The 72,089-nt window shown below is 41.8% G+C and overlaps 3 protein-coding genes across 3 annotated transcripts; all 3 read right to left on the reverse strand.

Annotated features, from left to right (window-relative positions):
* Positions 1-25,419: 25,419 nt before the first annotated feature.
* On the reverse strand, positions 25,420-28,390 carry LOC147437906 (uncharacterized). The gene has a single exon (XM_086487320.1). It carries the CDS (start codon positions 28,284-28,286, stop codon positions 27,906-27,908), a length of 381 nt encoding a protein of 126 aa, XP_086343446.1. The 5' UTR covers positions 28,287-28,390; the 3' UTR covers positions 25,420-27,905.
* LOC147437907 (uncharacterized) lies at positions 28,290-30,721 on the reverse strand. Its single transcript, XM_086487319.1, has one exon. The coding sequence runs from the start codon at positions 29,666-29,668 to the stop codon at positions 28,652-28,654; it is 1,017 nt and encodes a 338-aa protein (XP_086343445.1). The 5' UTR covers positions 29,669-30,721; the 3' UTR covers positions 28,290-28,651.
* Positions 30,722-48,593: 17,872 nt separating this feature from the next.
* Positions 48,594-50,504, reverse strand: LOC147437908 (uncharacterized). The gene has a single exon (XM_086486030.1). It carries the CDS (start codon positions 50,147-50,149, stop codon positions 49,727-49,729), a length of 423 nt encoding a protein of 140 aa, XP_086342156.1. The 5' UTR covers positions 50,150-50,504; the 3' UTR covers positions 48,594-49,726.
* Between the last annotated feature and the right edge of the window lie 21,585 nt (positions 50,505-72,089).

Consider the following 72,089-nt stretch of genomic DNA (forward strand, 5'->3'; position numbering starts at 1 on the left):
TAATGGTTTTTCGTAGCTCTGGCTTCAACACTTTCTTCCCAAATGCTTGACACCTATTGCAAGACCTACACCAGTGGTGAACATCCTTGTGCAAACTAGGCCAGACATACCCCTCTTGCAAGATCTTATGCAAGGTGATCTTTAGAGCAAAATGTCCGCCACATGCGCCTTCATGATTCTCTTCCAACACTCTGTAAATCTCCTCCCGCCAAGGTGCACGTCTCAACACGAGATCAGCCCCTTTCATGTATAAGACATCACCAATCAATTTGTACCTATATGCTATGCACAAAACCATACTTCTCAGACTTTTGAATCTCCTTTGGAATGCTTCCTGTTAGCAAAAACTCCTCTTCTTGAGCCAAACTTTCCCGGCCATGATAAAGAGATAAAGTGGTCCTCAACACAAATAGCTCCCCAATCATGCTTTGAGCTGCTTCATGTGCCTCTCCATTTAGAGCACGTTCAATGTGTCTAATGCTCCAAGCTTCAAACTTTTTTAATAGGACTTTAATTCTAAAACACATTTCCTTCAATGAGGTGTTCTTGCTCTTCCACACACCCAACACTTGCTTCACAACTAACAAGGCATCGCCTTTTATGCTCAACCTTCTAACCCCATGCTTCAAACAAATGTGTAATCCAGATTCCAAAGTAGCATATTCAGCCTCATTGTTGCTATGGGCATCCAATTTGAATCCTCTCTTGCATACTAGCTTCCCCTCTGGATCATAAAGTGCTATACCCCCTGAAGCCGCATCATGGCTCTTTCTGTATGAACCATCAAAGAACAACACATGTGCATTGTTGATATGTGGCACTTCTTCAACTACCTTTCTCACCACCTCTTCCTTAACAAGAAGGGGATTCTCCTTGTAGCTCAACAAATCAGCTAGGGTAGCCCTTGTAATGTCTTCCACTAGGAAAGAGAACTCAAACTCTTGCAGCTCAATTACCCATTTCTTGACCACATTTGACATGTTAGTGCCATTAATTAACTGTGGCAAAAAGGTATAACTTGTCAAGAAAACAAAAGGTCGTGGTAGCAAGTAATGACGAAATCGTCGACAAGCAAATATTACACTGGCCATCACTAGCTCTACTTCCGAGAACTTTCTCTCTGCTACCAACTTCACTCGGCTTGCACAATACACTGTCCTCATATAATGGCCGCCCTTCCCCTTTTGCAATAGCATGGCTCCAATGGAATCATCCCCTACTGATGGATTTACATAAAAAACTTTCTCCCAATTAGGAGCTTGCATGGCTGACAACCCCCCTAACACCTCTTTCACCTCTTGAAACACTTCTTCACACTTGTCATCCCATTGCAATGGATAATGCTTTGCCACTTGGTGTAATGGATAAAGGAGCTGCGAAGACAATGGAATAAACCATGCCATGTACTTCACTTTGTGTATAAAATTTGCCAATTGCTTCGTACTTGTAGGTGATGGAAGAATAATAATAGACTTAACCTTGTCTGGATCAGCCTCAATGCCATTTTCTTACACCATATGACCTAGTAACTTCACCCTTGGCTGTGCTAGATGACATTTCGTTGGATTAATTTGTCCTCCACATTCATCATATCGAGCCAAAACCATCTGCAGCTTCTCATGGTGTTCAGCCCTACTGTTGTAGACACAGAAGTCGTCCATAAAAGCTTTAACACAATTGCCAATGAATGGTTCCAATACCCAATTTGCTCTCTCTTGATAGAAATATGGTCCATTTGTCAACCCAAATGGAAATACTGTGAAGCAATAGCAACCCCATGGCGTAATGAAAGTTGTTTTTGTGCGGTCTTTAAGAGCAATCTTCAATTGAAAATAGCCTGAAAAACCATTATACACATTGTACCTCTCATAACCTGCCACTGAAACCAAGATCTGATCGATGAATGGAAGAGGATATGGGTTCTTCTTAGTGGTTGCCTTTAAGGGCTTAAAATCTACACAAATCCTCCACTTCCCAGCCTTCTTTGGACTGACTACTACTGGACTCACCCATTCTGTGGTCTCCACTGGGACTATGAACCCTGCCTTCAATAACTTGTCCACCTCTTCCCGCAAGGCTTCCATTTGAGCTTGACCCATCCTTCTTAACCTTTGTCGCATTGGCTTATCACATTCTTTCAGCTCTATATGCATCTCTTCTCCCTTGAACCCTCTAATCTCTTCATATGAAGTAATGAAAAAATCAGGAAAACTAGCAGCATGTGCAAATATATCTCCTTCTCCATGGCTGAGAGGTCTCCACTGATCATTTGTGTCATCAATTCCTTCTTCTTTGACAACTCAACCTTGGTTTGCATCAGCCCTTCAATCACTTCATAAGGCCCTTCACTTTCATCTTCAACCTCATTTGCAAATGCGACGACACCAAACTCCTGGATTCCTTTGTCCATCAAAAGAAATGCAACATCAACACCCTCATCACTGATGGTAGTACTATCACTATCCTCGTCAGACACTGTGGAATAGTCTTCATCACTAGACTCATCCTCATCTTCATAGAGATCCTCCAACCGCTTCCTTGTGTCCATATTATAAATCTTCTTGGCACCTGTCTTTCCATAGAGGCTAATCATACCACGTCTCCAATCTTGAATAGCTCCTACTGTACGTAACCATGGTCTACCCAGTATAATAGGATATTCTCACAACCCCGCTGGCATCACATGAAAATCAACCACTGCCTTTGCATCATATGCTTCCACTTCTAAGCTCTTTACAACACCCAAACATTTTACTTTCTGATGGTTTGCCAATCTGATCCGGAACCCTGACACTCCAGTCACTGTGAGACCCATCTTTTCAACGCATGAGTGTGTTATGACACATATTTGGGCTCCGCCATCAACATAGCCTTGTCCCAAATTTTTCCTTTTATGCCACACATCTACTATTGGACAAATGTCTGGTAGCTCATCCATTGCCAACATCTTTATTGAACCTCTCTCTGGCTCTTTCTCCATTGGGTTAACCATCCTCTTCCACTGTCGCTTTATTTTAGGCACCATCTCTATAAGCTGCCCAAAAGTAACATCCGCTTTCCTGCTTGTCAGATCCTCCTTCAAGTCATAGCTTAATTGCCCATCCCCTAGTGGAAAATCTGAAACATGAAACTTGCGACGAGCCCTTCTTTTCCTCTTGGCCTTGACATCCTCACCTTCATGGATCTTTTCTTTCTTCTTACTAGGACCTGGGGCACTTCTTCCTTCCTTTTCCTCTGTGGTCCTCTTCCCGATAGGCATCACTAATGTATCCTCTAGCTTTGATGCCTTCTCCAAGGTGACTACACTTATCACTTTTGTCTTTCCCTTTTCCTCTTGGGTTAATCCATTGGTTCCTTCATCTCCCTTAATTTCGATGCCATAATCATTGGACCTAGTTAGCACCTACCTTGGCAATGGATACATGTCTCCCCCCATCCTTGGTGGCTTATCACATTGTGGGCTAATGTGTCCCAACTCTCCACAATTATAACATGTGGGCGTCTGCCTCCAGAACCTACCATTACTTTGTCCAGCACCATTCTTGGGTCTTTTTTCACTTCCTAGCTGATTTGAAAACCTCCCTCGACCTCGATTATTTCCCACTTGACCTAGAATGTTAAGGTTGAAATTCTTCATTAAGTCTCCCACTTGCCTCATGTCTTGCCTTAGCCCATCATCTTGCACTACTGTAGTGACCACTGCTAGCATAAACCGAGGAGTAACAACAACCACTGGTTCATGATGAACCCCTGGCATGCGACCTTGCAAAGAGTCTATAGGCTGAAATTCAGACCTCATGGGCAAAGACTCCACCCCTAACTGGCTCATTTTCCTCAACTTCCACTCTTTGTTCCTTGTTACCTCTAGTGCATCTTCATATGTCCTAGGCTTCTTTAGCTCCACTCTCCAACATATATTCTCCCAAAGACCAGCCAAGAACCTGTAGTTCTTCATCATGTCAGGTGGGGGTACTTGTGGTGTTAAGGCCTTGCACATCCGCTCCCATGCCAATGAGAACTTATGTATGTACGCATCTACTGGCTCACCTTCCTTTTGCACTAAAGCCTGTACTTCTTGCCACACTTTGTCAGGATCTTCTATCTTCACAAACTCCACTTCTAATCCATGCCTTAGATTGTCCCAACTCAATCTTACAGGTGGATCAGCCACACGCAACTCCTCTTCAAATTCTTTGGACCAAACTCGTGCATCACTCTTCAAACAAATCTGGAGAAGACGCAACATCTGTGTTGGGTCATGAATCTGGTTACTAATGCAGGCAACCTCCATCTTTTCCAAAAAGCCTTCCACATCTTCATCACTTCTTCCATGAAACTTTGGATAAGAGAAAGCCATGGCTACCCAAGTTACTATGGTTTGAGAACCCCTTCGAACACACGTGCAAGAACCCAAAACTTTTGATTGACTGAATCCCTAGAAACCTCAATGGCACTCAAATTTAGATAAGGAAAAACACATGCACATCAAATGAGTTTTCATACTTAATCATTGGAATTACAACAGGCAAAGGACATTCCAGGATCTCTCTTAATCTTCTTGGCCCAAACATAAAGACGATGCGTTGTTGGAAAAAAATCTTCCTGGACACATGAACATTTATCTGGATTCTCTGAGTTAAATGAAAAGGAGTGAATTGAGGGCCATTTTGATCATCCATTAAAGCCAACCATGCAGCTCCCAAGGAAGCACACTTGTCTTATCCTCTGGTTTTGCCAAAATTTAAGCAGCATAACAATATAAATGGCTTAAAAGACCAAAAGACTAGCCATCATAACTTGGAAAAATTTTGACAGAGTTTCCTCAGAAGTAGAGCAGTGTGAACCCAAAATATAAATTGTATATGTATGCATAAACTGCCAACAATAGAACCCGAGCATCAAATAGGAATCACTAGTACATAGCCTATGGCGAGGTCACGAAAAGGGTGCTCCAGCTACCTGTATCACCGAAAGGATCACCACATTTGAGAATCCCCCAGCTCAATAAAACCTCACGCTATCGACCCTCACACGAAGGCTAATGCAAATCGCGTATAGTCAAGTCTCAGAAATGACTATCTTCTAGACCAAGTCTCAGAAATGGCTGGGACTGCCAAATAAAACCAAGTATGGCTCCACAAATACGTACAATGGCAGTTTCCACAAGTAACGTACAATCCAGCAGACAATGCGCTCAAACAGGCGCCAAATGATGCATACCCACAACCACTGCTAGTATATCACTATACTCCAGCTATATGTACCTGTGTGAATCACCTGTACCTGTACCTGTCCCTGTAACATGTAACTTGTAACCTGTAATCTGCAACTTGTAATCCCGAATCTCGAAGCTCGAAGCTCGAAGCAGAAGGTACTCGAAGAAGATCCTCCGTGGGGGCACCAAAAGAATGTGAGCGGGATGGAAACACATAGAACGCCTCTATAACGACCCAACACACACTCTTGGAATAATACACACACACACACTATGGGGCACCACTCGGCTTACACAACCCACCTGGCCGAGACAGTGAGCACACCTATGGAGTTAGAGGAGAGAGACTATCCACTTGCCCACTCCACACAGAGACACACACACACACACCCACCTGGCCGAGACAGTGAGCACACCTATGGAGTTAGAGGAGAGAGACTATCCACTTGCCCACTCCACACAGAGACACAAACACACACACACACACCCCCCCCCCAAAAAACTCAGCCGAAAAGAGGATAACTTCTGATGTTTAGATACATTGAGCTTGGGCCAACACCAATGGGGCAAATATCTCACACAGTATAGGTAAAATAAGCCAGATACAATCATAAACTGGAGCAGAAGCTTCGATCATAGGAGAAACTTACACAACCAAAATAGTAGAAAAACAGTGAGGAATTTGGCAAAATGGACCACTCCATCGCGTCCGAAACGGCCCAAAACCCCACTCTACAATGTCAAAGTGCTCAAATCCGACCTCGGATGAACAGTTTACGGCCAAAACAGACTCCAAAAAACCCCAAAAACACAGTTGCGGCTGTTCCTCCTCTTCTCTCCACGTTTTTTCTGGTATTCTCTCTGTTTTCTCAGTTCCCACACTTAGCTTTATCACTTGGGTACCCTTGGCCTTTTAGATGACCTCAAACGGACCCCGAACAGGGCCAAAAACTGACCTCGCAGTGCATAGTTGTCACCTTTTTGCATCCATCCGCACACCTGGCACTCAGCTTTTTCCAATAATGCATCCCGCCACCACGTGAAGTGGCCCCAAAATATGGTCCTCATGATGACCTTTCTGCATAATTATCACAAGAAAACATCCACGTTGTGCCCGTACTTCTCCACATGCAAGTATTGACCCCGTTCGACCTCCTAACGCCACTAGATGCCATCTGACGCATCTGCTTACCTCATGTCGTCGGCCGGCGGATAGCTTCCTTGAGAAGTTTTACGTGCTACCAACTCCTCATTATTATAGAAAAAACACACTGATACTGGTAAAGATGAAAATCCATGCACTATGTACATGTTGCCCTACATGTACACATGTGGGCCCCACGTAACTACCTAGCTATGGAAAATGGGCAATTCCTTATTTGATGCACCATGCATGTGTATGTACATATGCGCAATCCCTTGATTCAAAAAACTCCTGACATCGTCTTTTGGCTTTAATATGTGAAAATTTGGTCAAATTTTCACTTTCCAGGTGAAAATAGGGTAGAACCTACCTTCTAAACACACTGGTAACCTCAGTTTTTCCAAAAAGTGCCCAGATCACCCTGTAGACATCCTATGTGTAGGATGTCTACTTATTATTTTTTCAGATTGACGTGTCTCTGATGCTTCCTTATGCTCTCAGCAAGTGCAAGTATGCTTCACATTTGCAAAAAAAAAGCAAAAATCACTCAATTTAAGCCTTTTCTGAAATTTTACGTTTTCTGGCTCCGCCTTTTGGCTTTTGGTCAACAAAAATAGGGAAAAACACTCAAGTCAATATGTTACTAGGGTAAAACCTACCCTCTGAACCCACTGATAACCTCAATTTCCCCAAATTCCCTACCAAAAGTGCCCTGGAGACATCCTACACGTGAAATTTTTTTCTGGTAGTAGTACTGCCTATGCTCTGTAGAGCTCTCAGCAATAATCACATAAAATTTTGGACTTCAAATCAGCTCCCAAACACAATTTACCGTCTTTCCTACTTAGAGTTTTCCACTTCTCTGATGAGCCTAACAACAAATAAGACATGCATAAAGTACTCTAGATCAACAATCAAGATATCCTACTTACCCTACTCCTACTCATCGTGTGAGATGGTGATTTTGATGCCTTGGTTGCTTCCTGACCTCACACGGACTCTCAAGTCAACCTACCACTCCAACTCCTACTCTCTACACCACAACCTACTACTACCTAATACTACCTAAGACGGAAGATCTAGGCTAGACACACGCTCCCTAGACTCCTCCTAAGACCTAGAGAGTCCACCACTCTCTGATCCTATCTAAATGCATGAATATACTCTGGAAAGCCAGAGGGACCTCTATCCTCAAGGACTAGTCTCGATCACCTACTTAGGGTCCTTATCCTAGGCAGCGGTGCCAATGTTGGACGGATACGCCGTGACGGACGTCAACATAGCGAGAACTCACCTAACATATAATGTCAACGGAGGACGGAGTTCGACCCACACGTCTACACTCAACCGACTCTTGACTAATTCCTACAGAGTGTCAATCTACACTCAACCGACTCCTGACTAATTCCTACGGAGGTTTCTACCCAATGTCTAAGCTACAGCCTTCAAGAGTGCTTAAGAAGAGATTTCCTACAACGCTTACAAGAGTCAAGCACCTATCAAACAGTCTCGAAATGCCGCAGAACTTGAAGGAGACCCTACTAAGACCAATAGGTCGCTCTCCCTAAGGTCCATGAATCAAAATCTCAACCCAAAACACCCGGTGCAAAATCGCGTAGGATGTCTAGCCGAAATTTGCAGGTTGTCGTTTTCGAAAACTAAAGTGCCTAATGTGTAGCTCTACTCAATGCGAATGCGTGGATATGCTAAAATGCAGAAACGGACAACGTATGCTCATCGAATCACCGTATGAAGCTCGTAGATGGAGCTCGCAAAACCGGACCGTACGCGCGCAATGTAGGTATTGGCGCGTAGCTCTTGTCAGGGGTAACACACTACACTTCTCCGCACTCGATTTCAACCACTGGTATACACGTAGCATCAAGAAGAAGCTCTCACTCTCTCTCGTACACAGTACTCTCACTCACAGATAGTAGATCAGATTATTAGACGTCTCCTTACAAAGCTTTAGGTTTTGGCTTATATACTAAGCCTTAGAAAACCTAATGTCTGACCAAAATGAACTTATTTGTCCCTAGGCTTCTTTAGAGCTTAATTACAACATCGTGAGCTGGCTTTGCTCATCCAATAAGCATCTGTGGCCAAAATACAATTGCCGACTTAAAATATGAAGTTCCCGTAAACATTACAAAAGTGGCCGTAATGGCTCAAAATGATAATAACGGGATATTCGATGATGTCTATGAGCTTGTATCTTCACATTACAGCATCCATCTTCATCTTCATTACTTCATCAACATCTTCATATGGAATCTTTGAGGAATCTTTGTGGAAGTGTTGTTGAAAGGTTGACTTGTCAACATTGTGTAACCAAAAAATTTTCTCATCCCGTAAATTGTATTGCAGTAGGCGTAACAATATAGCTTGATCTAGTATATTCCACAGTAAGAAATTGACTTTCAACTTTTCAATAAAAGTATGTGCATTTTCATTAGGCAATCCATGAAACTATGGGAACTCATCTGCCATGTTTGATTGCCACAAAAACACTTAAATGAGACACCAAAAGCTCAATGGATGTCGATGGATTGCTCCAATACCTAATCCACCTCACACTGGGTAACCCGTGTTGGGGTAAAGCCCCATATGCCTGGTTAGGCCAAGTGCCCGCACACTATACTTATTCATTATGTACATAATAGAATAAGGGGGCTCACATGTTTCTCCATTGTTGCACACGCTCTCGCTCGTGCACTTTAACTGGTATCAGAGCATGACATAGTTGGTGCAGAAGATGTTAGACTATTGTTGTTGAGTGGTGCATCATACGTGTTGCAAGATGTACGCCATGTGCCAGGTTTGACGCAAAGAGTGTGTGCACGGATTTGCAGAAAGTTTGCAAGCATTTTTATCATGATTGAGAGCTGAATATTCAGCTGATTTGGATGCACATTTTGTACACATTTGCTACATGTTTGATACTCGTTTATATTGCCATGTGGATGCACATGATGTGCGCTTTTCGGTGAATGCCTTGCAATGGCATATGTGGGCTAATTTTTAGTTGTTCTGAGCATCAATTTGTGCCATATTTTGGTTGGTTTGTATCCAAGTTTATGCTAGTATATGCTTCGCTTGTAGAGTGCGGTTGATGCACTTTGTGTTTCACATTACAGGATTGTTTTCCAAGTTTACGGAGTTGAGACTTTGGGGCAGCTCGTGTATGCTTGAGTGCGGATTTTGTGCATGATTTGCTCATGGTTTTGAGCATTTTTATGGCATGTATCGTTATTATGGTTAGATAGCCAAATAATGCCAAAACTCTGCAGGATTTTTCTTGCGAGTTTATTTGTTTATGCGCATGGTTTGCAATCATCTTTTGATTGCATGTGGCACTCACTGGTTGCTTTGCCGTAGTGTTTTGGCATCACATTGTGAGAATGTTTGCTCACTGGATTATGTCATTTGACATACATGTGGTAATCTCTTCAAGAGAGAAATTTTTGATGATAGTTTCATTGATTACCACATAGTGCTCTTGGATTAAAGTAGGTTTTTTGGCATCATTTTAGGGATTTTGCTCATTGTTTTTCATTATGTACATTGATCGAATATTTGTTGATAGTTCTCTTAGACAACTGATGTTGTATTTTGACAGTACTTGGTGTATGAGCTAGCCAAGCTTTGGCTATTGTCAGTTGATCAACTTGTGCTTCGTCTTGTCATAGGTTATTGCCATGGATTTGGCATGTACATCATTGTCAGGGTTTGTGATTTTCCATACAAAGTTTGATGGTTCAAACTTTAAGCATTGGAAAAAGCAGGTATGCATGATGCATTGACTTAGTTGGGCCAAGTGTTGCAACTACATGGCATGGATGCTAGGCTAGAGTCTATGATTGACGATGAGTGGGAGGACTTGGTTGAGCTTACATGTTCGACGATCATGTTACACCTTGATTAGTCTATCTATTGCATTGGTTTGGATGCATGTAAACTAGAGAACAACATCAAGTTTTGGAGACCCACATTATACCAAACTAAACTAAAGGCGCCCCCTCCTAAACTAAAGGAGTCACTTCAATCTCCAAATTAAAAGTTACAGCCAAGGAAGAAGCAACAATATATTTGTATTTGTTGCAAATTATTTTTAAACCCATTTGATCAATGGGGAATAAAGGTTTGTGGAAAAATCTACCCATAACATCAAAGAATCATTAAGAAAATATTCCTCAGTTGGGCTCACGATCCAAAGTGGCTCACTGACACTAAGATTGCTATCTTTACTAGCGTCCCCTAGATCAAACCTAAAGGAGTGACCACTGTCTCCTATCGTACTCTGCGATTGTCCTTTGAGTTTCACTATCTTTGGTGAGATGGAAAGAGAGCTCGTGGTTTTCCACGACATATGGTGAGGTGGTTGCTGAGTCCCAGAGGGGAACAATGTAGGGAAAAAGTCGGCAGGGGAGTACAACCATCAACAGCAGTCTTACGTTGTTGGTGCATACATTGGATGTTTTTTTAAAAAGTGTTTGTGGGCCAAAAGAAAAAAGGGAGCGAAAGTAACTATAAGATGCCATTGGCATGGAAGGGGGGGGGGGGGGGGGGGGGGGGGAGAGAGAGAGAGAGAGAGAGAGAGAGAGAGAGAGAGAGAGAGAGAGAGAGAGAGAGAGATCGTGATCTATTGCTTTCAAGCCATGCACACATCAGGTGCCGAATAGACATGCCAATATTGATAGGCGGGTGTAGCTATAGTAGGTAGTTGGGGAGGGTGGGCGGCAACCCTGCATGCCGAGATAACTTGAGGAAACATTGTTGGATGGTGCCTTAAGATAAATAACAATGCGATAGTGGCAAGTTGAAAAAGGGTTGCCAGGGTGACTTAAAAGGGCTATAGTCTTTGTTGGTGATCGAGTAGGAGTGTTTCCATCTTGGCATGCAAGTCAAACGCTACAGTCGTGTGTGCATCTATACTTGACAAGAGAGAGAGAGAAGAAGACACTTTGGCGATTGTCGGCGGATGAAAACTTCGTCACTGCCCATGATCTCCTTGTACCCTGCTCTCCTCAAATGCTCTTGTACATCCTCAGATGGTGCAACAAGCCATCGTTATTGTTCTTTTGTTTAATATCAATAATTAAAAACTGAGGGTTTGTTCTCATGAGGAAAAATAACGTCAATGTCTCATGAATAACCTGAAGATTGGACGGATACGTCTTTTGAGTTCTCAAGGGATCTTTCTAAAGGCTTCAAATCTCCTCTTGCCTTACTTAGTTGTTTCTTTCCATTATGATAGGGAGAGACTTATTAATTAAAATTAAGAGCCTAATTAGACTATCCTTCACAAACCCTAATTAATTTGTGGATCAAAGTGGTAATGCTTAATTAAATTACATAATGATCAAACTAAGAAGAAGAAGAAGAAAACAAAACAAACAAACAATGAATTTTGACCAACAAAGTGATTGTTAACAGAATTACAAAAGTAAATCATCTTAGCTCTGGGGTATGATTTTTGTCATGATTCTTTTTGTCAATGTGATGTCCATATTTTCAAGAGAGTTTTGCTGGATCTGATACCATTGCTACAAACAAAAGCGCACAAAGCCCTGCAAAACATGGAAAAATAATATGCTACAAACAATAAACACAAAGATGTGCATACCTGGCATACTATACACATAATCAAATCTATGCATAATATTCTGAAAGAGATAGAGAGCGAGAGAGAGAGAGAGAGAGAGAGAGAGAGAGAGAGAGAGAGCACGTGAAAATGCACCTCCTAAAGTGGCGTGCTACACCAGCACTACAAGAGAGAAGAGAAGAGAGGGGAGGAGAAAGACACAAGCATTGGGTGCAATCTCCCCCCATGCCTAGAGTGAGTTGGATTCCTCTAGGCATGTATTTATATTATTTGATAAAAAGGGTCAGCTCATAAATGAGGCTATTTACTTTGGGGAGAAAGAAAATTTATTGAGCTAACAAAAAACCCTATGTCTTATCAGATTATTCAAGTCCCGCCAGCTATTGCATTAGGCAAAATTTGGACTCACAAAGGGGCCCTTTAAGGAGTTTGACTTTACCTCTCTCTACCAAAACGGGCGCATGGATAAATTTTTGCAAACAAAGTCCAAAGTTGGCAGAGGTTTGACAGTTAGAATGTCCTCCTCAAGATCTATCTACTGATATATAGCACGCCATGAGATTCCTCATATTTTAGAAGATTCTTTTTTTGATTCACTTAGGTGAATCAAAAAAAGAATCTTCTAAAATATGAGGAATCTCATGGCGTGCTATATATCAGTAGATAGAGCTTGAAGAGGACATTCTAACTGTCAAATCTCCGCCAACTTTGGAGTTTGTTTGCAAAAATTTATCCATGCACCAATTTTGGTAGAGAGAGGTAAAGTCAAACTTCTTAAAGGGCCCCTTTGTGAGTCCAAATTTTGCCTAATGGTCAGTCACTTGCCCACGACTTACCTACCTTGACCTGCTACATCACGAACACATGGCCATAAATGTTAGCATCAACCTTCTCATAATCCATTCCATAACATTTTTTTCCTTTTAACGTTTAGTAGAGAGTGCTCTAGGCCAATGAGAGGAGGGCTTCTATTACGAAATCATTTTTAAAAGCTCTTTTGAATTTCTAAAATGGATTTTTTTTGAAAAAAAGTTTAAGGTAACTTTCCTTCACTGACCAAAAAGTGTTTTTGAAACTTCTTACGGCGTTCTTTTCCCTCCTATTTCCACCTCTCTTTTGAATCTTCTCACGAACTTCTTTTCCCTCCTATTCCCACCTCTCTCCTCATTCCACCATCTTCTTCTCCCTCCTCTTCCTAGTATTCTCTCTTCACTCATCTTCTGTGTGTCATCTTCCTCAAGCAATGAATTCCACCCGATCTAAGCACCTTAGCACATCCATTGAAACCATCATCACCTATGCCACATTAAAGGAGCACAAATAGTGGATCCCAACATCCATAGACAAGGTTAGCTGGATTATAATGTAGCAAAGAAGGAGAAGAAAAGACTCCTCAATAAACCAAATCTTGGCATGCTAGAAAGAATGAGTGAAACATTTTAGGCTTTTTGGATATAAGGACATGTTTACATGCATAAGGAGCTTCATCTGCATCACGAGAGTTCTAATCTTCCTCTGCAAAGAGATAACCATACGTGATTCATATGGTGACTATTATTTTAAATCTTGTTGGTTGTTTGTGGTACTTTTCTCTTATGATGTTTATATTTTTTTCTTGTTTTGTGCTACTATCCTTCTTACACATCTCTATCTCTAATTTCCAAAGCATAGAGGAATGGCAATTGGTGGAGTGTGCCATGGAAATTTTATATGTTTAGCTTTGGTTCCATTGGAGAGGAGTTTTACAAAGGGACATGGGTTTCTAGTAGAGAAGGGGATATTCTTCCATTTTCCAGGACATTGATATGTGGATGAATAGTGAGCACATTGCCACCTTGAAGATAAGATCCATGTGCACATTGCACTTAATGAGTCAAGATCTACACAAGCGTAGACATATCTTTTCATAGCTTTTTCTTTAGAGATAGATAGAAAGGTGTGTAGATAATGATTTCCTTTTTCTACCATTCTTTGCTTCTATGAGGCATAGACTTACTTTCCATTTTTTATAATATAGCTTGCAGGTCTTGATAAGGATTGAAAGAATCTCCATGCCAAGAAGTTCCAGAAGGAATTTTCCATCTACTGCCAAGCTAAACTACTACTTAGTTAGAGTCCTACACTATTGCTAGTGATGTTGGCAATTTGTATCAATTGTTCCCTACAATTGGCATTTTGTACAAAATAGTTTGAAATCAATGACGATTAACTTTGACAATTACTTATTTGATGCAAATGTCTCGTCTTGCAGTTTTCATTTTGTAAGGATTTTTTGTGGTTAGATGGAAAAAGGTGTGTCAATGTGATGCCCTTAATATTGTGTGGTTTTTGAATGTTAAAAAAAGAAAGTGCTATCATACCAAAATATTGTCATGCCCTTGCTTTATAACACTATAAGTAGCTCAAGCCAATTTTCAAAAATCTCCCATATACACTTACAATGAGCAATATAAATAGAAATATGGGCAAGATACATGATCCTCTTCCTCATTTCCTACCAGCAAGAACAAGGAGAAGAAGAAAAATAAAAAAGAGGATGAATAGAAGACCATAGAGGAGGAGAAGGTAGAGAAGGAAGTAGAAGAGAAGGTAGAGGCATACCTGGAACCAATTTTCATCATCTCAACTCTTAGGCCCTCTAGGTGTAGATCTAAAAGATGGCATGTATTATGCTTTGGGGTTTGACATGAGAATTTCAACAAAATTAGATGGGACTAAACATGCGAAGACAAAATTAGATGGAAGCCTTTGGGTAAATTTACCTGTATTTACTTAACTTATAATCAAAATGTTTAATTTTACAAAGGGTTTATAGATATACAAAATGTTGATTTACAAAAAGGGATATTGTAAACTCTTTACAAAATGTTATGTGCTCTTTGCAAAATGCTCCACCTCATATCTATTTTGAGTTGTTATGCAACATGCCTACAAAGTTTCTAGAAAGGCAGCCTAAGAAGTTCCACATTGAGTGCCTTTTGTGCTCTCCTAATCTCTTTGAAGCATATCACTCTTTGAAAAAAAATTCTCTTCTCTTAAAGCACTACAAGAGGTACTTAATAGTAGCGACGCTCAAATGTGAAAACCACGGCGTCGCTATGGGCGTCGCTAAGTTACAAGTAACTTAGCGACGCCCATAGCGACGCCGTCAAGGCTAAAAAAAATAACCGAGAGCGTCCAAAAACTCAGATCTCAGATCTAAGTTTTCGGTGCGCGCTCAAGCAAGCAAGGTAACGCGCGCTCTCCCTCTCTCTCTCTCTTTCTTCTCCACACACACACACACACACACACACACACACACACGCACGAGGAGAGGAAGGAGAGCCAGGTATGCTCCTTCCCTCTCCTCACTCTCATGTTCCCTTCCCGTCTTTCTCTCTCCCTCTCTCTCTCTCTCTCTCTCTCTCTCTCTCTCACACACACACACACACACACACACACACACACACACATTGTGTTTTTGAGAGAGAGAGAGAGAGAGAGAGCACAAGCATGAACAAAAAATGCACACACACATGCATAAACAAAGAATGCACACACACATTGAGAGAGGAAAAGAGAGAGAGAGAGAGCATGCATAAACAAAAAACGCACACACATGCATAAACAAAGAATGCACACACATTGAGAGAGGAAAAGAGAGAGAGAGAGAGAGAGAAAGAAAGATATAAAACACAGAGAGAGAGAGAGAGAGAAGAAGAAGAAGAAGAAGAGAGTCTTAACATCGTAGGAAACTATCCCAAGAGACCTTAAAGATCTAATCGACAGGAGTTGAACTCAAGACCTGTTATTCATGAGGGAAATGGCATAACCAATCTATCACACTTCAGTGATAGGAAAGTTATACCATTTTTCTCGTTTTTTTATTGGCGTGCACACACACCCACACACACACACCCGAGAAGAAGAGAGTTTAATTTAACGTCGTAGGAAACTAATTAAAGAGACCTAAAGATCTAGCCGACGAGGAGTTAAACTCAAGACCTGTTATTCAAGAGGGAAATGGCATAACCAATCTACCACACTTGGGTGATAGAAAGGTTATACCATTTTTCTTTTTTTATTGGTGCACACACACACACACAAGAAGAAGAGAGTTTTTACATCGTAGGAAACTATCCCAAAAGACGTTAAAGATTAGGTTAGATGTAGACTTACGTTAAATTAAATTTAGGTTTATTTAAGTTAAATTAGATAAAATTTAGGTTTATTTTTAGTTAAATTTACGTTTATTTACGTTAGATTTAGATTTACGTTATATTAGATTAGATTTAGGTTTATTTACGTTAGATTTAGATTTACGTTATATTAGATTAAATTTAGGTTTATTTACGTTATTTACCTGTTATTGAAGAGGGAAATGGTATAACCAATCTACCACACTTGGGTGATAGAAAGGTTATACCATTTTCCTCTTTTTATCGTTTAAGATAAGGTTAGATTTAGATTTACGTTGGATTAAATTTAGGTTTCTTTAAGTTAGATTAGATTAGATTTAGATTTATTTTGAGTACACCGAAGGATTATACTGCCTACGCGTTTGAGAGTAGTCGGTGTCTCGGTCACTGCGTCGGAGATGCTTAGGAGTGACTCGAACAGTGCGTCGGGCTTGCCTAGAGGCGTGGATGATGAGCATTCATTGGACAGGGTTGCTATAGTTCACGAGAGGGACATGCCAAAGTGATACGCCTACCTCATCAATGGTATGTCCGATGAGACCATTATGACCCCTGAGGGGAAGCAAGTGATGGGCCGCATACAACAGTTCTGTAGATGTGAATGGGCCTCACATATACAAATACTTCAATGCAAGAGTTTAATACTCTCACCTCTCCACCCCGTCGATTTACATCTACACAGCTAGTAGCCCCATTGGTATGTCTTTTACCCTTCAATGGAGCGAATCACCTTATGTTCAATTAGGTTAGATTTAAGACAAGATTTTGGATTGAGTTTTTATATTAGAGTCTAACTTCGAGATTACGGTAAAAAAATTAGAGTTAGACGAACGATGAAAAGATCTACTGTGAAAAGATGTTAAGATGCTGTGAAATGCTACAGCTAGAGAAGAGGCAAAGGGGTTTTGTCCACTACATGCACTATCATGTAGACGTGGGTGTGTAGATTTCTTGTACCCACAAATATAGGCATTGACCAATAAAGATGAGATTATAACTCGGTGGTTCTGATCTCCGTGCACCTCTAGACCAAGCTGTGCGGGGATTGGGCATGACTAGAGAATGTGAGGTAGTTTACAGTGTGAACAGAGAGAGAGAGAGAGAGAGAGAGAGAGAGAGAGAGAGAGAGAGAGAGAGAGAGAGAGAGAGAGAGAGAGAGAGAGAGAGATAAAAGACGAAGAATGCCATAGAAGATTAATTTTGTTGTCCAAGGTATAAGATTTTTACCCTCATTATGAGTAGTGATGAGGATGTGGGGCCGTCCAACCGAAACACCTATCTCTCAACGAGGTCTTATGTCCTTGTAATCAATGCAAGCATGTTGTGCGACGGATAAGACGCGTTTCTTTGCAGCACGTTCGCGAATTTGGCGAGTTCGATCCATCTATTATAGATCAAGTTGTTGCAAATCATAACTCGTCGGACTCTGACGTTGGCCAACAGGTAGCAATCTTGCAATCCAATAGACGTGTTTGCAGGCGCTTTGGTCAAGCAGCATATGTGAGGCCACAAGATGTAGCCTTTGACAGCTCAAAGGATGACCATGCAGACCAAATTCCCAACGAGGCAATGTTAGAGCTCGAGATTGATGAAATGATCGAGACGATCATGGATTCAGAAAGGGTTATCTATGATGATATGAAAAGTGAAGCCCATACGCCATTGTATAATGGAGCACATGTGTTTAGATTGAAAGCACTCCTGGTTCTTCTCAACATGCAGGCAAAGTTTGGATGGAGTGACACTAGCGTCACAACGATTTTCAGGTGATCTATTACAATTAGTTTACTTTAATAAAACTCTAAATGTATAATGATCTGATAGATATTTACACAATTGTACCGTATTTTTATGGTGTGTAGATTTCTCAAAGAGCACATACTACCAGCTGATAATGTGATGCCAGATTCCTAAGACGAAGCAAGAAAGATTTTTTGAAACTTGGGGATGGATTACAATTCGATCCACGCTTGTCCAAATGACTGCATTCTTTTTAGAGGGGAATACATAGACATGGAGAAGTGTCTGAAATGTGATTCCGAGAGATATCGAGTAGATCTCCACGGAACAAAAATTCCGCAAAAGGTTTTGCGACATTTTCCTCTGCTTCTTCGCATCAAGAATTTCTTCGAATGTAAGTCCATGGCCACCCTAGCATCATGTCATGAGGAGAATAAATCTTTCGGATGGTGTGCTACGGATTCCTACAAATTGCGTAGCCTGGAAACGTATAGATGGAACATGGTCGAATTTTGCCAGGGAAGCTCGGAATTTGTGCTTAGGCCTGGCTATGTATTGCGTAAATGCATTTGGTCAAAGATCAACATCTTACAGTGTATGGCCCGTTGTCATCGTCAACTACAACATTCCCCCGTGGTTGACTATGAAGAAGGGGCACATATGGCTAAGCTTGATTGTGCCGGGGCGATATAAAGTGAAGAATATGGATGTGTATCTTCGTCCACTATTGGAAGAGCTACAAAAATTGTGGATTGGCATAGAACTGGTGGATATGAGCCGACACACAGGTCGACGGAATGCTTTGATCAGAGGCATTCTAATGTGGACCATGCATGACTATCTCGGACTAACAAAATGCTCAGGTGATCTATTTACACTCCTCACTTAGACACTGTAAATGTTGGTTTTTCTCAAGCTGATCTATTATCATGTGTATACATGCAGGGCCTCAAACAAGCGGATACAGAGCATGTGTCACATGTGGACCTAGACTGAATGCATGTAGGGCACCCTCATTGAAGAAGCAAATCTACGAAGGTCATCAAGCGTATCTTCTAGAGAATCATGTGTTACGCGATGGCTTTTTGGGAAGAGAACCACCGAGGATGTCTGCACAAGCATGGTTTGAGTAGAAGGAGATGTGTGATGATGGATTGCCCCCAGGGATGAAGAGACTATCTCTATGGTACGAGTTACCATACTGGCCCCGACTCATGATCAATCACTTGCTCGATCCAATGCACATATTCAAGAATGTGGATAATCTACTATGGGACCATCTGACCGGCAAGAAAGATACTTTGGGAGCCAAAGTTGACCTTCGAAATGTGGATCATATGGAGAAATATTGGCCACAAACAGCATCTGATGGATCGATAAAACTCCCTAAAGCACCATGGATTTTCATAGGAGCCCAAGAACGCAAAGTAAAAGAGACCATTCGATCTTTGCGGAGCCCCATTGACGTAATGCACTTGCTCCGAACATGTTTTACTAAATAAGGAAAGCTTACCGGTTTGAAGTCACACGACTGGCATAAAATGTGTCAGGTATGTTCATAGTGGAATATATCATAGTGGGAATTGTGTAACAAATTTGTGTGTGCACTTTAATATCAGTGTTGCACGTGTTTTGCAGTTTATTTTACCGGTTGCCATTGAGGGATGTTTGTTTCTTGACGTTCGTAACACAATCTACAAACTTGTGAAGTTGGTGCAATGGATCTCATAAAAGGAGATCAACGTAGACTCCATACCATTCACCAAACTAAACGCTGCGGAGGTTGTGTGCATGTTTGAGAAACATTCTCGTACTACCATGCTAACCATTGAGGTGCATCTTCTTGTTCACATAGTTGATGAGGTGGAAATAGCTGGCACAGTACATTATAGATGGATGTTCTTTTTAGAATGTTTCATGAAAATGCTCAAGGGATATGTGCGTCAGAAGGCACGTCCAGAGGGTAGCATGGCAGAAGGTTGGCTGGTATCAGAGTCCCTAGTATACTTTGGAGAGTGGCTAGACGGATTTGATAAAGCCCGGGACACTCTATGGAGAACCATAGATGATGAGCGCATATATGGGATTGTCATGTGCAACCTCGTTTTTGAGAAGAAGATAACGAAAGATCTAGAGGCTAAAATCAACCGATTTTGCATGCTTCACAATCCAGTGATGCAAAAGTGGATTTCACAATATGAGGATGTAAAACAAGAGTGACAAAGGGCATGAATTGAGTGGAGACGGGGAAGACGACCACCGATGTACTATCCGACGGGTCTGGAGAGCCTACCAACATTCATGAGCGCAAGATGGTTGCACAACCAATTGAAAAGCGCACAACAGTGCGGTGAAGAAGTGACTGAGGAAGAGTAGGAGTACTCTCGGGGTTGCACAACCAAGGTAAGTTTGCAATGTACGACTAATTACTTTGTAGATGTTTGAATGGCCACTCATAATCTTTGTTGGTTGTAGTATAAGTCATACACAGAAGCATGGTGTAAAGGTCGACATTTTAGGGTGGAGCGGATCGACAAAAAGCATTTTACTCAAGATTGTGGAATCATGGCAAAATTTGAACAGTCTAGTCGATGACGGTCCTTTGATGCAGATCCTGTGGTGGCAGAACTCACTTACTTCGACACGCTACAAGAGATTTGAGGATCGATTATAGAGGATTTTTTGTCGACTTGTTCGACGTGCAATGGTTCAAGATAATCATGGAGGGTCGCAACGCTATTGTGCATAGAGGAGAGTCTGGTTTCTTGAGGTGGATTCAACTAAGAAATGGACTCACCTAAGAGACACTTTTGTACTACCCGAGCATTGTGAACAAGTAAGTATGTAAATAGTTAACATCCCATTTTAGAATTTATGTGCTTGGAAGCTCTCATGTAAGTTATGTGGCTCTCGCTCCATTTTGTAAAACCTCTGGCCCTCTAAGTACCTTTTGTACTACCCGAGCATTGTGAACAAGTAAGTATGTAAATAGTTAACATCCCATTTTAGAATTTATGTGCTTGGAAGCTCTCATGTAAGTTATGTGGCTCTCGCTCCATTTTGTAAAAACTCTGGCCCTCTAAGTACCTTCCATGTTGTATAACGCTCTTTTGATTTTGTGCTCACATCCTGGGCAATCCATGGCCACATGCAGCTCCACCACCTGGTTTTTCGACTGCAAGATTTGATTGTGTGCGCACTCTCTCTCTCTCTCTCTCTCTCTCTCTCTCTCTCTCTCTCTCTCTCTCTCTCTCTCTCTCTCTCTCTGGATTGAAAATTATGAGTTATCAACTTGCCTCTTCCATCACTCAAGTTGAATAGAAGAAGAACGCATCATTGCATCATTGCGCAATTGTATTTATATGCGTCATTGCGTCATTGTATTTAATGGTCTTTGCGTGCACTCCAGGTACGTATGCTCTAGGTATGTTCTCACAAGCAGGGATGACGAGCACCTCCTCCTCTCTCTCTCTCTCTCTCTCTCTCTCTCTCTCTCTCTCTCTCTCTCTCTCTCTCTCTCTCTCTATCTATCTATCTACTTGTCCATGTTTTCTACTCCATTCATTCAATATTAAGTTTAAATTTTCGTGTGTTTAATGCAGCTATGGATGATGAGGAGTTTCTTTCTTCTTTGTCACCCCAGCAGAGACAGTGGTACGTGGAGCGTCATCACTCTGGTGCACCATTGCGCGCTCCTACTCTATCCCCATCTCCCTCTGTTTCGGAGCATTCAATGCGCTCCAAAGCTTCGATGTCAACAAGATGATCTTCACACTCGTCTATGCACCGGCGCTCTAGTGGTGGCGGTGGTGGTTGTTGTGGGGATGCCGCCGCCGATGCTTCGACACTGCCTCGTGTTCGACGAGGTTCTTTACCCTCCCCTTCTTTGCCCACCCCAACACCAGCCATGGCATCACCATCGACACCAGGTTTTGCGCAGCTGACTGCCGTTCCTAGCAGCTACACACCACTAGCTAGTCCTCCAGGAGTCACGCCAGTGGACACTCCTCACTTCGGGGCTCAGACTCTACTGGAGACACCTGACGTCCGTACCCCCGTCGACACGCCGCTAGAGACCCTTGCCCGAACACCCAGGTTCACGCATGAGCGACGAGAGGGATTTCCTTACTCCATTGACTTCAGTGGCGGCATCATCTTGGATGATGAAGGCAAGAAGGTGATTTCGTGTACGCACGGTCTTTGCTCTCAGGTGTTTAGACACTACATACTAAACACCTAGAGTGAAGTACCGAATGATTTAAAAGACAGAGTCATCAACATTCTTCATGAAGAGTTTCCCGTTCCAACACGGGATGAGCGCTTCAATGAAGATGTGATGAAGGTTCGAATGCACGAATACTGCAAGCACAAGCGTTCTGAAGTGCAAAAAGCAATCAAGCATGGGTAGAACAGACCAGATTGGCTGGCCAAAGAAGATTGGAAGAATACGAAGAAAGCAGTGCGCGATAATCCTCACAAGTGGAAGCAACAAAAGGAGGCAGCCAGAGCGCGAGTAGAGACAGGGAACTCGCACCACTTAGGGAGCGGTGGGTGGGCATCATTTGAGGCTAATTTTGTAGGTTTTTTGCATTGCTCTCTATATTTGATAGTTTAGGGTTTATGGGTTTTTAAATTCTAACATAATGGATTCTTTGTATGTTTTGATAGTGGTCGATGACAGGACGTGATCCCACACCGTACGAGCGCGAGTACGCACGCAGGAAGGGCTTAAACGCCCTGATGGACATTCTGAGTTCTCGCGACGGCATGGTTAGTATTATGGTTTACTCTTTTCTATTTGTTGTATTGTTTTATAAACGTTGCGATATGTTTATACTTACAAAAAGCTATCTTATTGTTTTATGACAAATACGCCGCTTGGACGCGATGAGACGTCTGATTAGACGATGTCAATTTAGTCGTAGCTAGATATCATTAGTTTCTTTTTGTCATAGCTTATGTATCATGAGAGGACTTTTATACGTCGTTTTGAAAACCGTGTATATTTTTTCAATAATGACAATGGTTTGTAACTATTACATTTGCAAAGTTTAACAATCAAGTGATTTTGCGTATGTATATAATTGTCATTGATTTACTTTCACCAATTCACGCTTGTCAGTTTTGTATCTTTATTTTGTAAAAAATACGTACTATGGATGATAGAGTTAATGGTTATATTGTCTTATGGGTGACTATTTTGGGTCTATTTCTACCTTTGTACTTTTTTTCAAAGGTGAAACATTCAATATGGTTGATGGGTGGCAGGGCATTCAATGCCCTACCACCAACATTTTTTCCTCTTGGGCGTCACTATGAACGTCGCTATATAAGGCTCTGCAGCGTCGTTATAGATGGCCTGCAAACGTCCCTATAAGCGTCACTATAGGCGTCGCTATATAGAGACACCTATAGCGACTGTTATAGCGACGCTTATAGCAATGTTCCCATATTGACGCTTTTAGCGACACCGAGGGTTATAAAAACCCAATGTATTTCCATCGCTAAAAGTGTCACAAGAGCACATAACCTCTTGTAGTGAAGAGAATGAAATGGAATCTTGGTATCAATTCCTTCTTTAACACTAGGTTTGTGTTTGAGCCACTGAAGTGGCTTGAGCCACAATAGTGGCTTAGAACCTTATTCTATAAAATTGACTCTAAGACGGCAGTCTATTTTTCAGGAAACCCTCCTATGATAGATGAAAATTCTAGTATAACATTTATCCCAAAAAGTGTAAAATTAGAAAATTAAATTTTCTAAAAATACGCCCGCAAAATAAATTTTATACGTCTTATACGAGATTATACGTGAATATCCCGTATTATATGAAAATAGCCCGTATTATTATTTTTGATGGAAAAATGACTTTCGATCGAAAGATCTTTTGATGGAAAGATCTTTTGATCTTAATATCTTTTGGTCAAAAAGCTAAATCGCTATAAATGCTACGCGTGTATGCTTTGCTCCATTCAAGCATACACTTTCTTCTCCATTAGAGATGTAAAGATTAGCTAAAAAATAAAAAATTATATATAATAATTTAATCCTCATAAATAGATTTTAGGAAAAATTACCAAAATACCTCTCTAATTTGAGGAAATTCCCAAAATACCCCTCAAATTTCAAAAATTCCCAAAATACCCTTGTATCTATTTTGGTTGGAATGTTCAAGATTTTCTAATCTTCATTTGTTTTTGACAATTGAGATCCGTTTTTGAGTGTTCAGCATGTAATTTGTCACCACTTACCATCGCAAAAAAGACAATTATGTCTAAAAATAATGAAGCAATTCATCTCCAAAGCCTACGTAACCAACTCAAATTGTAGTTTTAGCATCTTGTACGATAGACAATCACTCTTCTTGTGAAGAGCTACAGAAAAATTTATTTTTCGAGAAATTTAGTCTCCCAACTAGGGGTATTTTGGGAATTTTGGAAAATTTGAAGGGCATTTTGAGAATTTATGACAAATTATCAGGGGCATTTTGGAAATTTTTGAAATTTGAAGGGTATTTAGGGAATTTCCTCAAATTAGAGGGGTATTTTGGTAATTTTCCCTAGATTTTAAGGCCAAAAAATAAATAAATTACATTTTGCAAAGTAAAAGAAAAGATGAACCTAAAATATAACTTAGATAAATAAAAGTTTGGTTCAACTAGTCAATTTGTTTAGAAAATCATTCTTACTGCCAAGTCACACTCGAGGTTAGCTGCTTGCCAATTTTAGGCATGTTCATGTTGTGATGCAAGAAATCTGAGCACTCTTGCAATGCTGCTAGCACTATGGATTTTGGAGGTGCTAAGCTAAAGACACAGAGGTGCAAAGCACTCCTCATTTCCAGGTCTTCAAGACCCAATTCCGCTGCTCACTATTGCCCAAGCATGTGCCTAGAAAATCTCTCCCTCTTCTTTTTGTGTGCGACCAAAAAGTGGTTCTCACTGTAAATTGCTTGAACTATCCCCACTGGTACTGGATGTGAATCAGACCTTAAAGTTTTTATAGAATATATATATATATATATATATATATATATTTGTAAAGAATATATTAATGAAGAGTTAAAAATAAATAACTAGATAGATAGATAATGAGTTTGCAAGTATAGATACTAACAAGAAAATAAGAACTATAAAAAAAGGAAAAAAAAGATAACAATAATCAATTAATAAACCAGATAGGTAGAGACACATATGGATGGACAAACAGATTGATAGATATATAGGTATGTAGATAGATAGATGAATGGATGGAAGGATAGAGATTTAGATGGATAGGTAGGTAGATGGATGGATGGATGAAAGAATAGATAGATAGATAGATAGACAAATATGTAGATAGGTAGATAGATAGACATATAGATAGTTTTTTTCGTAAAAATAGTATATGCATAAGTTCTCATTGTATACATATCCATGTATTTTTCAAAAAAGTTTTAGTATGATTTGAAGGTTTTCAAGGGGTCTAGACGGGATATCAATACTTTTGAGCGATTTTTGTTCTACATGCCTCGAGAAAAAATCCCTAAAAGGTTTTGGTGAGGTTTTTTGTGGTCTATGAGACATGAATTTACAAAAAAAAAATTCTTATAATCACAAAAGTGGCTCATGTTCACACAATCCTAGTGTGAAAAGATAGGTTTCCAGGTGCAAGATTTTCTTATTGCTTTGAGCTCTCTCCTTTGTTTGCTTCATCATGTAGCTCCTCCTTGTTCATCTCCTTTGAACCTTCCTAGTAGTTGCTTGGTCCTTGTCATTAATGAATTTCCCCCCTTGTATCATCAACCATAGTATAAATAAAAAGAAACATGAAAACTGCATCCGTACATCCTGTGGTAGAGCTTAGTTGAGCTACATGTTGCATATGGGAGCATTAGATTGATGCCGGCTCATGCTTGATTACCGTAGTGATTGAGTGATCTCCCACTTTAATGCATATTTGCTCCAAACTTCAAATGTAGATTCTCCTTCATGTACTCTAATTGTTTAGCCCCAGGTGCATACATAGCATGAAGGGGCACAATACACTGAACACGGGCTCAATAGGAGCCCAAGAGAAAACTAGGGCCGGGTCTATAGTGGCTGGCATCACCAGTCAATCTGGCTCAATAGTAGTCCGCGAGTGAGGGGTAACTCACCTCGACTCAAGGAGCCAACACGGCTCTACCAAAAAGGAATACAATAGGGTTCGGAGCACCAAGGCTCACCCTTCATGGCATACACAAAATGTGGGCTCGAGTCTCACTCGAGAGACCAACCGAAAACCTCAAAGATGTCTCGACACTCTGGCTCAGCTGAGACCAGGCGGAGAGTCAGTGAACCACAACCCACAGCGGGTAGATGCATAACCACAGCCCACTACAGGCATTAACCATGAAGCAAAAGGTAATGGGGGGGGCCTTGCGTTCACTGACCTGAATACGAACCTATCCAAAGCTATCCGCATACACCACGCAACCCCCTTGTTGAGATTGCCTGCGAACAATAGGATACCCCGTAGGGTGCAAAGGGCATACCTCGCCAAAAATAAGAAAAATAGCCCTAGTGGGGGTTTGCTCCCGTTCAAGTACGTGCAGTGAATGAAACACACGCAACCCTCTTTGTTGGGTTGGTCTGCGGTTATGATAGGCCCGCTCAGGGATCTGACTGCCACCTGCACGTAGCACCCTGTTGTGGGACTGCCTCTTGCCTGCACTTGCAATAGAGTCACCTATGATGATAAAGGCGCAACCATACTGTAGGTTGCCCCGCGACCTGCACCTGTATATGTTGAGAACAACACGCGGCCTCGAAGTTGGGTAAGCTCGCAGGTTGAAACGACCCCGCATGGCGTTATGCACTGCAGCCCGCAAAGGGGCGAGATAAATGGAACCGAATGCACGAGCTCGCGACGCCGAGGCTTAGAAGCTTTTGTGTCTGCATTTATTGCTCCCTGCTGGAGCTTTGAGCCCGAAGGCGTTAACCTTTGATTATGCATGTCGGTATCCTTTAAACTCCAAGGCACTCTTTCACATCCGGCCTCACGACCTACCAACATTAGAACCCCAAGGGCTCGTGCTCACGCAACATCTCCACTCGAGGATCCAATAACCATTCCCACTATAGGGTCTCCCACGCTGGAGGCCTCTCGTCGGCTCTGAGCCCTCGAGGCCTCAAAGCATGAAAATGAGCTAGTCTTGAGAGGCCGAGAAGAGGTGGAGAGTCCCGAAGTGTTCTCCAAATAAGGGACCGGTAACACTCACCCCTCCCCAAAAAAGGTCAATGTCCTCGTCGAGTGCACATAAATTATCCTCAAAGCAATAACCCCCATCCTTTGGGCGTGGCTTACATTGTTGAACACCACGTGCATGTACATATCTAGGGTCCTCTACTGCCATAATTTTATTCCAAGCAATCAACCAAACAAAGTCGCTACCTTGCCAACCCTGCGTCTTGGATTTGCACGTCAACGACCTACCTTGCTGGCTGCAGCCAATGTATAGTTTATCTGCTGTCTCGTTACCTCGAGTCCAGTGACTCCATCTCAGCCAACGTCGTCCCATAATCAGAAGCATATGTGTATTCATTCTCCTAGCATACCCCTTATTATCCTTGACCTTTCTTTTTACCATCGTGGCTCGACTCCAAGCCACTAGCCAAACGAAATAGCTTGGGTGAAGCGCGGGCAGGTAGAGTCACCGGAGCCCCCGCACCTGTGAAATGAATGGTGTCTTACATCAGCCATGTCTTCATCGTGTGTTCGCATCGCATTCCTTACCTCCGTGCCTTGGTCGTGACTGCCCAGCCCTTCGAGCATCATCCATACCAGAAACTTTACCACCATTAGAGTGCCCACTCTACATAATTGGGGGCCCCTTGCCCTGTTTCGCAGTTTCCAAAGTCAATTACCCGGGTTGTTCCCTCGTATTCTTGCACCAAACAGCCTCCTCGATGTTCTCTATTTAGTTTTATTCTGGTTCAGCACAACCTGCTTCCTGGCTGTGACCACCAGGTGATATGTGTCAGTCTGTGTGGGCACTTGTTGGCTATCGGTTCAAATTCATTTTGCTCATCCCTTGTTCGACAGCATGTTTTTCCCTAGGGGGAATACATCGACCATCTCTGGCCCCCACTCGAACCAGCCTCAGCTCATCCATTAGGGGCAATGCTTGTCCTTGTATATCCCGTATATCAAGGTCCGAAAACGACCCTAATCCTTCTGGCTTAGCTTTGCATTGGCCAAGCATGTTCCACCCTACTGATATCTCCGTATCTCCGCGCATGCGGATCATATCATAACCGAAATCATCACAACATTGGCTACCTTCTTCCAGTTCCCATACGACATTCTTCCAACTTTTAGCCTCTCCACATAAGTGGTCCAAAGGAGCCAGTGACCCCGTTACGGAGCCCCAGCCATCATGCATCAAACCCCTTCTTTCATCTACCTGAAAGACCTCGCAAAGCTGCCCACTCGGAGGGCCACCATTGGTCACTGCCACACTTTGGCTCAGGATTCTAAAAAAAAAAACCAGTCAACTCGCATGTCTTTACCTTCAGTCCACCCTGCTCAATCCCATTGAGAAACCTCTTAGGGGGCTCCTTATTCATAAAACCAGGCAGCCCCTGTTTTCATACATTCCTCTCAAACAACTGGTTGCCCCGTTCCATGTTGCTCCGCGTGAGCATAAGGTGCCAATACCACAAAATGAGCATCAAAAAAATTCTCGGTTCTATCTCCCAAGACCTACAAGTACTGACATCTTTGGACACCCACTCGTCCCACTCTTTGTCATATCCGTGCATCTCGCCCGGCTACCAACTGTCCATGCCATCTTGACCATCGAGGAGGTCGTCCGCCACATCGCAGGACGCCTCGAGTAAAAAGACATCCTGTACTCTGAGTGCACCATATCTGGCCAGTCAAGACAGGCCCAGAAGCTTTTTGAGTCCCATCATCCAGCACCTCCATAGGCATAAGCATTTCCATGGATCCCGTTTCGGGTGCGGCACATTCTTGTTCCGCACTAGTTTGCTTTTCCCAATCATGTGGGAGATAGGAGTCAACAGTAACGTCCTGGCACTCCTCCCCACTTCCTTCATTTGCACAATACTCATTGTGTGAGTCTGGCTCGTTGGCCACCAATTTTCCCAGTTCTGGTTTGCTAACAACAACACCATCATGCATAGGCCAGCTGTCGCATACTGGCATTTCCTCCTTGATCGAAGGGTAGGATTTTGTAAGTTCCTCCCGAGGCTCCTCATAGTCCCCAAGCTTTACATATGACTCGTAGGTCCATTCCCCATCCCACAGAGCACGAACAACACCACATTCGGCTTCATGCAACAGTTTTTCTTCACCATGGGCCTCAGCATATCCGGGAAACATCGCATCCAGCTTCCTCCACAACTCTTCCTCGCTAATTTCTTTTCCTTCATCCACATACGGAGCATCTGTACTCCTCTCCTCTTTTGCTTGTTTTCCATCTTCGACCAGCTTAGCATGCATCATCGACACCTTTTCAAAAACCCAGGTTATCCCTTGTTCTTGCCGACAAAGCTCGTCATCCATAATCGTTTTCTTTCTTCCGAGCTCTTTTCTTGTTCTTTTACTTTCCAGCTGCATCGCATCTACATCCTTGTAGTAGATCTCAACCGTCCTCGAGCATGTTTGAGTCAAGGTCTGCATAGCATTTTGCACCGCATCCCAGTCATATCCTGGTTCTCCTCTGCTCCATCCATCATAGCGCTCCAATAAGCGTTGCATCGCTCTTTCAAAGCATAAGAGGGCAACTCCACATAGAACCATGCCTTTAGTGAGGCCATATACAAAAGCTCTGATACCATATGTTTAGCCCCAGGTGCATACATAGCATGAAGGGGCACAATACACTGAACACAGGCTCAACAGGAGCCCAAGAGTAAACTAGGGTGGGTCTATATTGGCCGGCGTCACCGGTCAATCTGGCTCAATAGTAGTCGGCGAGTGAGGGGTAACTCACCTCGACTCGGGGAGCCAACACGGCTCTACCAAAAAGGAATACAATAGGGTTCGGAGCACCAAGGCTCACCCTTCCTGGCATACACAAAATGTGGGCTCAAGTTTCACTCGGGAGACCAACCGAAAACCTCAAAGATGTCTCGACACTCTGGCTCAGTTGAGACCAGCAGGCCGAGAGTTAGTGAACCACAACCCACAGTGGATAGATGCATAACCACAGCCCACTGCGGGCATTAATCATGAAGCAAAAGGTAATGGGGGGACCTTGCATCCGCTGAACTGAATCCGAACATGTCCAAATGTCCAAAGTTGTCCGCATACACCACGCAGCCCCCTTGCTGAGATTGCCTGCGAATAATAGGATGCCCCACAGGGTGCACAAGGCGTACCTCGCCAAAGACAAGAGAAACAGCCCCAACAGGATCTAATCCCGTTCAAGTACTTGCAGTGAATGAAACACACGCAACCCCTGTTGCTGGGTTGGCCTGCGTTACGACAGGCCCGCTCAGGGCTCTGACTGCCACCTGCATGCAGCACCTTGCTGTGGGAGTGCCTCCTGCCTGCGCTCGCAATAGAACCATGTGTGATGACAAGTGCGCAACCCTACTGTAGGCTGCCCCGCAATCTGCACCTATATGTGTTGAGAATAGCACGTGGCCCCGTAGTCGGGTAAGCTCGCGGCTTGAGACGACCCGCAGGGCATTATGCACTGTAGCCCGCACAGGGGCGGCATAAATGGAACCCGGCACGCCAGCTCGCGATGCCAAGTCTTAGAAGCTTTTGTGTCTGCGGTTCCTGCTTCCTGTTGGAGCGTCGAGCTCAAAGGCGTTAACCTTCGATTATGCATGCCCGTAGCCTTTAATCTCCAAGGCGCTCTTTCACATCCGGCCTCACGACCCACCAACATTAAAACCCTAAGGGCTCGTGCCCACGCAGCATTTCCACTCGAGGATCCAATAAACATTCCCACTATAGGGTCTTCCCACGCTGGAGACCTCTCGTCGAGGCTCGGAGCATGAAAATGAGCTAGTCTCGAGAGGCCGAGAAGAGGTGGAGGGTCCCGAAGTGTTCTCCAAAAAAAGGACCCGTAACACTAATGATTCCACCTATCGGTGATCTTGTTCCAAAAAGAAAATATATTCACACTTCTCCTTGACACGGTGAAGGACTCTTCTTATGCTAATATTGTTACCATTCTTTTTAATAGAGATGGTTTCGCTTTTGACCAAGTTTGCATGTCTTTAATTGAATACTCTCAACGTCAAGAACAACGTAATGTTGGTCATGATAGAACTATGATTTCACAAGAGGAGAATGAGTCACAACAGATGGAACGTGATTTTTATGCTCGAAGGCGTCCATTTCAATGAGGAAACCGCAGAGATGACCGTCGCAATAATATTTTCTCTCATCTCAAATTTTCTAATAAGCAATGTTCTTACTGTAACAGAAATGGCCATACTGAAGATGATTGTTAGGTACGTGAGTTTGATGAAGAAAATATTACCACTAAACAACCACGTTTATCTAGAGATTCTTCTTCTTCTTGTGAATATTATGGACGATTTGATATAAGCGTCGATTCGACATAGATCGTAATAGAGCATATGCTATTGAACATCAAAAAAATATTGTACCAAAAACAAGTTGCGTCCTATGTTCAGTTTCTCCAAACAGAATACTTCATATACATAATGGCTCACTTTTTATTGTCGATTCTAGTGCTATTAGAAATATGATATCAGTCTAAGTGGCTCCATAACTATCATCCATTACCAGTTCAACGTGTTGTTTATCTTGCTGATAACACAACTTGTCAAGTAAAGGGTATTGGAGATTTATATCTTAGTACCTATCTCCTTCCACTCGAATTTTGCGAGGAGTATTACATGTGACAAATCTTCAACGTAATCTTTTTTCAGTTGCTAGACCTTTGGCTGTATTTCTTATATTCATGTTCCCAAAGAAATGCGAACAAAGGTTGATGCTCTTGGTCTTAAAGTTATTTTCTATGACCCTTCCTCCAAGAAAGTAATTGTGAATCATGATGCTACTTTTAACGAACGGCTTATGGAAGGCTCATGGTCCATGGAAGATTTTGATGATACTGATTCTTTCAAAATTTTCCATTTCTTTCAGATGATGAAACTCTTCCTATAGAGAATCTTTTCTCTTCACAACCATCCATTCCAAATGTTTACAATGATGATATTGATACATGGCTCATGTCATGTTTATGATGACAATATTGTTGATAATGCTTTCTCTGCTTTTGAAGATCCCGTTACTTATAATGAAGCTATCTCTTCACCAAAAAAAGATCAATGACAAAAGGCTATGGAAGCAGAGTACAATTCTCTTACCTCTAAAGGTACATGGATACTAACTGAACTACCTCCTATTCGTACAACTAGTAAGTGTAAGTGGGTGTATAAGAAAAAAGTAAAATCATATAGATATCTTGACAAGTTCAAGGCAAGTTTATTTGCAAAATATTGCTCCCAAGCTACTGGTGTTGACTATCAAGAGAACTTTTCACCAATTGTTTGTATTACAAGTGTTTGAGTTTTATTGGCATTTGGTGTTCAATTTGATTTAAAAGCTGATCAAATGGATGTGCCAACTTCGTTCTTAATGGTGACTTGGAAGAGAAAATTTATATGCAGCAGCAAGAAGGGTTTGTTATTCCAGGTAAAGACGACCTTGTTACTCAACTCCATAAGGCACTATATGGTCTCAAACAAGCTTCGTGAGTATAGTATACAAAATTTAATATTTTTTCATCTCGAAAGGATTCATCTCTTGCTCTCTAGACCCCAACTTATACATAAAGCACCAAGGTAGCAATTTTGTGATTCTTGCTGTTTATATGGATGATACCATCCTTGTTTCCAATGATTTGGGATTTCTTCAACAAGTGAAAAAGTTAGTCTTCTACATTTGATATGGTGGATCTGGGAGAGATTCACTCATACCTTGGCATTTTGATTCAAAGGAACCGCACAAAAGGTATTTTTTTCCTTTGACAGTCAAAGTTTATTCTAGATACTATTCAAAAATTTAGTATGGAATCAGCACATTCGGCCAACACACCTTGTCTTGCGAGTTCTACGAAGAACACTTCTAATAGTGACGGTCAACTTGTCACAAATCAACCTTATGCTAACTTGATTGGATGTCTTCATTTTGTTGGCATGAACACTTGCCTCCATATTTTGTTTGCTGCTAATTATCTTGGACAACATCTTGCACGTCCTTCTCTTAAGCATTGGTTTGCAACAAAGCGTGTATTAAAATACTTAAAAGGTACTATAGGTTTTGGTTTGGTCTATCGACGACAATTGACCTTAGATTCTATGCAATCTCTTTCTCTTTTGGGTTACACAGATGCAGAGTGGGAAACCTCACATTTATCCATGCGATCTACTAGTGGAAATCGCTTCTTTATAACGGTTGTCTTGTTTCTTGGACCATCAAGAAACAACAATGTGTTACAGTTTCTACGACTGAGTCATAATATTTTCGGGCATCACTTGCAGCTCGTGAGCTAATTTGGAATCAACAAAATGATCGTTGATATTGGTCAGTCTCCTCTTTCTAGCACACCCTTGTGGTGTGACAACCAGAGTACTATTAGTCTTGCAAAAGACTATGTTCAACATAATAAGTCGAAGCACATTGTTGTCCATTATCATTATGTTAGGTATGAAGTACGCAAAGGAACCATAATGGTTGAACACTGTCCAAGTGACCAGCTAATTGTAGACATTCTTACCAAAGGCCTCAATGAATCATGTTTCATCCTCTTGCGCTCGGAGCTTGGAGTTGCTTCGGCCTCGCTCTTTTTAGATTAGCTTCTCTACTATTGTGATAGATTTTTATTTATGACATTGTAATCCTGTAGATAACATGCACTATGTACAATCCACACTTGCACACTATAATCTCTGAGTCACTTGTATATTTGTACATAGATAGACAATTCACTATCACACCATCATCACTGGTTCATATTTTCACATTGTATAAGGGCTTGGGTTTTTCCCTTGAACTCCCCAAGGGTTTTTTCATCCAAAGCTAGACACCTTTGTTTGAGTGGCGGTGTTGGAGCTATATATGTCTCATTCTACTCAACTTGGTCTCACCTATATATTTGTATCTTATCCTCAATATGAATCAGTCTTTCGGAGCGTGTTGTGTCTCTTGTCTCATCTCTCTCTTTCTGATCTCTACATCTCAACAATTTCCTGGTGGGATTCTGAGACTATATAAACACTCCGAAGAGTCTCTCAGGAAATAAAAAAGTCCAACAGGGCATCTAGTATAAAAACTATCATTTTCAGCCTTTTCACTAGATAGATTCCTAGAGAGTGTATCCTTATGTCGGGTAAATTTATTTTTTCTTTTAAACTAAACTAAGATTATTGAGTCATAGATCCTAATACTAGAATGAACATGATTGTTGATATGGTGACCACATCTCCAATGATTAGAAACCTTGGCATAATATAAAGGTACGATGTTGTACGTACAAATTGGGCCTCTTTAGATCCTTGCTCATTGTAACAAATACACTAGTCCATAAAGGGGTTGAAGTTGGTTTTAGAAGATGAGCATATATTAGGAATGTGTCGTTAGTCGAGGGTTGGATGTCCTAAAATAATGAAGCGGGTATATTAAGATCTTTGAAGTCTTACATTTCACACTATCATAGGTTTTATTTGATGTATATTTGTCACTACATAATATGAGAGCTACAGTCCTTAATTGAATGAAAATAACTAAACCTCCAGTGTGTAATAGCATTAAATATTTCCTAGTTTTGTTTTATGCATAATGTCAAATAAAGAGTGGATCATGTACTGTGAAAGATTGTTGGTGCATGAGATTGAGATCATATATATTGATATTTTTGTTTATGTTTTGCAATCATCATTACCATGTCTAAGGACTTATGAGTTGATTAATCTTTGTTGCATGTGAAAAAAATGGAGCGATGTTGAAGGATATGTATTCGAAACGTGAACTGAGAAGGTGCGGGGCCTCTGGACATGAGAGGTGTGGAAGAGAGAGACCAACAAACACTGAAAGCTTTGGTAATAATTGTAATTATCAATTAATCGAGTAAAGCTTTGAGTACAATCTACTCATTAGCCAAGATGGGGTGTTAGCAGCACCAACACTTGGATTACATGGTAACTAGGAGTTTAAGCTCCCTTTTACAGGATTAACTAGGCCGTTAACGACACCGGGACTTAACAAAATGATTATTCAATCTTCAAGCTGATGAGAGTGATGGAGTTTTTAATCTCCATGTCGCTTTTATTTGCTCCAGCTGCTCCTTCAACAACTCTCAGAAGCTCTACGAACCTCAAGGGGCGCTTTATGTAATCATGTTAATGTATAGCCTGAGTTCAAAAGAAGGGTTTTAAAATGCAAAAATTTAGGCAATTTAATAGAGATACATTAAAATAAGTGGTTTTTATATTCAATATTGGAAAAAAATCCTAAAATAAGGGGTCATTTTATTCATTATACCCTGCGAACGCATGTTATATAAAGGGGTACTCAATGGTGAACCCTCGAGGAAATTTCTTCTTTTGGTTGCCTTCAATTGCCGTCCAAAAATCTATAAAACCTGCTCTATGATTATCCTCAAGAAATCTTTGCAGACTTCATTCCTACTCCTTCTGTGATTCGTTTTTGGTTTCAATTCTCCATCCTTATGTGCCAAAAAAAATAATCAAAAACAAGCTACGGTAGCTCTCTTTGGTTGCCTTCAATTTCCCTTAAAGAATTATGCCAAGCTCCCCAATAGCTTAAGCTTTCATAACTCTTGTTAACCTTCTCTGCTTGCTCCTTTCTTTGCTTAGCCTCATTTCTCCATTACCTTGCCTTTTCAATCACGGGCCACTCGCCTTATGCTTGACAAGGGAGACTTCTTGCTTGATCATCCACAAGAGAGAGGGATCCCTTCCTCCTTGCGGTCGAGTATGAGAGATTGACCCTTCGTCCTTGAGGTTGAGAGCAAGAGAGATTGACCACCTTTCTCCTTTTTCACATTCCAATATCCCATGCAATAACCCTTAACTCCCTTAAAATAGGCCCCTTCTCCCTAAGCAATGACGGGTCATCATTGCTAGGTGGAAAGCCTTTTGATGATGTGGCCTGGCGTCAGATATGGCAACGTGGAACCCACCGAAACTGGCTCCAAAAATGGGAGCGCCTCTACCTGCTGGGCAATTTTCCTTCCTTGATCGGAGTCATCCGAAGCCTCCTTTAGCCGGCACAAGCTCCTCCATCTCCTCAATGCTTCTTGCTTATTGCGTTCTTCGCCATCACCTCCTTTTCTTTTATCCTTCCCCACTTACAACACTTTGGGAGACCATAATAACTTGCCCTGGGTGGCCAACTATCGACTCAATAGGGAGGCCTAGCCACTTTGTAAGGGCACCACATTTGGTGTCATAAAATATAATATCTAGCTTTACCAAATGATTTTCTCATATTAAACTGATCATTTAATATGGGAAGAGAAAAGGGGAACAAGAGTTAGGATATAGATATGTGCTTCTAGAACTATCTCAACAGTGGACTAAAAGAAGGAATGGTTGCATTTCAATAGGGGTCCAAAAGGAGACAGTCTACCAAAGAGCAATGTGCAATAACTGCTTCTAGATTTACCTCAGTAAGGGACCAAGAGGAGAGATGGTTACATCTCAATAGGGATCCAAAAGGAGGTAGTCTATCAAAGAGCAATGTGCATCTAATGAATCTTAAAAGACCTTAGGGTTAGCTTCATTAAAGACCTCCAAAAGTTAATGTTAAAAAGTCCTTTGACCTTAGGCAAGTTAGGGCTGACCTTGAGGCGGGAATCCTACCCAAGTATAAGGTGCTTGTCGGCTTGCTAACTATAGTGCTTAAAGTGTTAGTGGGACCCTTGCCCAAAGCTTGAGGTGATTTTTATTGCTGAAATTACTAAGGTTTTTGAAGTGTTCAATTTCTAGATAAATTCTCAAGAGGCATAAATGGTTTCCATTCTTAAAAGACTAGGTGCTTGAAGTGTTCAATTCAAATGAGATGACTTAAGAAGCATAAAACACACATGTTAAGACTTCCCCCATTTGGACCCTCACGGTGTGCTTGAATCCAATTGGATAGGCTTTAAAGGGGTCCAATGAGAATTTAGATGCATAAAAATATAAAATTAAGTTCTTTATCTCAAAGAGGAAAAAGAGGACACATGTCCAAATGAAATAATTAAAAAATACAACACACACACACACACACACACAAAGACCGAGCATGAGAGGGGGGTATGCGCTCCCACACACACACACACACACATTCTCTCATTGTGTGGAGTGCAAAGTGAAAGAGCTCCATCTCTTTCTCTGAGATTGTTGAGAAGTGAAGAGCCTACACCAACACTCTTGGCTATGGAATGCAAATCCAACCAAGAGCCATGCTTCAATGCTTAATCTTGCCATCTTCTTCATCTTCATTACTGTGCTATTATGCTATGCTAAGCAAGAAGAGTGATGATAAGTGAGAAATTATTTCTTTCTCCTAAGAATGATTCTTCTTCCTCTTTCCTACCCTCATTCCCTGCTAGCTCTCTCCACCTTCGAAGGTGTTTGAGGCCTTGCGGCTGAGGCTTGTGATAGTTAATGCTTTTTGAAAAGTTTATGTTAAGCTCGTGATGCATGAAACTTTCCATCTTCATAGCATCACCAAGGTCACAAGGAACAAAAAGATTGTATTGTATGAAGTCTCTCTTTTGATGGGAGAATCCATAATACAAACGCCTTTTGAAGGGGAGACCGGCTCCAAGTAAATCCGGTCCTCAACTATTGTCATGTTCTTTAATACTCTCTCTCTTGTAGAACTATTGTTCATGCCAAGTTAATTAAGTACCGTGTTTATGTTGCTAGCATCAATTAAGTTCACCCTCTATGTTCTCAAAGTAATCTCACAAAAATGCTCACTCTAATTCTCTTAATTCCGCTATTCTCAAAATTCATAGGCCATTTCCATCATATTTGGTATCAGAGCATTCGATTTCTCTTTTCTTGCTTAATAACGTATGAAGAGTATTTTTTTGAATTGTTGGTATGCAATGTTAAAATCTATTTGACACACACACACACACACACACATACATATATATATATATATATATATATATATATATATATATATATATATATATATATATATATATATATGAGAAAGAACCTTATAAATGTGATGGCAATTATGATCCTTTGAGTTTTATTTGTAATGAAGCCTTACTCTACTCATTTAAACATTTTCATTATGAAAGTGAGTGAGCGTGTGTGTGTGTGTGTGCACGTGCATCTCTCTCTCTCTCTCTCTCTCTCTCTCTCTCTCTCTCTCTCTCTCCATCCATTAACATGTCACACACACACAAACACACACACACACACACACACATATATGTATATGAGAAAGAACCTTATAAATGTGATGGAAATTATGATGCTTTAAGTTTTCTTTGTAATGAAACCTTACTATACTCATTTGAACATTATCATTATGAAATTGAGTGATTGTGTGCGTGTGTGTGCACGTACATCTCTCTCTCTCTCTCTCTCCCCCATTGAGTGCGATCCGCACCATTGACTCCATTCATCTTAGCTCCCATTCTCTATGCTGGGAGACAAGACGTTGGGGTACTAGCGAGGACTCTCATCGACTTTGCACCTTATGCCCTCGTCAAGTGTGAGAGAGTGAGTACCACACACCTTTTGAGTGCTCAGCTTTTGACCACATTAGGTCCTCTTTTTCCTATATATTCAGCCATGAGCTGTCCCTACATACCTTCCTCTGCCAACCACGATGTGGAATCTCTATTGCGACGCTCATTTCATCCATTTTTGAGCATCGAGAGTCACTTATGACCTCCATTCACACCTCGTGACATGTTCATTTGGTCCCATAGGTCATATTTGACCTCCGAGGACGCTAATAGAACTATCTCTCTCTCTCTCTCTCTCTCTCTCTCTCCATCTTTACCTTTCTATCTAATTGCCGCCTTCTAAATCTTGCACTCAATACTATTTGAGAGCATCTCTCATTTATTACTCTTTTTTTTTATTACATAAATAGTTCTTAGTAAAAGATAGGAATTTGAGTGCATCTATAGACCATTGGATAAAGCTTGCGGATTAGTACCCCATGGCAAGTTAATGGTAATAACCATTTTTTGGCCAAGAAGGACATAGGGGAGTGGTAGTGCAATTCCTCTTAACACCTGTCACCATCCACAATGGTCACCATCACATAACTTTGATTCTTGAAATTTCAAGTCATTTCAAACAAAATTCACACCATATAATTTGAATGGTTGATTACCCAGATCATGGCTTGCTTAATAAACTATGAAGAATATTTATTTTAATTCACTACAAGAGGCTCTTCATATTAGCGACGCTCACACAGTGACGCTCAAAAAAAAATTTCCCGGCGTCGCTATGAGCGTCGCAAATTTCTTTGTAAATTTACGACGCTCATAGCGACGCTTATAGCGACGCTCATAGCGACGCCAGCTGGGGTAAAAAAAATAACCGAGCGCGCCCAAAAACTCAGATCTCAGATCTGAGTTTTTCGGCGCCCTCAAGCAAAGAGCAGGTAACGCTCTCCCTCACTCTCTCTCTCTCTCTCTCTTTTTCTTCTACACACACACACACACACACACACACCCACACACACACACACACACACACACGAGGAGAGGAAGGAGAGCCAGGTATGCTCCTTCCCTCTCCTCATTCTCATGTTCCCTTCCCCTCTTTCTCTCTCCCTCTCTCTCTCTCTTACACACACACATAGTGTTTTTGAGAGAGAGAGAGAGAGAGAGAGAGAGTACAAACAAAAACAAAAACGCACACACATACATAAACAAAGAATGCACACACACATTGAGAGAGAAAAAGAGAGAGAGAGCATGCATAAACAAAAAACGCACGCATTGAGAGAGGAAAAGAGAGAGAGAACATGCATAAACAAAAAACGCACACATTGAGAGAGGAAAAGAGAAAGAAAACATGCATACGATCCAAAAAAACGCACACACATTGAGAGAGAAAGAAAGAGAAACTAAGGGAGCGTCGTAGGAAACTAATTAAAATTAAAAGACCTAAAGATCTAGCCGACGAGGAGTTGAACTGAAGACCTATTATTCAAGAGGGAAATGGCATAATCAATCTATCATACTTGGCATGGGTGATAGAAAGGTTATACCATTTATCTCTTTTTATTGGCACACACATCCACACACGCGCACACACACAGGAAGAAGAGAGTTATAACGTCGTAGGAAACTATCTTAAAAGACGTTAAAGATTAGGTTATATGTAGACTTACATTAAATTAGATTTAGGTTTATTTTTAACTAGATTTACGTTTATTTAAGCTAGATTTAGATTTACGTTATATTAGATTAGATGCGGGTCTCCATAGACTGCGATGCCTGCATGAAGCGGGTGAAGAAAGCCCTCAATGGAATATAGGGTATTGCTGCCTTCACTCATGGTGGGCTCCGTCGATCCAAAAGTACTGGTGAAATGTCTTCAGAAGATAGGGAAGAAGGTGGATCTTCAGGGCGGCAAGAGTCACTACATCCCCGACACAATGACCATCTAGACAACCTCTAGTCATTAGACTTACGTTAAATTAGATTTAGCTTTATTTTTAGTTAGATTTACGTTTATTTAGATTTACGCTTATTTACGTTAGATCGAGTCCACGCAAGAATTACTTACGGTTTAGGGTTTAGAGTTAGACGAACAGTGAAAAGATCTACTGTGAAAAGATGTTAAGATGAAGTGAAGTGCTACAGCTAGAGAAGAGGCAAAGGGATTTTGTCCACTACATGCAGTATCATGTAGACGTGGGTGTGTAGATTTCTTGTACCCACAAATATAGGTATTGACCAATAAAGACGAGATTATAACCCGGTGGTTCTGATCTCCGTGCACCTCTAGACCGAGGTGTGCGGGGATTGGACATGACTAGAGAATGTGAGGTAAAGAGAGAGAGAGAGAGAGAGAGAGAGAGAGAGAGAGAGAGAGAGAGAGAGAGAGAGAGAGAGATAAGACGAAGAATGCCAATAGAATATTAAATTTGTTGTCCAGGTTATAAGTTTTTTATCCTCATTATGAGTAGCGACGAGGATGTGGGACCGTCCAACCGAAACACCTATCTCTCAACGAGGGTCTTATGTCCTTGTAATCAATGCAAGCATGCTGTGCGACGGACAAGACGTGTTTCTTTGCAGCACGTTCGCGAATTTGGCGAGTTCGATCCATCTATTATAGATCGAGTTGTTGCCAATTATAACTCGTCGGACTCTGACGCTGGCCAACAAGCAGCAATCTTGCAACCCATTAGACGTATTCGCAGGCGCTTTGGTCAAGCAGCATATGTGAGGCCACAAGATGTAGCCTCTGACAGCTCGGGGGATGATCATGCAGAGCACATTCCCAACGAGGCAATGTTTGAGCCCGAGATTGATGAAATGATCGAGACGATCATGGATTCAGAAAGGCTTATCTATGATGATATGAAAAGTGAAGCCGATACGTCATTGTATAATGGAGCACGTATGTCTAGATTGAAAGCACTCCTGGTTCTTCTCAACATGCAGGCAAAGTTTGGATGGAGTGACACTAGCGTCACAGCGCTTTTCAGGTGATCTATTACAATTAGTTTACTTTAATAGAACTCTAAATGTATAATGATCTGATAGATTTTTACACGACTGTATCATATTTTTATGTTGTGTAGATTGCTGAAAGAGCACATTCTACCAGCTGACAATGTGATGCCAGATTCCCGAGATGAAGCAAGAAAGATTTTGCGAAACTTGGGGATGGATTACAATTCTATCCACGCTTGTCCTAATGACTGCATTCTTTTCAGAGGGGAATACACAGACATGGAGAAGTGTCCGAAATGTGATTCCGAAAGATATCGAGTAGATCTCCACGGGACAAAAATTCCACAAAAGGTTTTGCGACATTTTCCTTTGCTTCCTCGCATCAAGCATTTCTTCGAATGTAAGTCCATGGCCGCCCTAGCATCATGGCATGAGGAGAATAAATCTTCGGATGGTGTGCTACGAATTCCTGCAGATTGCGCAGCCTGGAAACATATAGATGGAACATGGTCGGATTTTGCCAGGGAAGCTCGAAATTTGCGCTTAGGCCTGGCTATGGATGGCGTAAATCCATTTGGTCAAAGATCAACATCTTACAGTGTATGGCCCGTTGTCATCGTCAACTACAACATTCCCCCGTGGTTGACTACGAAGAAGGGGCACCTATGGCTAAGCTTGATTGTGCCAGGGCGATATAAAGTGGGGAATATGGATGTGTATCTTCGTCCACTATTGGAAGAGCTACAACAATTGTGGATTGGCATAGAGGTGGTGGATATGAGCCGACACACAGGACGACGGAATGCTTTGATCAGAGGTATTCTAATGTGGACCATGCATGACTATCCCGGGCTAACAGAATGCTCAGGTGATCTATTGACACTCCTCACTCAGACACTGTAAATCTTGTTTTTCCCCATAGTTGATCTATTATCATGTGTATACATGCAGGGCTTCAAACAAGCGGATACAGAGCATGTGTCACATGTGGACCTAGACTGAATGCACGTAGGGCACCCTCACTGAAGAAGCAAATCTACGAAGGTCATCAAGCGTATCTTCCGGAGAATCATGTGTTACGCGACGGCTTTTTGGGAAGAGAGCCACCAAGGATGTCTGCACAAGCATGGTTAGAGTAGAAGGAGATGTGCGATGACGGATTGCCTCCAGGGATGAAGAGACTATCTCTATGGTACGAGTTACCATACTGGCCCCGACTCGTGATCAATCACTTGCTCGATCCAATGCACATATTCAAGAATGTGGGTAATCTACTATGGGACCATTTGACCAGCAAGAAAGATACTTTGGGAGCCAGAGTTGACCTTAGAAATGTGGATCGTATGGAGCAATATTGGCCGCAAACAGCGTCTGATGGATCGATAAAACTTCCTAAAGCACCATGGATTTTCACAGGAGCCCAAGAACGCAAAGTAAAAGAGGCCATTCGATCTTTGCGGACCCCCACTGGCGTAATGCACTCGCTCCGAACGTGTTTTACTAAAGAAGGAAAGCTTACCGGTTTGAAGTCACACGATTGGCATAAAATGTGTCAGGTACGTTCATAGTGGACTTTAATATCATTGCATAAAATGTGGACTTTAATATCATTGCTGCACATACTTTACAGTTTATTTTATCGGTTGCCATTGAGGGATGTTTGTCTCTCGACATCCGTAACACAATCTACAAACTTGCAAAGCTGGTGCAATGGATCTCACAAAAGGAGATCGACGTAGACTCCATACCATTCGCCAAACTAAATGCTGCGGAGCTTGTGTGCATGTTTGAGAAACATTTTCCTACTACAATACTAACCATTCAGGTGCATCTTCTTGTTCACATAGTTGATGAGGTGGAAATAGCTGGCACAGTTCATTCCAGATGGATGTTCTTCTTAGAGCGTTTCATGAAAACGCTTAAGGGATATGTGCGTCAAAAGGCACGTCCGGAGGGTAGCATGGCAGAAGGTTGGTTGGTATCAGAGTCCCTAGTGTACATTGGAGAGTGGCTAGACGGATTTGATAAATCCCGGGACACGCTATGGCGAACCATAGATGATGAGCGCATATCTGGGATTGTCATGTGCAATCTCGGTGTTGAGAAGAAGATGACGGAAGATCTAGAGGCTAAAATCAACCGATTTTGCATGCTTCACAATCCAGTGATGCAAAAGTGGATTTCACAATATGAGGATGCAAAGCAAGAGCGACAAAGGGCACGAATCGAGTGGAGACGGGGAAGACGACCACCGATGCACTATCCAGCGGTTCTGGAGAGCCTACCAACCTTCATGAGCTTAAGATGGTTGCACAACCAATTGAAAAGCGCACAACAATGCGGTGACGAAGTGACTGAAGAAGAGTGGGAGTACTCTCGGGGTTGCGCGACCAAGGTAAGTTTGCAATGTACGACTAGCAAGTGACTTTATTTATAAACGTTTGAACGGCCACTCATAATCTTTGTTCGTTGTAGTATAAGTCATACACAGCAGCATGGTGTAAAGGTCGACATTTTAGGGTGGAACGAATCGACAAAAAGCGTTTTACTCAAGATTGTGGAATCATGGCAAAATTTGAACAGTCTAGTCGACGACGTTCCTCTGATGCAGATCCCGTGGTGGCGGAACTCACTTACTTCGGCACGCTGCAAGAGATTTTGAGGATCGATTACAGAGGATTTTTTGTCGACTTGTTTGACGTGCAATGGTTCAAGATAATCATGGAGGGTCGAAACGCTACTGTGCGTAGAGGAGAGTCTGGTTTTCTTGAGGTGGATTCTACTAAGAAATGGACTGACCTAAGAGACACTTTCGTACTACCCGAGCATTGTGAACAAGTAAGTATATAAATAGTTAACATCCCCCTTTTACAAGTTATGTGCTTGAAAGCTCTCATGTAAGTTATGTGGCTCTGGCAGGTAGTATTTCATCCTACAAAGTCTACATCAAACTGGTGGTACGTCATAGAGGTAGCCCCTCGTAGTGCAAGGACGTATGAAGGCTACCATGTGCCAATCACAACGACATCAATGGAGGAGATCAGAGAAGATGCTCAATCAGAAGCCGCTGCGGTGGTGCCAGACGAGCATCAAGATGCTACTACTCTATATGGGGTGCATGCAGAGGAGCTACAAAATGAAACAGAGGATATGTGTTTAAATGGAGAGCTCTATATAGATATAGGAAGTTATGCTGAGTTATGCGAGGATGAGAGAGAGATCTCTTAAAGCCACAAATATTGTATTTGAACAATTTTGCTCCGTGCTGTAAAAGCTCTGGCTCTCTAAGTAGCTTCCATGGTGTGTAACGCTCTTTTCTACTCGCGCTCACATCTTTTGATTGAAAATTCTGAGTTTTCGACTTGCCTCTTCTATCACTCGATTCATTGCGTCATTGTATTTATATGCGTCATTACGTCATTGTATTTAATGGTCTTTGCGTCATTGTCTACTCTATTCATTCAATATTAAGTTTAAATATTCGTGTGTTTAATGCAGGTATGGATGATGAGGAGTTTCTTTCTTCTTTGTCACCGCAGCAGAGACAGTGGTACGTGGAGCGTCATCGCTCTGGCGCATCATCGCGCGTTCCTACACCATCCGCATCTCCCTCTCTTTCGGAGCATTCGGCGCGCTCTGAAGCTTCGGCGTCGACGAGACGAGCGTCACACTCGTCTAGACACCGGCGCTCTAGTGGTGGCGGTGGCGGTTGTTGTGGGGATTCCGCCACCGATGCCTCCACACCGCCTCGTGTTCGACGAGGCTCTTTACCCTCCCCTTCTTTGCCCGCCCCCACACCAGCCACAGCATCGCCATCTATGCCAGGTTTTGCACGGTTGACTGTTCCTAGAAGCTACACACCTCTACCTACTCCGCCAGGAGCCACCCCACTCGACACTCCTCGCTTCGGCGCCCAGACGCCGGTGGAGACAGACGCTGTCTTATTATCTTTTTTTGCAGAATCCGACAGATACGCCGCTTGGACGCGATGAGACGTCTGATTAGACGACGTCAGTTTAGCCGTAGCTAGATAGCATTAGTTTAGGGTTTCTCATAGCTTATGTATCATGAGACGGATTTTATACGTCTTTTTGAACCATGTATATTATTACATTTGTCACCGCAATTCCTTTTGCCAATCAATTCTTTATGCCTATGATGTTGTACAATTGTCATTATTACATTTGCCAATCAATTCAGTTTGCCTATGATGTGTACAATTGTCAATTTTGCAAACAATGCGTCTTGTGGGTGACTATTTTGGGTCTATTATCTACCTTTGCACTTTTTTAAAAAAGTGAATCAAGTACAATATGGTTGATGGGTGGCAGGGCATTCAATGCCCTGCCACCAAAAAAATATTCTCTCAGGCGTCGCTATTTATGGCTCTGTAGCGTCGCTATATGCGTCGCTATACTCTTCTGTGAGAGCGTCGCTATAGGCGTCGCTATATAGCGACGCCTATAGCGACGCTCTCGTAGCGACGCTGTTAGCGACGGTTTTAGCGACGCCGGGGGTTATAAAAACCCAGTGTATTTCCGTCGCTAACAGCGTCACAAGAGCACACAACCTCTTGTAGTGATTGTTGGTATGCAATGTTAAAAGCTATTTGACACACACACACACACACATATATATATATGAGAAAGAACCTTATAAATGTGATGGCAATTATGATCCTTTGAGTTTTCTTTTTAATGAATCCTTACTATACTCATTTGAACATTTTCGTTATGAAAGGAGTGAATGTGCGTGTGTGTGTGTGTGTGTGTGTGCACATGCATCTCTCTCTCTCTCTCTCTCTCTCTCTCTCTCTCTCTCTCTCTCTATATATATATATATGAATGAGAAGAACCTTATAAATGTGATGGCAATTACGATCCTTTAAGTTTTCTGTGTAATAAAGCCTTACTATATTCATTTGAACTTCAATATAAAAGTGAGTGAGTGTGCGTGTGTTTGTGCATGTACATCTCTCTCTCTCTCTCTCTCTCTCTCTCTCTCAACATGTCAAACGTGTTCTACTAATCACTCAATTTATTACAGAAAAAAATGTTGCCTTCTTGAGGTCATCATGAAGTGTTCACCTTGTTTATTATCGATTTTACGCTCTTGTGGGAGGTTGTTGACATTTGTGTACCTCTCTTTAAAGAGAGGCATTGAGTACTATGTCAATCATTGTTTTTTGTGCTTTTGGAATATATTGTAATGTAAATAGTTCACTCCTACTTTTTTTAAAGGAAAAATATTTTATTATGATACCACATGTTTGAAAATAATAGTGTCACTTTCTATTTTTGTCTCTCACAAACAAGCCTCTTGATATGAAATTCTTATATATAGGGCATAGTGAATTTTCACCTGGTTAAAAATACTTTTCAGCTAGCTCCTCCTACTTCATAGCCTTGATATTCATATCTGACCCTCTAAAAAGGAAGGAGCACTTGAACATGGACCGAGTTAGAATTTGTTGTAGGTGAAGCTCTTAGCCAACCTAGTGACCAAGTTATCTTCTTACGACAGTCATCCCATATGTGTCAGTACCGCATCAACTAGCTTCAAGACTTCAGATCTTTTGATGCAAAATTTAAACCAAAAAAAGAAAGAAAGCAAAGATGCGAGAGAGATAAGGGGGGAGGGATTTTCATGTCCTCTTGACGGTGATAGAGAGAGAATTCCGATTGGCAAAGCACACACACACACACACACACACACACACACACACACATAGATGCTTTTCTAATATAGTCGCATTGGAAACTTTTGTTTTTTTAAGGAATCTCGCTTAGTTCCACTTAGAAAGCATTTAACAAAAGGATGTACGTACATGTACAATTAAAAGAAATTAACACCATATTGGTGAATTTGGGAATTTTCCAATTAATATTTGACCATATGACCAAATGTTAGCCAAAGTTTTTTAGCATGGCTCGAAAGACCTTTTCTAGTACTACCTTGTGGACGCCTTAGGTCTTAAAAAATATTTTGAGATTTGTCCATATGGCCAAATCTTGAAGACATTGGTGATTCCCAAATTGGCTCTAAAATCTCAAACTCTCTAATATGGTGTTAATTACATTTCTTGAAAGATAGCCTCCTAAATTCCCTTCCCCATCTTTCTTCACCCTGATCTCCTCATGCCTCTCTGCGGCTTTGGCCTTGCACACACAAACCTTGCAGACCACTTGAGGCCTCTGTCTGTCATGGACCCCTCCCCATAGAGAGAGAGAGAGAGAGAGAGAGAGAGAGAGAGAGAGAGAGAAGACACTCTAGGCATACGCTCGGCTACTAGTCCCTCTTGCTTGTTCAATCCTTTGCACTAAGAGTGAGTGAGTGTGCACATGTGTGTGCACGTACATCTCTCTCTTTCTCTCTATTAACAAGTCAAATGTGTTCTAGTGATCTCTCAATTCATTACAGCAAAAAATGTTACCTTCTTGAGGTCATCATGAGGTCTTCACCTTGTTTATTATTTATTTTACGTTCTTGTGAGAGGGTGTTGACATTTGTGTAACTCTCTCTTTAAAGAAAGGCATTGAGTACTATCTCAAACATTATTTTTTATGCTTTTGGAATATGTTGTAATGTAAATAGTTCATTGCTATAGTTTTTTTATAAAAAAATTTATTATTATACCACATGTTTTAAACTAATAGTGTCACTTTCTTTTTTTCTCTCTCACAAAAAAGCCTCTTAATATGAAATTCTTATATGTAGGCTATAGTGAATTTTCACCAAGTTAAAATACCTTTTGGCTAGCTCCCTCTACTTCACAGCCTTGAAATTCATATCTAAACCTCTAAGAAGGACGGAGTACTCGATCATGGACCGACTTAAGGTTCGCTTGTGGATGAAGCTCATAGCATGTGGTACTCAGACACCGCACTCTTCTTCCTCATGTGATCCAGTGCTTGGGGGGGGGGAGTGTGTGTGTGTGTGTGTGTGTGAGAGAGAGAGAGAGAGAGAGAGAGAGAGAGAGAATTCATGTGCACAATAGTATTGATAATGATAATTAATATCATTAGTAAACGTCTCTTAAAGCTTGGACCATTTTGACCAGGTAGGCACAAGCCTCCACGTACTGGTTTAGGTTTTATATGGAGGGTACAAATCACTATAATGAGCCCGGTAGTAGAAGCATAATTGGAGAACAATATGCAACCGGCGGCGAATCGAGAAGCAGGGCAGCTGTGGATGGTGGTTAAGAGCTATGGAGGAGGCGCCCGGGTGAGACGTCCCATACATGCTTACGAGTGGCAGATCGGCAGAGCACGGAAATGCGCTTTCTCGTTTCCTGGGGTTATGTAACCTCACCTGCAGGGCCACCGTGGTGCTGCTGGGATCTTTTGTTTCCTCCCTCAATGCCCGTGACTTCCCCTCTGCTTGCTGCTTTTGGAAGGTGGCCGCCTCGCCTCAGTCTCCTTCTTCTCCCGCCTACTGACCCGCGCTCTCGCTTACCTTAGTCAGGACCCCCACCTTATCGATCCCGCTCACGACCCCCACCACCGCCGCGCCCGCCATGCCCGCCCGCCTCCCTCATTCTCTAGTTCACCTTCATCTCCCCTAGCTTAGTCCTGTCCTCCTTGAGTCTCAGTTTCAACTGCTCCGTCCCCTACTCCCACACCAGCAGCTCCACCCATAATCTGGTCTCCTCCCTCCGTATTTTTTACAGCCTCGTCGGCATCAACTCGCTTGTGGCGCTCCTCCAACTTGCCTGCTCCGCCGTAGCCTTTCTGACTCTCAGCAGCACTTCTGAGCAAAACATTTTGAGGTACTTCGACACAGTGCTTGAGAATTGGATGATCAGCTCTTATGGGATGACACATGCCGTCCACGACGAGTGGGATCAACTCTTGCGCTTCGCCTTCAGCACGCTAGCGGGCGAATTTCAGCGGAATGTGCAGGCGGAGAGGGTAGCCAGGAATCACACGGAGCTAATTAGGTACGTGTACGCTCACAGGGTGGGGCTGGATTTTCTGATGAGATGTTTGGATGCAGACTAGGATACGTTCATGAGGCTGGCGGCAGCGCACATGGTGGGGTTCTAGGCGGATGTTACCTTGGGGGGGGGGGGGGGGGGGGGGGAGGGCCGGCTTACCCTGCCGGACGAGGTGTTGACCAAGCTGGCGGACACGGTGGGGACCGGGCAAGTAGGGTGGGCGGCCGCCACCAGCGTAGGGGTACTAGCATGGTTGAGCCCCGAAGGGTTGCGCCTCATTCAGAGTACAAAAACTACACGGGGGACGCTCTTGGTGCAGCGCCTTGTGGATCTCATCGACCCCACCTTGGTGCGCTCTCTCGCTCTCGTTAGAGCCCTTATTAAGTTCTACGAGCTGCAGCTCAACAGCAGCGAGCAGCAGCCCCCTGCGGCCCCTTTTGGCGATGCAGATCAGACGAAGCTGCGAGAAAAGTTGCAGTTCATGGCCAGCAGGGCCGAACCGCACCGGCTGAGAGTCCAGGTAGCGTACCTTCCGCTTATCATGAACTCTAGTTGCGATTCCGCAGTCATCAAAGCCATCAATCCCATCGAAGACAACTACTGGTACCGATCCGAGGTCAGTATGCTTCAATTGCTTCGCAAACACATCGATCAAGGCTCCACTCATCCAAGCCAGGTTCCCCCCCCATTAGAGCAGACGCCGATATACTCACCCCTTCCTGGTGCAGTGGCTAGACGCTTCACAAATTTGCATCCTCAGAGAGTTTATTAATACATACCTCTACCAGCCCTGCTATACATGAGTTGCTAGCTTCACCTGCATCTAGGTATGATGGCCGATTATATACCAAGGTAATCTATAATATATGCAAACTTATAACTACAAGTGTGTATGCTTGCGCGCTACAAATACCGACAGAGTTATACTCCACTTTATGTATTGCAATTTGTCCTCTAACATGTACTTTTTGGCTTTTTAAGAGAAACCCTTGTGGGTTGGTAACTTGGGTTAGGGGGTCTTTCATTGTTTCCGTGCGTGATGGAGACTTATCTTTCATTTCACATTTGACATGTCTTTATTTTTCTTGCATTCTATTGTTTTAGAATGCTAAAGTGAAGTTTCACCTTATATAATTTTAGTAAATTTCACACACAAACAGATATTTGTTTTTTGGCATGCCGAGAGCCCAAAGACTATAGAGATGCCTTTTCTTTTTGTTGATTAAAATAGAAAAGAGGTTGAATTGTATTTTCAAGCATTTTTTTATAGGTCAAAAATATTGATTGGTTGAAATAAGATAGTGAACACTCATTTAAATTATTGATATTCGTTCAACGTGAGCCATGCATTAAGCAAGTGGGTCTGTCAGATTTTGGAAAGTGGGCTTATTAATAAGAATCTCAAGAGTTTCGTTTTGGGGAAGTTTGGGGAAGAGAGAGAGAGAGAGAGAGAGAGAGAGAGAGAGAGGATTCTTTACAAATTAGGGTATCTTTAAGGTCTTCATGTCAAGACTCCAGCTCTGTGAGGGGCATGTCGAGGCCGTCGGGTGGATCAGGTCGAAACATGGGGTTCAATGTTGAACCGCAGCAGATACAGAGGGTGCTACGCACAGGTGTAACTCGAGGGAAAAGCGATGTGGTCAAGGCAGCATGATATGATGAATGTGAAGCAGAGATGGAGATGGCATCTGCGAGGAGGAGGGTCGTGAGAGAGGGAAGCATCCCAGGTGTAGATCGGGCTACAGAGGCAAGGAAGCTAAAACAGACAACAATAGTGGGGGGTGGGTGCAACTTCACAGAGTCCATCACGCTCACAAGTTCGTAACGTTTGCCTCTAGGTATCAAAAAAGCAACCTTGACTTCGATAGAGAAACAATTTGAGCTCAGGGTTTTATCTCTTGTTTCTAACAGCCCACGGTATTTGTCTGTGTGTGTGTGTATGTGTGTGTGTGTGTGTGTGTGTGTGTGTATTTCATCTGTAGAAGTCATGACAGGGGCGATGGGGGTACAAGCTCGGCACAAAGCTGATGGTGTGTGTGCAGGGAGTTGGGCGTGGGGCAGAGCTGGCGTACGAGACATGATTTTTCTTTAAATTGACAAGTTTCTTTTGGAATCTTGGATACAAACCAGTACCATCTCTCTCGCTTTTGTTTCTCTACAGGGTGGCACCCACTGGACGTGCTGCATCTCTTGCTCCTTTCCTCTCATTTCCTTATAGTGCAGATGTGCATCTCTCTCCATCTCGTTTATGCGCAAGGGAGGCCCTACATAAGAGGGCATAAGGTGGACGGTATGTGGAGTGAAGGCAACTGTGGGTTCTCTCCACTGCAAGGAGGGTTGTACAGCAAGGGCATGAGGTGTAGGTAGTGAACTTTTGACTCGGGTGGAAGATGTGCGCATCAAGGAAACACAAGGAGGGGGGGGGGGAGCACACATAGGCAACGATTTGGGGGTGGGGGGGGCTTGCATGGAGGATACTTTTTCTTTAAATTGTGAGGATGTAGTGGGAGCAAAGGGGGTCGAGATAGCTAGAGCTCTGTCAAGGAGTGTCAGCCGACGATAGTTCTCTCTCTCTCTCTCTCTCTCTCTCTCTCTCTCTCTCTCTCTCTCTCAGTTGAGGGCATGCAGCCGATGCCTATGTTTTTTTTCTTTATGCGTGTTGACAGACTGGACGAAGATATGACTCTCTCTCCCTACAAGCCTGGCAAAATGTATGTCTTTGTAGGTTTTGTACCTTTCGCATAATGGCTTTCTAGGCGATCTTCCATGGAGCTTGGTTCACTTTCAGGGCTTCTCATACTCGACATTAGCAACAATAGCATCTCTAACAGCCTTCCAAAAGAGTATGGTAATCTTCAGTTGCTCGAAAATGCAAATCTGAGCAAAAATTTTCTCACAGGAAGTATACCAGTAGAATTATGGTAACCTTGAATCTCTTATGTAAATGTTGTTTCACACAAACCGGCTTACAAGTGCTCTCTTTGTATCTCTTGGCAACTAAAGCAACCTTGTTGAGTTTTGAGCAGGCGACAATGCTTTGTCAGGACTATCCCACCTGAATTAAGCAAGTACAAAATCTTGGAAGTTCACACACACACACACACACACACACACACACACACACACACACACACACACAGTGCAAATGATAGGTTATACTTTCGTTGCATCCATAGAGACAAACGATCTGTCTGAGGGTGAGCAATGGCTAGGGGGGTTTCCCAAAGGCAGGCATGGCAAGGGGTGGGGCAGTGCCACACAGACAAATGATGGCGACAAGTCCCTATTTTTTTTAAAAGTTGACTATTGATCCAAAACTAGCTTGACTTGCAATGAAAACATTGAGGATATACAACCATGTTTCTTTGCCATTTGAATGTTCCAAGATACATGTGCTTAGTCTTGATTGCAGATTTAATATTGTGAACTTCATTGAATACCCTCCAAGGTTTAGTCCCCCTCTCTTTGCATTTCTATTATGGTAAGAGCTAGCCAATTTCTTTTGTTTTAACAGTGGAATAAAGGGCACATTTAATGCTTTCCTAACTTTTAGGCTAATATTTCAATGGAAATGACTTTAAGGTTAACAACATTTGAAGCATTTGCATGTATTTACACTAAAACTTTTACAACTTTACAAGTTTTCTTAAAGGCAAGCTTTAAATCTGGCCACATTTTGCAAACGATTTAGCTAGTTAAAAATAAGATTTTCATTTGAAGCATTCTAAATTTTATCATATGACCAATCTATCAATTATAAGGAGGCCTTGTGATTTTATCACTTGTTTTGCATTCTCTTGTTTTAGAATGCTAAAGAGAAGCTTAATTCACCTTGCATAATTCTAATAAATTTTATACACACACATATTATTAATTAGTTCTTTTGTATTTCACAACTTCACATGGCTTTACATTTCTTACATTTTATAGCTTGATTTCAGTTAGTGTTAACATTCGAAAAAGTCTCTTTTATTAAGCGGTTGATGATCGAGTTTCCTCCTCACAAAGAAGAAAAGCGAAAATATTAGCAAAATTTTTGAGATTTGCATAATTTTTGGACGACTTTCTCATATATTTCATCGGTTTTTCTTCCGTTTACCATGGTTTGCAGCTAGTTAGTTTCGATTTCCAATCGGCTCAAAACAAAGCTAATGCAATCCTTTCCCAAACACTAATACCAGTTTAATTCAACCTAACAATTTTTTCTTATTGTTTTTGAAAGTCGACGTGACCCTTTCATTTGTTTATGTTCATTCGTGTTGCACTTCAAACTCCTAGATGCTAGTCTGGCAGAAGTGCATGGATTGTCAATGTGTCCTGGTTACAAACATCATAAATAGACATTTCTCATGTGATACTCTAGATTGCATAATTGGAATGTGAGGCACGCATGATAAAAAGCTCTTGAAATGAAGCATCTAGAGTTGGATTTCAAAAGTTCACAAAACACTACTATAGTGCATATAGCATGTCATTCAAGAGTTATTTTCAAACCCCTTCTATGCACAGACAGGTGCACATGCAAAGTTGTATGTAGTTGCCATGCATTGGAGGAGACACATTGGCCGTATTTGGATGCGTTTGTTATCTTCTCAAAAGCTAATGGTTCAATGATGTCCTCACGGGGGTCACTATATACGAATTATGTATATTGAGTGCGTTCATTAAGGAATATTTTAAAAACTCCTTGTATTTGAATTTCTCACAAATAAAATGCACCCTTTTCTTAATCAATCTGTAAAATTTTTCTCAATTTCTTTTTATGGCACCCTTTTGTATATGAAAATGTGAGAAATTATATAATTTAAAAATCCCTTCTGATGCACTCACGTGATAGTCATACAATTATTGAGTGACCCCCCCCAAGGTGATGTCCTTTACTTACCTCCTCTCCTTTTGAAAAGGGAAAGCTGAGAATAAATAAACAATTGGGAGCCATCTGATGCAATTGTGAAATTCAAGTAGAATTTGTAAAATTGGCTTGAAAAGTATAACAGCCATGGGAGATGAAGACATAGAAGCTAAAAGCTTGCAACCATGGGACAATGTTGTTGCTAGTGCATTTGCAAATGGGAAGGGGTACACGTGTTTGGTTGTGACCATTATGGCTTACAATTTTATACCGTCATTAAATTACAAAAAGAAGAATATTGGTCAAAAATTGGTTTATAAATTCAAGTTTAATACACATGCGAGAATAAGGAAGGATAAACCTTAAATCAATGGTAAAAGAATTTATGCAAATTTATGGATACATTAAAAACCTTAGCAAAGATGGATATTAATAGTATTGTTATTTCTTGACTACATCAAATCAAGGTGGAGAATATGTTCGAATACGGTGACTTACCATCAATAAAAGTGTGCCACGAGGATATGAGACCAATTGAGTATGCATCCAAGATAACTTGAATAGAGTATTGTGAACCAATTGCTCAGAGCATGGCATAGGAGGGCTACATGATTTGTGTGGCTAATATACACCAATTATTATATGCGCAAGAGAATGACTAGAGCATTTCTACTTTTATCACATTTATATAAAGTTATAGTTGGAAGTGACGAGACGAGCATGAAGTAGAGAGTGTAAAGATGAGCATGAAGATTATAGTGAAAGTGATGACGTGCATGAAGCTCGGGGGATTCACTAGTAGTACTAGGAAGACGTCACCTGCGTGCACCAAAACTGCCATTTTACCCCCTATATACGGTACGCTCTTTTGTAAAATCTACCTTTTCGGCCTCATAAACGGTCCCTATTGTACACTCATGTGACACCATACGGTAATCCTTAGTGAAGACCCCGGGGCATGAAGTGTAAAGACTCATCTAGAAATATAAAGATAAAGTGAGCTTTTCTATTTTCTTTATATGGATAATTTTTCCATAGATGAGGAATACCACGGATGTCATTAACATGATCACAAACTCACAAAGATGTTAATAACGTTGAGTGATCACACTCCAAAAACACGTAACCATGTTAGATATTAATATAAACTTCTTGCTAACCTGTGGAAACCTCCTTAACCGGTTAGCCCATCGGGCTTTTTTTATTTCCTGGTGGGCTTGTGAGACTATATAAAAAGTCTGAAGAGTCCCTCCAGAAGTAAAAAGGTCCAAAGGGGCATCTTATTTAAAAAATGCCATTCTCAGCCTTTTCACTAGACAGATCCCTAGAGAGTGTATCCTTATGTCGGGTTATTTTTTCTTGTGAACTCAACTAAGATTATCGAGTCATAGGTCCTAATACTGGAATGAGCGTGATTCTTAATATGGTGACCACATCATCAATGATTAGAAACCGTGGCATAAAATAAAGGAACCATGTTGTACAAATTGGGTCTCTTTAGAGCCTTGCTCATTGTAACGAATATACTAGTTCGTAAAGGGGTTGAAGTTGGTTTTAGAATGAGCATATACTAGAAATTAGTCGTTAGTTGAGGGATGGATGTCCTAAAACAATGAAGCGGGTATATAAAGATCCTTGAAGTCTTGCTTTTCACACTATCATAGGTTTTATTTGATGTATATTTGTCACTACATAAGATGAGAGCTACAATCCTTAATTGACTGAAAACAACTAATCCTCCAGTGTGAAATTACATTGAATTAAGATTTCCTAGTTTTATTTTATGCATAATGTCATATAAAGAGTGGATCATGTACTGTGAAAGATTGTTGGTGCATGAGATTGAAATCATACACATTGATATTTTTGTTCATGTTTTGCAATCAACGTTACCATGTCTGAGGACTTACGAGTTGATTATTTTTTGTTGCATGTGAGAAAAATGGAGCGATGTCAAGGGATATGTGTTCAAAACGTGAGCCCAGAAGGCATGGGGTCTCTGGCTGTGAGAGGTGTGGAAGAGAGAGAACAACAAACACTGAAAGCTTTGGTAATCATTGTCATCATCAATTAATCGAGTAAATATTTGAGTAAAATCTAATCATTAGCCAAGCCGGACTGCTAGCAGCACCAACACTTGGATTACATATGGTAAATAGGAGTTTAAGCTCCCTTTACAGGATTAACAAGGTTGTTTTTAGGCATTTTTTGGATGAGAATAAAGTCACTAGGTCATGCCAAAAGATTTCCCACGAGCCTCATGTATATATGTGTACGTAGCCCTGCAAGTTTTGGAAGTGGTCGTGTAAAAATTCATGTACAAAGGTGCGATTATACCAAGCTTTGGTGTTGATGTTTTGGGTTGTTCGAGTCTCCAGAACATGGTTTTCAATAAGTGTTTTCGGCCATGCTTTATAGCTTGTGAATCGGACTTATACATCATGAGTTATGAGCACCCGAAGTGGGCGGTCCCAACTTAGAAAGTGAATGTAGGTGCATGCGACAAAGGCAACTGGGCCAATTTGATGATCTAAAATAAGAAATGCTGAGTGGCATTTGATGGTCGGAGTGATGCATTATGCCTCCGAAAAGTGTGTCCAATTTAGAGGTGAAGGTGGAAATTAAAGTTGATGTGTGGGAAGTTGGGAGGAGATGGAAAAGAATATGCCATGTGATAACCACCTTATCCCACATAGGGGAAAGTGGCTCAAAGGAAAGGGTATAAAAGGAGAATGGAGAAGGGTATTAAATATTGTGAGAAAAAGGAGCTCTCTCCTTGGGAGCCTCGGAGGCTCGTGGACTTTTTGGGGAAGAAAGGTTCGAATCCTACAGGGCGTGTTTTTTCTTACCTACCCAGGATTGCTTAAACGATACACACTAAAATTGAAATGAAAACAGAATTAATTTTCATTTTTAGAAAAGCGGAACATTCGCTGTTTGTTTCCTGGTAGACTTTTTTGGACAGAGAAGAGGGGAGGATGTAGGGGAGGATTCGACAAATATCTTTTAAATCCTCCCCCCTTCCAAATATCAAAATCTTATCTTAGATAGGACGATTCTTAACTAAATTTCATCAAATATTCAATTGGTTACTCTGTCGATATTACAAGTATGCAATTAGAAAAAAATGAGTCTTACAAGATGGCCAGCAAGTTTTTCCAAGCTAGAAAAAAAACGAGGAGTCTCTCAATGAGTTTTATGTTAATTAGAGAGATTTTCAAAAGTGATAATAAGGGAAAAGAGATGGTCCTAGTGTATAGCAAAGAAATAATTAAAGAAACGTTGCAAACCATGCACATTTACAAACCAAACTAGTCTTACACACAAACCAATGTATATAAAGTGACATGACAATACCTTTTCAAACAATATAGTTTAGATAAAATTTACCATTGTCATGTCACTTGATGGTAAAAACTCTCTCTATTGTGGAGCCATCCTTGCATACATGAGAGAAAAAAGTAGGTACACAATAATATATGTGAGACTTATTAGAGATTCTGAAAAAACATTACTAAACCCCTATGTGGATCACTAATCAAAGCCAAATTACACCTCCGCCTCGATGTATTTAGGTAATGCACTTCAATTAAACAAAATACACACAATTTCAAGTCAACAAAACAACAATGGCCGATAATATCATATGCACAAAAACCTACAAGTGGTATAGCAATGTTTATCCATGACTTATACAATGCTAATAAAGACAACAAAATGATAATCAACCACAAATGTTCGCTACCATAACCCAAACAAAAGAAATACTATGAATGTCTTGTGAAAAGTCGAGGAGTGGGAATCTCACAAGGGTTCCCACCCACGGGTCAGTCTCCATCATCCACCACATCTATGGATGTGGTTGTGGCCTCTCTCCCTCGCTTCCTTGGTCAAAGCAAGGGCTGCAAGTAAGTAGAAACAAGTGCCTCATCAAAATCTAGAAATGCACATGCATGACCAGAGGCCAAACAACTTGTCAAAATAGGAGTCTTGTCCCACATCCAAACTCAAGACATAACCCCCTAGGACGACACAACAACTCGATAAAACATGCCACAAAAGTATGGCTCTTCTATGCCGACCCTCTCCATGGCAATCCGGAGTCCATAAGAGCTAGACCTGAATATGAAAATTAGTGAGGCATAGTGCTATCCATGGCACTCATCCCTAGTCCATGAAACAAAGAAACACTCTCTACGATGTAAAGTGGTCGGGGTGGTCCGTGTTTGTGGACCAAGAACATAATAGAAGTGTCGCACTACAAGGAAACATAAAATAAATGTAAAAATTACACATTCACACTTGCTTACCATGAAATTATGAATAGAAAGATCACTTCATGTCGCTCGCCGGATGACACTACATATCCATAAGGTGCATCATGCAAAACCACCAGACGTCAATGAATCATCAACTCCAATGCCCTGCAAAATCTCTCAACCCAAAAGACTGTGTCTCCTACAAGAACAAAATCCATAAATTATTAAAAATGAACGTATTAACCACAATATCAATATCTAGGAATGATTTTTTTACCTGCAAGAGATGCCATCACAAGTAGCCACCCCAAGTCCACCTGCAAAGTACTATGGCTCAAATGATAACTGATCGTACATGATCCTCTGTACATATATCCCATGAAGGTTGAGGTGATGGTGAATGTAGATAGCCTCCAAAAGGCAAGTCAACAAAGACGAAGTCTGGAACCCATGACACTGATCTACCACTCCTCTGATATGTAATCTCTGTAGATCGAGATCTAATCATATGCTCGTGTACAGACATCCATGATCTAGACTTCACACCGCTACGAAAATCCCCAACAATCGCATTATAGTCACCAAGCAAAGCAACACACCTAGTATCACTGCAACCAGACTGCTCAACATGCTGAAGATGCAGTGATGTAAAGACAAACTGAAGGGAACATTGCAATCTGTGTGTACCCCCACTCTTTACAAGTAGAAAAACATATTTTATATAAACATGAGAAATCTAACCGAGTTTCAACAAGACTAAAAAAAACAATATTATACCCAAGAGAAGTGACATATCATCAATCACATGGATCACATGGTCTACAGTAGCATATGCCTTTTGGTCCTTTTCCAAATATCTTGTTGCTTCAATTTAGAAAAAAGTGTCAACACAATTAAAAATCTCCAAACTGTGAAAGTTTAGGGTATATGCAAAGAGATAATGACTTTAATGTACAAGTATGAGTGGGTCGAGGAAATGGTAGAGGAAGAGAAGATGGAGCAACAACATCTGTGGCTTTGGGTAGTGGAAGATCTTTGGATGCGGATCTTGTAGAGTGCACATTATGCAACTCTCTCTCTCTCTAGCAAAAACATGGCCTCTATCCATGTCGATCCACCAAGGACAATGCTCAAGCTCCCACTGTGAGAGCTGATGCATGGTCGGTGGTCCAAGAGCGTGCAAGCACAGGTATCGCAACAATGTGATGTATGGTCAAGACGTGAGAAAAGTATCTACAAAAACCAACAAATAATTATTCTAATCTCAAACAAGAAGCCATATGCAACATTAGTTGAAGCCTATATTATGATACAAAAATAGTCAAACCATTATCTACCTGTAAACTAGTCGCTGAGAAGCCATGCGAGAGTAGTCAATCCTCTTTGAGGCTTGCAACTCTATGCCCTGTGATTTTTTTTCCAAAACCACCTCTAGAGGAAATAAAAATTTCCTTCCCTCCACCACAATTTCGGTGTAGTACATATCCATGGTGCACAAGGGAAGAAAATCAATCCCCCCTAGCACATCCACATAGTCTACAAGAAGCTTCTTAGATTGATCTAAGTTCCTTTGCAAAGTCCCATCTCTTCTTAGCCACCTTTCACGCAAAGCACGTTAAAAAAATCAAACAAATAACTCAACATCAACAAGTTCTTGATAAACTATTTGCATCAAGATGTTCACCCTCGAAACTTGTGGTCTCCTTTGACCATGCAATAAGTTGAATGGGTGATCTTGCTTGCCTCTAGTAATGACATCCATAAGATTTTATTTTCTATGGAAGCATCATGTAGAGCAATCAAGTTTAGTTTCTCAAGAGTAGCCCAACTATCTTCCCCCCATGGAAGGCTCATCACACGATCAAACCAATCCTTCCCTGGCCTTGGGTCAACAATGTTGAGAACCTACCAAACAAGAATGTTAGTCAATTGAAATCCCCTCTCACCATAGATCAAAGAAAACACTAAGAAATGATTATATACCTTTCCTATACGATCCAATTAAAGATCATTCATGATCTTAACCTCTTCTTTTTTCAAGTTCACTTTAGAAAGCAATGATTTCTTGCTCTCTAACTTAGTGTGTAGTTCTTTTGACATTTGAACCTTAAGAATAAACCAATTGTTTCCAAAACAAAAGGCTTCTATTAAAGAATACAAAAAAGAGATACAATGTCAAGCACACGACAAAAAAAAGAAGCCTAGCTAGCTATCTTCGTGTAAGAGGATGCCATGGCTCCTCTCCCTTTGTGGTTCTCTTACGCAGTGTCACTCAATTTTTGGTCATTCTTCGGCAATGCACGAAGGTAATCCTCATGATCCACAGAGTAAATGTTTGAGCAATTTACCAACTTATCTCGTAGATGAGATGACACTAGAGCATGGGTGTTCATACTGATTAAAATATTAGTAAGTTGATTAACCTTCAAACATATAAAGTTTATCTACAAGGAAGAATATAGTTGCACTCACAAAGTCATGTATTGCAAGCTCGTCAATAATGCTATTTCAAAAACCTTTGTAGGGTCCATGATCGTATACAAGGCCCTACAATGCTTCTCTCTGCTATTGGAAAACATTTCTCTAACTGCTGTTTGCCATGCTATTGTCCTGTGATCAGGGATCTCATTAATGTAATCACGATCGTGTGATTACATCAATAACTCTAGCATTTACACAAGAAAATCACGTGATCATGTTAATTGTTAACGTGACTTTGATTATGACATGCAAAAACCTATAGAGCCGATTAGCCCTCCGAGATTTTTATGTTTCCCTGCGGAGCCCGCTGAGATTTTTCATTTTTCCGGCAGGCTTGCCAGGTATATGTAAATGCCCAGCGGGCCCACCGAGAAAACGAAAAAGCCCAGCGGGAGTAATTATATATAATAAATAGTGTGCTAACCGTGGTCCTTTAGCTAGGCAAATCCTTGGGGAGTGTATCCGAGTGCCGGTATAGTCATCTCCTTGTGAATTGACCTAAGGTTACAGAGTCTTCTTGATTAATAATGGATTTGAAAGACTCAATATGTCTCTATAAATACTCATTATTTTGGAGCTATATATAGCTCACTCTACTCAACTTGGTCTCACCTATATATTTGTATCTTGTCCTCAATATGGATCAATCTTTGGGAGCGTACACGGTGTGGGCTCTTTTTTTATCTCTCTCTTGCTCTCTTCATCTCAACATGGTATCAGAGCGGTAACGATCACACGATAATTCAATTCATGATGACAAAACAGAGTATGTGTATGCGATTTGCATGTAAGATTTATAATTTCTACAAATCTTATTTTTGAGGATTGATTATTGTTAATTGTGGTTGTTTTGTGTTAAAAAGAATATGATTAGTGTTTTGTGTGGCATTTATTGCTAATCGATATAATGAATCATTGATTGCATTTTCTTGTTGATTTTTCTTTTGACACCCTGAGCTTCGTCTCAATTTTTGGGGTCTTTTGCTCAAAATTTGGATAAATGAGAAAAGCGCAATGGAGCATAGTGCAATGGTACTTTTCCTCCAGCGCTTGTTCGTCTCCTTGAGATCTTCGATTTGAGTTCTAGGTTTGCATCAATTGGAGTTCGTAGCAGAAAGTTATGCTATTTTTACTACAATCGAGCTCAACACAGGTTTTGTCATCGTGTATCTTTGTGAAGCGTCCGCGATTGTTTTTATAATTTTGGCATCAACTTTTTCGAGGAAATTTAGCTTTTTGCTATTGATATTGCAGCCGTCAATCTTGAGTCTCACATCACTCTATTGTGAGGACTCTTTTATTATTAATGTCTCCTTTTTCTTGCTTTTTTGGGTGATGTCGCTCACATATTTTGACATTTATTGAGCATCCTTCTTGCGTTTATCATTGACGAAACACAATCGTCACATTTCTCTCATCCTCAATTGCAGCCTTCACCATATATGGTGTGCAGATTATGCGATCTTATCTTATACGCCTTCTCACAACCAGATATAGCTATGATTATTCTCATCAACGGTTTTGCTTCTGGCTAGTGTTCTGTTCCTTCTTTCCAAGGCCAAGGATTTCCAGGTTGAAAAGAAAAGATGTTGTTAATTCTTAAAGGCAATGAACTCTTTGATATTGTTCTTGTAAATTGTGTATGTTCGCCTCAACCTATTGATACGGATCATGACAACGTGCTTATCACTGAAGGACCTGTATTTGAAGATTGACATGTTGCGTATACGGATTGGCAACGATGTGATAAAGCAGCACTACAAGAGGTTGTGTGTACTTGTGACGCTTTTAGCGACAAAAATACATTGGGTTTTTATACTCCCCGGCTTCGCTAAGACCATCGCTAACAGCGTCGATACAGGAACGTCGCTATGACCGTCTCTATAATGATCGCTATAAGCATTACTATACTTGTCGCTATATAGAGACGATCATAGCGACGTTTACAGGCCTTCTATAGTGACGTTTATAGCGATGCTGGAGAGTCTTAAATAGCGACGGTCATAGCGACACCCGAGAGATTTTTTTTGGGTGGCAGGGCATTCATCCATCAACCATATTGAATGTTTCAATAATTGAGTAAACCTAAACGAATCCAAGATAAGCCCAGACTCACCTTTGAAAGAAGTGCAAGCTTAGATATAGACCCAAAGTAGTCACCCACAAGACAATATAACCATTAACTCAATCATCCATAGTATTGTTTGACGAATAAAGATACAAAACTGACAGAAGTAATTTGATGAAAGTAAATCAATGAAAATTGTACACATCATAGACAAAATCACTTGATTGTTAAACTTTACAAATATAATAGTTACAACACCATTGTCATTATTGAAAAAATATACATGGTTTTCAAAACGACGTATAAACGTCATCTCATGATCCATATGCTATGACAAAAGGAAACTAATGCTATCTAGCTACGGCTAAACTGACGTCGTCTAATCAGACGTCTCATCGCGTCCAAGCGGCGTATCTGTCGGATTCTGCAAAAAAAACAATAAGACAACTTTCTGTAAGTATAAACATATAATCTATAAAACAATACAACTAATAGAAAAGAGTAAACCCTAATACCAACCATACTGCCACGAGAACTCAGAATGTCCATGAGGGCGTTTAAGCCCTTCCTGCCTACGTACTCGTGCTTGTACGGTGTAGGGTCACGTCCTGTCATCGACCATTGTCAAAACACACAAAGAATCCATTATGTTAGAATTTAAAAACCCCTAAACCCTAAACTATCAAACCTAAAGAGAAAGTCAAAAACACTTACAAAATCGGCCTCAAATGATGCCCACCCGTCGCTCCCCAAGTGGTGCGAGCTCCCTGCCTCTACTCGCGCTCTAGCTGCCTCCTTTTGTTGCTTCCACTTGTCGGGATTCTCACGCGCTTCTTTCTTCGCGCTCTTCCAATCTTCTTTGGCTAGCCAATCTGGTTTTTTCCACCCATGCTTAATTGCTTTTTGCACTTCGGAACGCTTGTGCTTGCAGTATTTGCGCATTGGAACCTTCATTACGTCTTCATTGAAGTGGTCATCCCATATTGGAACGGGAAACTCGTCATGCATCATGCTTATGACTTTGTCTTTTAAATCACTTGGTACTTCACTCCTGGTGTTTAGTATGTAGTGTCTAAACACCTGAGAGCAAAGACCACGCATGTGCGAGATCACCTTCTTGCCTTCATCATCCAAGATGATGTCGCCGCTGAAGTCAATGGGTGTCCTGGCAGGGGTCTCTAGTAGCGTGTCGACGGGAGTAGGGACGTCAGGTGTCTCCACTAGAGTCTGGGCCCCAAAGTGAGGAGTGTCGACTGGAGTGACTCCTGGAGGAGTAGCTAGTGGTGTATAGCTGTTAGGAATGGCCATCAGTTGTGCAAAACCTAGTGTAGATGGCAATGTCGTGGTTGGTATGGGGGCGGGCAAAGAAGGGGAGGGTAAAGAGCCTCGTCAAACATGAGGCGGTGTCGAGGCATTGACGGTGGCATCCCCACAACAACCGCTGTCACGGGATATCTATTCGCTACGTGAGCTGGGCAGGCGTCGGGCCTCTGGCTGTGCGAGGTGTGAAAGAGAGAGAACAAGAGACGATGACAGCTCTGCCAATCACCGCAATCATCAATTAATCGAATATTACTTTAAGTACAATTTATCCTTAGCCAAGGCGGGCTATTAACAACGCCGTCACTTGGATCATCTGCTAACCAGGAGTTTAAGCTCCCACTTTATAGTATTAACCGGGCCGTTAACGACACCGTATTAACAAAATGTTAATCAATCTTTAGTTGATGACGGTGATGGAAATTTCCTTGTGTCGCTTCAGCTGCTTCTTCTACTTTCAAGATTTTGCAAACCTCATGTAAGTTCATTTTGTCGATAATCATGCATCAATTATTACCAACTGTGCTGCAACTCCTTGCTCTTTAATTGCTATCCGAAGCTTTAACACTTGCTTGACCAATACATTTGCTTAGCCTGCCTTGTGCTTTCCTCTTCCGAGCTCATTCAACAGTTTTGACGTCTATCCTTCTCAAGCACTTTACGCCCCTCTTCTCTATTTTATGGCCAAGAGCAAGAGAAAGTGCCCCTTCCTTGACGACTCCTTGCTCCCCTCTTCTCTGTGTTATGCATGAGACAAAGAGAGCTTTACTCTTCTTTGTTTGTCAGAGCCCTCTCTCGAGATTCTTGCATCAAGACTTGCTTCAAGTCTTGCTTTGATTCTTTCTTTGAGCCTTGCTTCGGGTCTTGCTCCTTGCCTTTGTCGTTAGCTCTCTTCACCTTAACCTCAATCTCCTTTTTCCTCAACCACAATCTTATTATGACTTGCTTGGTCACGGCACAGAGAAAAGAGAGCGAGAGAGCTTGCTTATCGAGAGCTTCCCCTCTTCTTGCTTTGTTGATAGCTTCCTCCCTTTCTTACTTCCCTCGTTATGCCTGCCATCGCCCTTGGTTCCCTCCCAGTTCTCGTTGGCTTGCAATCCTTCCCATGCCAAAGGCCCTTCCTCTTCCTCCTCGCATTCTTCGAGCTTCGCTTGGCGAGGACGAGCTTGCTCTTCCCCCTTCTTGCCTTCCTTCAAACGTCTCCGTTATCTCCTCCTGTTATATCCTTAAAAAAACCCTACACATCACCTTCTTATGCCTTTTTTTTAATTAAAAAAATCCCCTCCCCCTAAACAACGACGGTGCCGTTGTTGCTAGGGGCGTGAATTGACTCGATGACGTGGCAGCGAATTGATGGGCATCACGAAAAACAACCCTTCTGGTGCCGCAATGGTGCACCATGGAAAGCTGAGGAAATTCCGTCACATGCCCGAGCTCGTCTGAGCACCACGGCGGTCTGCACCAACCCATCTTTCTTCCCTGCGCTCGTTCCGCTACTCAGCCCGCCATCTCTTTTCTTTCCTTCTTTTGTTTACACACCCCACTAAACTTTAGGGTGGCCATTAGATTTAAGGTTCTTGGGTGGCCACTAGCTCACTTGCCTTGGGCAGCCCTAGTGGGCGGCTTTAAGCTCCCGGGCGGCCATTGAGCCTCATAGTGGGCGGCCAACTACTTGCATTTTGGGGATATTGTCCTCCATGGCACTACATTGAACATATATGTCCAAAAGTCCTTGCGTCGCACAACATGTGACATCAAGCAAGGAACCGGCAAGGTTGGCATTTCCTGCACTCAATGCACTCCACAAGACATCATTTCGGACGATGAGCTCATTAAGAGCTTTTTGTGCTTTCTTAACGGCACCACATTAGACATGTACATCTTTCAACTTCAGTAGTCCTTGACTAATATTATCATCGTGAATTTTGGTGCCATTTTCCACGACACAGTATAGATGATTGCACTTAAGCCATAGCCTTGTTGGGCAATTCCTGTTATCAGCAATCTGCAATAGGCACAACATACCGGCCAAAGCATTGATGCATGACGTTCCGAAACTTGGTCGAAGTCAAAAATTCCCAGATGGCACTCCGAGCGAGCGGACGGGATTGGTATGGAGCCGGCCCCCAGTGAATCTTTAACGACTAATATCTTGCCAATCGGGGCTTCGATCACTGATCTGAAAAGACCGACGTGCTCCACAAAGTGAACACTTCAAGCCGATGCATTCATATCATCTTTGTCCCCTCAACTGTAGTTGCCCAATCCGGTACGGATCTGGAATCGACTCAAACTTCGAACTACCATAACTTCTTTATCGTAGCTCCAATCGACGAGCCGTAAAGACAGGTCGGGAGAGCAATTCAAGCAGTGCAGTTCTAGATCATAATCTTCTATCTGGGCTCACTTCAAGCATACTCATTTTTGGCATCATTAAGGCATCTGTTGGCCCTTTTAAGCCTCATCTGGCATACATTATTCATTAAGCTTGGCATGTTAACAAGCCCTGATCACTGCTCACTAAAGGTGTAGGCTTTAAAGAAGCTTATATTGCATTTCTCTGCTCTTTTTCTCTTCATGGCAGCGGAGCTGCATGACATCCACCCCCTCTGAACCTGCACAGCCTCCGGTTTGTGCCAACAGTACATCAATCTGCATTTGTTACAGGTGCCTTAAGCTGCTTACCCATCATCAGACTCACTTAACTGGTAAACATAAGAAAAATGAAATAAGGCTTATACCCTATTATCAACGTTATAGCTTAATCATTAGGTAGCTATCAATCAAGAATCTCTGAACTGTATCTGTCGTATCTTCAAAGCATTCTATCATGGATAACTTGTTTAGTGAACCCCCCCAGACTCAAGTGCTCCAGTTAATGATGCACACGGCTTGACCATTAAGCTCTATTTAAGGAACCCTGTCAAGCTCAAGTATGCCTTACTCTGTCTGCACACGGAATGGCCGTGAAGTACTTTACTTCAAGTTCTGGTAGCAGAACCAACTCAAAAGATGTGAAGATACTTCATCAATTGTCGAAAGAAATCAACTGGAAGCCAGCCATGTAAGCTTATTGAATGCATAACCAAAACTCTTCCGTCTCAGCATAAATCTAGAAAACAAACTTTGTACCATGAAACCTGCTACAACAGATAACTGGTACTCTTTAAATATGGAACTTGTACTTAAGTAGCCCCCGGGATCAAACGGGAACCCAATCATCTATCCCACTGTGAGCATTCCTTTAAAAAAAATTGCACCATCCTCCACGACCATAGGGAAAATATAATAATTTCCAATCATTACAGCATAAGCATAAATTAACCCACAAATCTTCATGCAAACCGCCTGGATCATATGGCATATAAGGACCATGCATATATTTATCAGCTCTTCGGTTAAAAGCCAGCTCAAAATCCCCTACATCATAGGGTAACATCAGATTCCAGATAGCATCAGGTAGCACCAGATACTGCCATATCCCCTGTGCAGCTGGCTCATCCAATTGTTGATCATCAATCACAGGTAGCAGTGCACCTTCACTCTCATTAGTATTGGAATCCCAATCATGCATATTCGAATACATCAAGTCTCTGGCAAAACTCTCTTCATTAGACTCAAAAGATGCATCTGAAAACAATTCTCTATCTCGTAGAGGCTCAAAATCAAGTAGTGCATCATCTAATAACTGCATCAGATCATCATCGACTGCATCTGAACATGCATGAATATAGATTGATTGGTATCCTTAGCATCTGTATTTGAGAACCCTTACAAAGCTTCATCCAATAAGCACATAAGGTCTAGGTCCACCTCTAGAGAAGGTTCCTCCATCGTGCACATCTCAGGTTGCTACAGTAAACCAAGATTTCCACATATGACATGCATACTAAATCTATCTGCAGTAGATTTCTCTTTAAGTCTTTCACCCTCGTCCAGATATCTTTGCACTTCTGTAGCACAAAGTTCACAATGCACATTGAAAATTTCATCTACTGCCCTGTCTGTATCATCGGCAGAATGAAACCAATCATATTCATCAGCAAGAGATTGCACTTCACTATGCACCCCCTCTGAATCAGCATCATCAAGGTCATGATCATTCTGCCTTAGTGTGAGCCCTGTGTCACAAATTCTCGATAGAGAACAAGTTTTCTCCCTCTCTAAATCACCAGCAAATTCAGGATCAGTCTGTCAGATCGGTAGCTCTGGGTCACAAAAGCGTGTCAAAGGAGGAGTCTGCACCCCCTATGATTCATCTTCATCACATTCTAGATCAATTTTCCAATTTGGTAGTTGTGCTTCACAAAAGCTTGTCAATGAAGGAGTCTGCACCCCCTCTAAATCAAGCACATACTCTTGCTTAGCGAAATCCTCAAAATCTGGTACATCCAAATTCGATAAATATGGTATATCAAAAACCATGGTCCTGCTGCTCTCAACAGCAGTCCTGCTTTGACCTATAACATCTGTATCATTAATCAACTCTTTGGCAAAACCTGTACGAGTATCTTCAATCACGTCTATGGTAGAATCTGCACCAGAAAAATTTTGCTGTAATTCTAATTCAGTAGCAAAAGTGTCACCTGTAACCGAATCTTCCTGCATGTCTACTTGAATTTGGTTGCACTCATTTACCTGCAAAATTTCTTCTTGAGCTGTGGTCACTTCACCATTTCGATCCCCTGATTTCTTTTCTTTATGTACTGCATGCATAGGCTCTTTGCAAAATTCATTCAGTGTATCCCGAATTGCATGTGTAGATTCTTTAAAAAATTCACCCTGCGTATCTTGAAGCTGTAAAGCCTCACCCTCAAAGACTTATACTTCATGCACAACATCTGCAAAACCCAACTTTGCATACACACCTTCAACTATGTCTTCATCATTAGCCTATAAGAAGGTAGCATCCTGCACAATAAACTCATCAATCACAGCTTCTAACTTTGATCGTACTTGTCCTCAAATATCTACGTAGTCCGGTAGACTTAAACTGTATTCTTGATAGATTTCATACTCCTCATAACGTGCTTGCAAAATAGCTTCTTTGAAATACTCCCAGTCGTCATTGCAAGCTCTGGTAACCTCTTGAATCCGCTCCTTCACATTTGAACTCACTAAATGCTCAAAAGATTTGATCATCAATTCTTCTGGTATCCCTCTTATCTTGGTCTCCAGCTCATAGCACTCTAGGTAGCCCTCTGGATCATATCCATCAAAGAGTCGTCTCTCATCATATACTGCATCTAGAGCTGCATCCAAAGCTTCATCCATTTGATTTTTCTTCTTTACTGTCTCTATTTCAAGCAGAGATCCTTGAACCAATTGAAGCATCTTTGCGAAATCTGGAACTGTTGACTTATCATCAAAACCGTTTGCACTTAATTCTGCAATTATCTTCATCATCTGCTCTAAATTCTCCATCTTTGCCTCCCACCGCGGCTCCTTTCGCGTCGGGTTCACCAAAGATGTCGGGGGATATGTGTTCGCTACGTGAGCTGCGCAAGAGCTAGGCCTCTGGCTGTGGGAGGTGTGAAAGAGAGAGAACAAGAGACAATGATAGCTCTGCCAATCACCACAATCATCAATTAATCAAATATTACTTTGAGTAAAATTTATCCTTAGCCAAGGCGGGCTGTTAACAGCGCCGTCACTTGGATCATCTGCTAACCAAGAGTTTAAGCTCCCGATTTACAATATTAACCGGCCCGTTAACGACACTGGACTTAACAAAATGTTAATCAATCTTTAGTTGATGACGGTGATGGAAATTCCCTCGTGTCGTTTCAGCTACTTCTTCTACTTTTGAGATTTTGCAAACCTCATGTAAGTTCATTTTGTCGATCATCATGCATCAATTATTACCAACTGTGCTGCAAATCCCTGCTCTTTAATTGCTATCTGAAGCTTTAACACTTGCTTGACCAATACATTTGCTTAGCCTGCCTTATGCTTTCCTCTTCCGAGCTCATTCAACAGTTCTGAGGTCTCTCCTTCTCAAGCACTTTACGCCCCTCTTCTCTATTTTATGGCCGAGAGCAAGAGAAAGTGCCCCTTCCTTGCCGACTCATTGCTCCCCTCTTCTCTATCTTATGCATGAGACGAAGAGAGCTTTACTCTTCTTTGTTTGTCAGAGCCCTCTCTCGAGAGTCTTGCATCAAGACTTGCTTCAAGTCTTGCTTTGAGTCTTTCTTTGAGCCTTGCTTCAGGTCTTTCTCCTTGCCTTTGTCGTCAGCTCTCTTCACCTTAACTTCAATCTCCTTCACATGCCAAAGGCCCTTTCTCTTCCTTCTCACCTTCTTCGAGCTTCGCTTGCCGAGGACGAGCTTGCTCTTCCCCCTTCTTGCCTTCCTTCGAAACTCTCCGTTATCTCCTCCTGTTATATCCTAGAAAAAAAACCTACACATCACCTCCTGATGCCTTTTTTTTAATTAAAAACTCCCCTCCCCCGAAGAAACGACGGTGCCGTTGTTGCTAGGGGCACGAATTAACCTGATGACGTGGCAGCGAATTGATGGGTAGCACGAAAAACGACCCTTCTGGTGCCGCAACGGTGCGCCATGGAAAGCTGAGGAATTTCCATCACATCCCCGAGCTCGTTTGAGCACCACGACGGTCTGCACGAGCCCATCCTTCTTCCCTACGCTCATTGCGCTGCTCAGCCCGCCATCTCTTTGCTTTCCTTCTTTTGTTTACACACCCCACTAAACATTAGGGTGGCCATTAGATTTAAGGTTCTTGGGCGGACTATGCTTGGGTGGCCACTGGCTCACGTGCCTTCGGCGGCCCCAGTGGGCGGCTTTAAGGTCCCGGGCGGACATTGAGCCTCATAGTGGTCGGCCGTTTGCTTGCATTTTGGGGATATTTTCCTCCATGGAACTACATTGAACATATATGTCCACAAGTCCTTGCGTCGCACAACATGTGACATTCATATCAATCAAGGAACCGGCAAGGTTGGCATTTCCTGCACTCAATGCACTCCACAAGACATCATTTTGGACGATGAGCTCATTAAGAGCTTTTTGTGCTTTCTTAACGGCACCACATTAGACATGCGCAGCTTTCAACTTCAATAGTCCTTGACTAATATTATCATCGTGAATTTTGCTGCCATTTTCCACGACACAGTATAGATGATTACACTTAAGCCATAGCCTTGTTGGGCATTTCTTGCTATCAGCAATCTCCAATAGGCACAACATACCGGCCAAAGCATTGATGCATGATGTTCCGAAACTTGGTCGAAGTCAAAAATTCCCAGATAGCACTCCGATCGAGCGGACGGGACTGGTACGGAGCCAGCCCCCGGTGAATCTTTAACGACTAATATCTTGGTGATCGGGGCTCCAATCATGCTGATCTGAAAAGACCGACATGCTCCACAAAGTGAACACTTCAAGCCCATGCATTCATATCATCTTTGTCCCCTCAGCTATAGTTGCCCAATCCAGTACGGATCTACAATCGACTCAAACTTCGAACTGCCATAACTTCTTCACCGTAGCTCCAATCGATGAGCCATAAAGACAAGCCGGTAGAGCAATTGAAGCATGCAGTTCTAGATCATAATCTTCCATCTGGGCTCACTTCAAGCATACTCATTTTTGGCATCATTAAGGCATCT

Source organism: Adiantum capillus-veneris, chromosome 17 (genome assembly GCF_014529385.1).
Source record: "Adiantum capillus-veneris isolate H3 chromosome 17, ASM1452938v2, whole genome shotgun sequence".
Taxonomy (NCBI): domain Eukaryota; kingdom Viridiplantae; phylum Streptophyta; class Polypodiopsida; order Polypodiales; family Pteridaceae; genus Adiantum; species Adiantum capillus-veneris.

Excerpts from the sequence above, each read along its gene's own strand:
- LOC147437906 (XM_086487320.1), bottom strand. The coding sequence starts at position 28,286 with ATGCATGATGGCTGGGGCTCCGTAACGGGGTCACTGGCTCCTTTGGAC.
- LOC147437907 (XM_086487319.1), bottom strand. The coding sequence starts at position 29,668 with ATGGTTCTATGTGGAGTTGCCCTCTTATGCTTTGAAAGAGCGATGCAA.
- LOC147437908 (XM_086486030.1), bottom strand. The coding sequence starts at position 50,149 with ATGAGTGGAGCCTTGATCGATGTGTTTGCGAAGCAATTGAAGCATACT.